Below are 72089 nucleotides of genomic sequence, written 5' to 3' on the forward strand. Positions count from 1 at the left end.
TAGCAATATTTTAATCAAAATGTTGCTAATGAATTAATTGATTATTAAACAACTCTTATTGTAGCTCTTTCCTTTTATTTTCTTTCTTTTCTTGCTCTTTCTCTCCTCTCGATATCTGATATGAAAACAAGATTTAATGAATACCTCAGAATAGCCTCGGCTAATCTCTTTTCTGTTTCAAATCATTTATCTTATATACTTCTTTCTTAATTCGATTCACGTCCATTATATCTCTCCTTCTCTGCAATAAGAATTTATGCCGATATTTTCCAACGTTGTTTCACCGTGTAAAAATAACGCCCGTCACGACCGCGGATCGATATATCCAGTGAAATAAAAATACGAGCAATTTTGAAAATTACCAATAACACTTTCGTGCAAAAAGTTCATGCACCGTTGACATACTTTGAAAGCACTGCTGACGTATTCGCCCGTATCAATTGGATCACTGATAATATGATTAGCTCCGTCGATTCTCACAGTATTATGTTTTTCGCGGAACAAAAATTCCATCACATGACATTTCAATATGTCTACGTTTTGACATTTCAATAACGTTTGTCGATCAATGTGACTGAAAAATCTACGAGTATGATTTTATAATTAATAAGATTAATTATTAATTAATAAAACACTAATTCAACAGCGATACATTCATCGGATATGAATTGTTGACCGTTGTAATTTAAGTACCTTTCACAGTATCATATCAACTTTTTCGTAAACAACACAATATTGTCCATACATATAATCGATAACGTACAGTACAGTATTAGTGAGAGAAAAACGAAAGATCAGGTCTGCGTGCTTTTTGGATGTCGATAAGCACTTCAACCAGATCTTTGATAGCATCTGCACGTAGGTATCGCATACGGTTCTTTAAGTATACCCCGAAACTTTTATGCGGTTTATTGGTATTCCTACAACGTCTCTTTCACATTATCCGTTCCTTTATAATTCGTATTCTTGTTGCTTTCAGTCACATTGCTCGAGTTCGTGTTACTTGCTTTTCTAAAGTGTCGTTTTCGCGGCCAACGGTAGATCTGATTCTTGGTGTTCAACAATATCAATATTTGGAAATGTAAATAAACTGTGAAAAACAAAGGAGAATGCAACTGCACAATATATATGTAAGAAAATACATTATTATGTACAGATACATTTTGGACAAACAGATAAATATAAAAAAATGAACCTCGACTAACGACGATTTTTCCGGCCTTTGAAATAATTAATATTATTTCACAATCGCGACAGGTAGTATGTGTATTGCTTTTGGCAATTAAAATTATATATAAAAACCCTTTGTGAAATCGTATCCGTTTAATATTATTGAAAATTATCGAAGATAAAAACATTCTCTTACATAAAAGTTGAAAGGTTTAAGAAAAACACATTACAAAATATCGTCGGGAATTTCAGAAAAGAATTAATGTAGCAATTTATAGTCTTAATCTTCAACAATTTTAGAAATTAAAATTCATTTCTTGCTCTATAAATTTATAGGTCGTCAAGATTCGCAAATTCGCAAAATGTCAATATACTATCGATTCGTCTAATTTAATACGAGTAATTTATAGCAAATCTATCCGTTTACGATCCGATTGCAAATTATCCATTTTGATTTCAGAATATCAACGAGGAATTTCTCGAGTTCCGTCATGCCATCATCGGAACTCTTCATATATCGACGACGAAGAAATCTCAAGGCTGGCAGTCGAGGGACCACCATATTCGTGATTGGATTGACAAGTACGTGGAGACGCGAATAAATCTTTAAGCCCATCGCAACGGCTCTAAGAGTGCCGTAGATTTCGTACTTTGATTCTGCACTCCTTGCACGCCCTGCCACAGTTTCTGCCCGTGACACACAGTACCGTACGTCCTGGAGGGTGAGGAATGAGGGTGAGAAGAGAGGGGTAGCAGGAAGAGAGGAGAAGAGGGAGGGAGGAAGGGATGGAAGAGAGAAAGAGAGGGGGGGAGGGGGAAGAAGGGGTTTCCCTTACCTCACCACACATATGAATCTGTGCGTGAGTGTGCGTACGCGCCCCAGGACGAACGTGTGTCGACGTCCTCCCTGTTGGAGGAGAGAAAGAGAAACTGAGAGAGAAAGACCGAGAGTGAGAGAGTGAGAGAGAGAGAGAAAGAGAGAGAGGGGGGGGGGGGGGGNGGGGAGGGAGAAAGTTTCTGTGTGTACGTGTGTATCCGTAGAGCCTCTGCGCGCTTCCACCGTCACAGGGGGTGGATCGGAAACGCGCATGCTCCCACGGCCGAGAATCTCCCCAGTCAGGGTAAATCTGCCACCGAAACAAGACGTGGTGCGTGCCGTTATACTATATACAATGTCGCGTACGCGTACGATCATCGTGACGATTTCTTAAAATAATACGGAGCGACAGAGCGCGATTCAAAATCGACATGGAAACTCGCGGCGGGCGGAGTTCCGGCTTGATCGTCGAGACGTAGTCGGCGCGCGGCGAGACCAAGGTGGTGGAGCGACGGCAGGGGAAAGGGAAGGAAGGAAAAGAAAAGTAAAGTAAAGTAAAGAAGGGGAAACGAGGCGGTAAACCCGAGGAACAGTTTCGGACGATGAATTATTAATGGTCGTAAAAGAGGGTCCCCGACGTGGGTGACGAGTGCGCTTACGCGGCAGACAGAGAACCTCCCTGCGACCGGACCTGAAAACCTTTCTGCGCGCTCCCGTGTGCGAGGACAAAAGGAGTACGTTTCGGAGTCATTGAATTACGAATTGACTCGCGAGTGACGCGCGATCGATCGATCGGCTGCTTCGGACGATCCGGTCCGCAGCGGCGTCGATCGCAGACTTGGGGGGAAAGAAAAAGGGGATCGAAGGAGACGTTCTCGCTATGTGTTTCGCGATTACTCCACCGAGATTTTCGATCCTCCGGATTCCCCGCGCGATGATGCGGACCGCGCGCGTTCGCGCGACGGTAACCGGGACCGCCCTTTAAAGGGTCACCGTGACCCGTTAGCGTTTCCCTGCCTGGAAATTGTCCAAGTCCGAGCAAAGTGTGAGTTCTCGAGTCCCCGAGGGGCTTCGATACCCACGGGATCGTTCGGAGGTCAAAGGATCTAAACAGCCGAGCTGACATCGCGTGAAGAAGCGGAGTGCAGCGGTGGTGAACAGGGCGAGGACCTTATCCGAGCAGTGTGCGAACAGTGTGCCAGGCGGACAACGACGACAGGTGGAAAGTTTCGCGGCACGCGGCGCACCGCCCGTCCAAAGTTTCGCCATAATCATTTCCACGCGCGTTATCGCCTACGTGGTGACTACCCTACGTAGTAGGGGATGCAGGCGCGCGTCGTCCGACGGGATAGCATCTCGCAAGAATCTCGATAGGACACCGCCGTGTTCTCGCGATTACTCGATCCTCTCGCGACGGATTGTAACCTCGGAGCGATCGCGACGTCCGCCGTTTCGTTTCGCGACGGATGCGGTCCCGGCTGATTGCTGCGCGACGACACTTGTGTGTTGATCGGCGTAAGAGCCGGAGCAAGGCGCGATAACCTCGCCTTATCGCCTGGTGTGCTGTATCAGTGAGTGGATGGTGGTAGCAGCTAATTTGGGTGGATGATGTGAATCGTTTCAGTACCAAAGTGCAAACGTACTACCAAACAGTCGCGGAAATGGCTCTAAGATGGCAAGCGAGGCTCTCGATTGCTGCCATACTCTTCATGTGCACGGAAGGTAATTACATCGCCGCTGTCTAATCATCTTGCATGACCGCCCGCCGCGCAACGAGGAAACGGGATGACCGTGGCGTGCGTACGCGGTATTAGAGAGACCGTGGGGAAATCGTCAAAGAGTGCTCGAAATCGTGAAAAACACGACGAGACGGATATTTTTGAGCCGCTACTCTTTTGCCTCTAATTCTTGACGCTCTCTCTCTCTCTCTCTCTCTCTCTCTCTCTCGGTAACTCCCGACGTAAAAACTCAGATCGTGGACGTAATTTAGTGGCAGAAAACGTCGTCAAATATTTCATCGCTTTGTTACTTCTTCCGGTAACGAATCTTATGAAAATTACGAAGATGCCGCGACATTTTGGCTACAGCTGAGTCGCGGGTGTAAATTGTTAAAATTATTATTATTACTGGATGTGTGTAAGTATTTGGATATTCCAACAGTAATGAAATTGACGTTAACGAACAAATAAAATGTGAAAGAACGAGAAACAGATGTCACGGTGGAATAATAATAACAAGAATAGAGTGAAATAAGCTTTTAACATGATATAAGAGATGCTCGCACATAGGAAGTAACAAAACGACGCTTCATGACACAGATAAAATCTCGTCTACCATGTCTGCGATAATTAAGATTCAGTTTAATTACATTAATTGCAACGCGACATTCGCTGGTCGGGGCGGAAGAGAGATTTACGAGTGCTGTTCTAGTCAAAGAGCAGGAGAGATAGGGGGAAAGAAACGTCGAGATTTATGGCTCATGTTTGCGGTTCGTAAACGGAGAGGAAGTCGATTGTTTGCTGTTTGCCTGCGATACCCGTACGATCCCGCTTTTCACTATGGTTAACGTAAACGGAAAAAGGAAGATTTATAATTTCAAATTTTGAAGGGAGATGAGCACATAGAAACGATAGCAACTGTGACGCGAGATATATGTTACGTGATTTTTCCTAGAATTACGTGTATCTTTTGTGAAACGATTATGTTTGTTTACTAAATTACGATTTAAGAAAGCTTTGAAAAAGCTCATCGTACATTAAGACAAAAATTTCAATTCACGCTTCGCAAAGACCAAGATTCGATGAAAACGAAGTTCCTTCATATTTTTCATCATTAATAAATAAAAAGATGTATAGGGAAACAATAAAAAGAGATAATGTATAACAACCTTGTGATAGAGGAGGATAAAGAAGTAAGTTATCAAGTGCAAATTTATAATTAGGCGGGCAGTTCAACGAGATCACGTTAGAATAAAATATGGAATTTTTTATGAGATAAAGTAAGGAATAAGAGTAGAATATGATACTCCACTCGGCGTTGTTAAATCCCCAAGGGGAAATAAATATCCGTTTATACATGCTCGTTTGTGTTACATAATCGCTTAATTGGGATATAATAGAGATTATACTGTGGCCCAAGAAATATGTGATATTATCAATGTGCTAATGGTGAGATGGTTTAAACAATATTTTAAACAAAATACAGCAAGGGGTTAAATTTGCAACACCTAGAAGAGAATACTCAATTATCTACCTGTATTAAGTTACATATATTTATATGTAAAATTAATTAAACGCGCATTCCTCATATCACATACATATATACACATATATATCGCACGAGTGAATGAAGTTATAGCGTGGCACTTTAACTGTGTATGAACTCCCGCTATTATCGTCTCGCCACTTAGCCCTCTCAGTTGCCGTCTAGTTTTCTATTTATACTCATGTTCAACCTTGTAATAAATGATCTAAGCCGATAAATAGCACACGAGCGGTAATTTTTAATTTTCGATAATCAAATAAAAAATATTACATATTGAAAATTTCATAATACTTGCGTCAGAAATAGAAAATATATTATCTCACGAAAGATGTATCGAATATATTAATAAATGCGATCGCAACATCGCAGTGACTTTCCGTTATAATATTTGTGCTGAGAGTGTAACGCAAAAAGTAATTCTAGATGCTTACCCGTTACCTATTACGCATATATCGTATGCCAATAGTAGAGATGTCACGTGTAACATAAACGTATGTCGTACTTGTATTCAGTGATAAAGCCTTATAACGAATTCATTTCGTTTATATTTACAAAGTTATAGAATAACTCAGACACATTTGTGTTCGGCCACGTAACGAACGTTAATGTTTTAACATATTTCCATCATCGGATTCCGACTATCGATTCCAGCTACGACTATAACTGACACGATTCAACGACGAAGTGTAGTAAAATCTATTCTCCGATCTCGGTTTCCGAGTAAAGCGACATTCAGCGTAATACAAAAATAATCGTGTTGGTCCGAAAATATACCGAAAATGTCTTGTCGTAACAATAATTGACGAGACGGCGAGACGAACATTAGGGGAGATAGCTATAGATATTAATGAGCCATTTAATACCCTACGCGACATTTATCGCGCGCGAGAAATATTGGGATCGCATACTACATATCACACGCCCTTCGCTCGTCGACTTGTGGCGTAGGGCGATCGTAGGAAATAATGGAATGGTACTTGACGGTATAAAAGGAGTTACTCAATTGAATCCGCGGTATCGGGCGATAAAACGGTACAGCTAATGGAATTACCGGCGCGCTTGCATGCGTGCGACGCGAATTTATCGCATGCATTATTCATAACTCGGCCCAAGTCGGCCAACGTTGTGTCGATGGTGTTCGGCCGCAAGAAAAACGTTTCTCTTTCCGGATGTGTGCGTGCGTGCGTGCGTGCGTGCGTGCGTGCGTGCGCGCGCGCGCGTGTGTGTGTGTATAAATATATAGCAGCTTTGACATTTTCGTAACAAAAATTTTAATTTTAATTAAGTTTCAGAAAATATGTCATACAAATATCATACTTTTAATATACGGATATTAAATTGCACGAAAATTCAGTCTTAAATAATATACACCTACTATTAACACTTTTGTCATCAATGCCATATATTTGCGACATCGATTAACAGAATAGATCATTCATTTAGTTAACCTTCTTGATATATTCTCTGTTTATATAAATACAGAGTATGCACTATATCGCATAAAAATTACTTACAATATTTCATTTGAAATATGAAATATTTTTCGTAGTATTTAATTTTAATTAAGTGAACATATTCATGTAATTGCCATATTTTAGCTACTTATTCTTATATTTTTATTCTTATATTATTTGATTCAAGTTATACAAGTTATACAAGATATAAGATCTGTAGCGAGAGTTTTCAAGATCTGGTAACGAAAGTGTTAATCTTCCCGTTGAAAATCAATACAATTGATTTATGCATTTTATGAAATACTCTAAGAATATTGATGAAATACAACGTTCACATTGTGCGTTGAAATTCACCAACGCCCAACCAGGTCCGCCGACGAAAGCAGCTACTGCATCCCGAACTGCATCGCTCCGCATCCGGAATTCCGTGCTGCTTTGTCCCGCGTTGATTGCACTTCATTTCGCTACACTTCAGTACACTCGCGACACGATTCATATTCACATTATAAAGGCGTTTAACGAACGGAAAGTTTTGATTTATTTCTCGGACGGCATTTGCAAATTTGATTAACGAAACACGAAATCAGAATCTACGAAATCATTTATCGAATATCTATTGCGGTATGGTAAATTTTGGCTTGTCAGGAACACACTGGCGAATTGTGAATCGCGTGTGAAAACTCGTGAACTAAAGATCGCGGTGTCTTCGGTAAAATCGGAAATACCAATAACAATATTTCATTTTATTTGTAGAAAAACGAATTTCCCGCCTCGCGAATTCATAATGTGTTGTAATGCCATTTCAATACATTCACTGCGCGAATGGTATTTAAGAAAATCGATAATAAATACCACGAATTGAAATCGGTGAGCGAAGCAATCAGGATTTAAATCTGTATGCGAAAAATCTCGAATTAAAGGCCGATCGCGAAATCTCTTAACGCGGTGCACGAGCAAAGTAATCACGAATATTGTGCGCGTTGGTGCGATTCTGACATTTCGATTCTGCTGCTGATTGCATATTGCTCGAAACAATTGGAGAGTCGCACTAAATGAATCGTTCTCTTGAATAATTGTATAACTTGTATAACTTGAATCAAATAATATAAGAGTAAAAATATAAGAATAAGTAGCTAAAATATGGCAATTACATGAATATGTTCACTTAATTAAAATTAAATACTACGAAAAATATTTCATATTTCAAATGAAATATTCCATATTTTAAATATCAAGTATGTGAAGAAGCAATCTTCTATTTATTTTGAGCAGTGTACTTCGTACAATTGCACATATACAAATATATGCGTACGAAATTCTAGAAAAATAAATCACACTGATTCTGACAATGTTACACACAAACAACAAAATTTTCTAAACATCTACTATTACTACCTTTCACAATTTTCATATTTATTTCGTTCACTCACAGAAATATCCTGAAGACAGAGCCGGCCACGTTCTGCTTTCAAATCTGGAATAAAAAATATAGTTTTGCTGATTAGATATAAGAATTCAGCTGGTGAACAAGTGCGCATAAATTGATTAGGCCATTACAGTCGTAACTTAACCAATTTTATTTTGACAATTGTATCTCAGCTTTTGATCGCAAAGATTAAAGAGGATTACAAGAATATAAAAAGAGCATAAAAAGCATAAATCTACCTTCGAGCCGACCCTATTCTGCCCGAATCGGACCCGGTACTATATTTGTGTCCACAGAAAAGATGCCGTCGAATTTGATCTGCGTGTGCCTCTGTCAAGTCTGCAATAAGAAATAATTTTCTTCATTAGTTATGATGATAAAATTATCATTCAATTTAGACGAACTCGAAATATGAAAGATTCTGTTTCTATTTAACTTCTTCAACGTTCTTGTTAAATTTTTTTAACCTCTTCGGTAGTAAGTGTATTACTCAGTGGCCGAGAGCAAAGTTACGCGAAACATTTTCATGTGTTTTGCAAAATTATTATTGCAAAATTATTATTGCAAAATTATTATTGACCTGTATAAAAATTATAGTCAATAACAACACGAAAATATGTGGTCGACTATAGTCGACATTCACAGCAAAGAGGCTAGAATCTAATATCGAATATCAAATATTAACTACCTTGTAAATTTCACGATAGTCTTATTGCTCACGATGATCACGGTAATCGCGCGCGTAATGTACCGTAATTTGTTTCACGATCACTTTAATTAATATAGGAAAATTGGGAATAGAACACTCGACACGACACGACCCGTTCACTGTCGCGCTAAAAACTGTAATGGCGTCTAAGCCGCGTAGTTTACGCGCGCTTTCTAAGAGGCGCGCAAATTTCAAAATGGCAATACATGTAGGCTTGTGTTATTCGTCAATTATGCCTACGCCGTAATGTCTAGAATTTCATATAAAAATTTCCAATTAGAGTTACACTCTAAAATGAGTTATCAAAGTATCGTGCGACAGTTGTGACATAGCCTGTATACACTGATCCGGCAGTTGAAAAATGTGCAGTATCGATCATTGCGATGTTACACGGGTGCGTGGAAAAAAGTTGCCGGGAGGCCTCCGGGCTGGTTGACTCGTCGCCATCGTCGTCATCGTGCCGTTATATTTCATAGCCTCGCTTCACACCTCGTTTGCGCCATTGTCGTTCTAGACGAACAACTTTCGCAATTTCATTCGGCGCCACGGACTGCGACAAGGACTTGGCGCGCGCGCGAACTTGGTCCAGGTAAATTAAACGCTTGTCTCCGCTCGCGCCTAGCTAGCTCGGCGATGTTCAGCTGCGCGAGGGCCTCGGAAATTCAAGCAATTACCATCGCGTCGAGTGTGAGACGATAAAAGGCGGGTGTCAGGGGGAAAATAGGACCGAATAGACGGAGAGGTGGACGGTTGAAAGTGGAATGTCAGGGAGACGGGTCGTGGATTAAAAGCGGTATAATTTCGGTGGGTTCGATTTTCGATGCTACGGATAAACGGAAGTATGCCTTTCACCGATGTCGCGTTTCCATTGCTACGTATAAACACAGATATCGTCTTCGCGTGTCCTATAACTCGGAAAGTGTGTGCGTGTAAAATAGCGCACCGACTTCGAAATACGTAAAATCTCTCTACTTCGGAGCAATAGTTCGGAAAACATACGAATTTTTTATTTCTGCAAATACCACGTATATGTACTTCTTTTGTTGAGTATTCATTTGTCGCTGATGTTAACGGCAGCAATGACAGAAAAATAATCACGCTGTAAGTATACACGGCGGTCGAAATTTTGTTTTGCCTACGAATCTGTTAGGATTGATTTTGCCACAAAAATAGCACAGTGTTAATTGTCCACGAGTTATAAGCGCGACGGAAAATTTTATGAGATTTTATGAATTTTCATGAACGAAACTTTGAAAGGTGGGATGCGTTTGACAAAATTTTATTTTCATCGATTGTACATTCAAATTTAAGTGGACTACGTTTTAACCAAATTTCCATCTGAAGTTCAGCGATAAAAATATCTAAATTCAAACGTTGTAAAGTCGTGATTAAATTTTTGCCTTGGAAAAATTAACTTCGTATTGATCGGGGAATTTTGTGGCATATTAAACTTGCTACAGTCTGATATATCGAACTTCTTTTATCCTGTCAAAGCTTCTCCTCTATATTTAGTCCGCCTGTGTTTTCGTTAGCAATCTTGAAACTTTCTTCATGGATTCTAAGCGAGCTAAAACATGCTAATTGGGTAAGACGCTGCGAGATAGTCATCGTGGATGAAGGTGTTTCGCACCGGATCTCACCGCATTATAGGATCGAGGCAACCTAATCTTCTGAAAACGCACCCGCGCTTTAACAAATTTACGCTTCGCAAACACCCGAGAGATTTTCAGATCTTTACGAAAGGATTGCCAAAAGAATCCAAGAAAGTTTAAAGAGAGATTCCAAGATCGTCGTAAAAAGTACACAAAAGCTGCGCAAAAAGTTTACACGCGTCTTAGCTTAAGATTACGAGCTTTAAGGTAAAGATGTTTCAAGATTCTCGCGAAAAGTGACGCAAATTTGTAGAAATTTATCGAGTATTTCGGTGCTTCGAAAGAAAGCGTGTCGAGAATTTTCAAGATCCCACGGTAAATACAAATTTTCAAATATTTACATAAATGAGTTTTCAAAATTACACTTTTGTCTAATTCTCGCGAGACATACTTACATTAGGTTAAACTGACCGTATAAATCTTAGACTTATAGCTCTTTGTACTTGAAAATTTCGAACGATGTTTGCTTCCTTTTTTTAAAACTTGCGCACAATCCCAACTTTCGACGTTGTTAGTGAGACGTATCCCACGAGCCTCGCAAAAATGTTGGCATTATCATTTTCGTGGAGCTTTGCAAAGCATACAAAAACTTCCTGACATTTTAGAGTCAGCAGATAGCTTAGATAAACTTTGGAATTTCTTGCAGTTTTCTTTCCGTTTGCCCCCTCTTTACCTGCCTGCGATGCACCACTATTCTAAAGTGGAACGCGCTTTATTACAAGCATTCTCGGAATATTTACTTACTCCCGTTATGGTTACATACACTTCCCATGCTGAAAACAAAATGCGACTAAAAACTCTTTTCGGACACGCATTTCACCGAGTGTGTAATTTAAACGTACAAGAAATGTCAACGATGTACCTAATAAACACTAACAGTAACATCAATGGTATAATTTCTCACTCAGTAATGTAAATGCAATATATGTGCTATGTAGCATTTACATTGTTAAGAGGGAAATTACATAATTGATTTAACGTTATCATTACTTGTTTACTGGATAATCACTATTGAATCTTGCAATTATTTGTAATTTGTTTCTAAACCTAATACGTTGTTTATCAATATATCGCTGGCAATAATTAATAACAGAGTATTCAGCATTTCATCTGTTTGAATTATATTTCTCGTTAATGAAATAAGTATATAAATAAGATACAGATTAACGAATGCCTGAAGAATCATGATGTTATAATGACGAAATTGAATGCTGATTTAGAATTTGACTTGGATATAAATTTACTTTTAACACATCAAACGTGCGTTCAAGTTGGAAATATCTTCCTATATAAAATGTATGTCTAAAAGACATCTCAGAGACGTCGTTTAGACATATTGCCTCAAAAGATGTCTTAGAACGTCTTAATGTTCTCAGTCGTATAATAAATGATTCCACACACCAAAAATGATATGATATATCGCTGGTCACGTTCTGCAATCTCCGTCGTGGCTTCCCGATCCAGCATCCTGGTCTCAATTTTGCTCTCCTAGTCTCACTCCATTGCGGCACTCCGAATACTCGTGGCACTGACTTCTATAGCTATGAGCGGAAGTTAGGTTAAGTTAGGTTAACACATGCCAACTAACGCGACGAGAATACGATTAAATATTTCAAGAACCGGTGAGAAAACTTTGGATCACCCGACAAGAACAATAACCGATACACCAACTTCGCGTCGCGGTATGCTTGTCGGCTCGAAACATAACGACACAAATATGCGACAAACGCACAAGACAAGTTGTGATACACGTGATGTAACGCAATGCACAAGAATATTAATAACTCTTACTACCTCGAACATTCGAAATGCTCTGAGTGCGTTGATTGATGTCAATTCTCGGTTATGGAATGTAAACATCGCTTGCCGACAGAGATCGCCATTGACGTGCGTGACCTTTTGTCCTTGCGGATTGTTCTGAAGCTCTCACGCGTCGCGTATTATACCGCAACCGAATATTCCTTTATTACAATTCGAGCGGCGAACGACGTGCACATCGCGGAGTTACGCTGATGAATCGTTGCGTTAGTTACATTCCCGCCCACCTATTCAAACATTTCATACGTTTAAACAAGTCGCGTTTCCATCGAGCACGGAAAATTGTAGAACTATAGTATGTACTTTTTAACTGCGCTTTCTCTACTCTCTTGCAATCTTTAGATTTGTTCGTTTTAGACCAACTAGATTGCACCTTTTGTCTTTAGAGGATGCGTTCCACTTAACGCTCGCAACGATCACGAGCATCATTCTATTCTCGCTTCTCTTGGATGTTAAACAAAGACAGAACGACGCTCGCAAGTGGAACCTGCCTCGAGTGAAGTAAGTGTATGACCTAGCATTGAAGAGAAAAGGAACGAAGTTCCAGCGCAATATTAGTTCGACTAAAAAGAATACATATTTTGTTTGATCACTTTTTTTTCTATCAAAGTGTGAATGTATTCATACTTAATTAGCAGAGCATATATCTACTTGGGGTGCGTTCGAGGAGACGTGCTGTCTGTATTACTCTTTATATGTACAACAAGGATAAAATGACGCGGTAGCGCTAAATAGCGTCTCCTCGAACGCACCCTTGAGCTTCATGTACAAAATATATATACGTATTTTATTTTAAATTTTGAAACTGTACGGTAAAAATATTTGTGTTAAAAACGGTCCACCGAAATTTTGTATTACTTTAATACTTTAATACGGAGAATGTATCAAAAAGTATACAAATATAATGTTAAATTAATACATTCGCTTCGACACATGTGTTCTTTTTTACGTACTTTTTCACATGTATCTGTGTGCTTTTTAACACATTACCTATATTAAAGCGACACAAAATTTCAACGAACCATTTTCAAAAAAGTGCAGTTCCAAAGTACAAATATCTAATACGATCGGCCATATTGTTATCACGATGTGTCGAATGTATGTCGCGCGTTTCGCGTAAACGGACTCCCGTAACATCGCGTTAATTAACATGGGTTTCTCCGATTGAAACATACCTACGCGTATGTCAATGCCACGAGTAAGTATTTGGAATGCTACGGAGGAACTGAGAGCAATATCCTGGGTCGGAAGACCAAGACGAAAGACACCGAGAAACTACCGAGACACCGAGAAACTACCAGCAATACATTATGTATTTTCAGGTGTGTGAAATCATTTATTATAGATATCTCTGATTTTAACGGGCGTTTGACAAATGTACTGAAAATGGGAAGATACGCCGGTTATAGTTTAAGTCTGCAATCAATCAAGGTATCAAAAGAGGACATAACCTCTGTAGTTTTCTGTCTCTACATTTCCCGTTGGTTCAAGGGTTCGCCGAAATGCGCAGGCTTAATATAGAACCAACATTTCGGGCTCCCTTCTGAATTCGAATCGGGTGGCCAGCGTGTTAAATGCTGCATCGTCCAATAGCGATTCGCCGGTTCGTTCGGGATTTATCACCGGGTGTCAGTGACGAGCTTGCGGGCTTATCGCCGAAGCCATGAAATAACGTGTGGACACGGCGCCACAATGTTAAGATCAAATGTACGGGATAAACAGTGGCGCATTAATCGTTAATAATGCACGGTGACGATATTTATTTTCCCGCTGCGCACGAGATATGTCGTGCGTGTCCAGCGAGTGAGCGGTCGCGCTCGCACGCACCGTGCTAATTAGCGTATAGCAATATTCTACAAAGAAAACGACTTCGGCTAACTGACATCTCGATACACCGCAGACGGGGCGATGCACAGTGAGCTGTAGACCGGCGGCTTCCAGCGATAATGGCTCGGCCGTGTATGCCATCAGTCGCGAACACGAGTCGTTGACCCGCGGTACTCGAACCTGCGATAAAGCAGCGTGCGTGCGGCTTATCGGCGCGAGGGTGTGCGCGTGCTGAAGGGGGAAAACATTTCACCGTGAACGTGGAAAATGTCGCGGTGACAGAGTCACCGGCCGCACCTGTGTCACCTGCGAAGCGTCCGGATGTATTCGGGATACGCGCGTCTCGCCGCCCGGAAGATGGACACTGCAATTCACACTTCGCGTGACACACGATGATATCTCTCGAGTTCCGCACTCGGAGGTGTGGAGAGCTTAATCGGGACCCAACCGTGGGGGATCTCGAAAGTTCCTTCGCGGAGATTACGAAATTAATCTTTGTCCTCGAGGATTTTACGCGACGTGGATAAACCCGGTGAAGTATATTTTCATCTGAGCTATTGTAAGAGGCAACTCTCTAGAGTGTATACGCGTGAAAGCGACGTTCTCTTTGAAAATTGTCGAATATTTACAAGGCAGCAGTACGTGGTAGTTTTATATTTCGTTAGCGAATATCGGTAGGGAACCCACGGCGTTCTACAGTTAATTAACCTATTTCTTTATGGCAACTACATGTATACATGCGATCCGCGGACCTACACTTAGTAAATTAATTTTCGCAAGATATATCTTGGATTACGCTCGCTCCCCACTCCTCCTTGCTTCCTCTAATTTTAATATTTTTAAATTATTACTTTATCTAGATCGAATGATATCATTGTTATTAAAGAATTATCCTCTCCGCATGGAAAAAGTTTCTCCACTCCGCTATTTGTACGTGAAAATAAACGAAAATTTCCCAAATGATAATATCTTCGTTAACGTAAAATCGATTTCAAATTGATCAAAGAATTTATTTCGCGTATATCCCTAGAGATTAGTTTCGCATCGAAAGAACCGTGTATCGGATTTCTCGTATAAGCCGAGGCATTGGAAAAATTCTCATATCATAAATTATTCTTTTGGCACTCTCCAGACATCTGATCCCGCCAACGAGACTGTAATCAAAGCCGCGACCGACATTAAGTTATCGATGAGCGTGCTTTGACATATAAACACGCCGATCAATATAACCGCAAATAGAAATGTCTGTGTGATAATTCACGCGATAGATAATAATCAACAATATTTTTATATTTTCTCGTGTCATTAACGAGGACTCAAACGTTTAGCCATCATTATCAACGAGTAACAAAAACAAATGACATAACAAAACAATGATAAATTATGTAATAATTTGTACAAACGTAAAATAATTTTCAATAGAGCGAAAAACTTCATAAAATCGATTATTGAATTAACATTTGTGCAATACGTGTGTGTAGAAACTCCAGGTGAGAAGTTTAATTCTCAAGCTTCTCACAGTGTCGTACGGCAAGACGACACGTTCGTATTTTCCGGAAAACGTCATACGTTCTTCCCGGAAACGAGGGATTACGTTGTCTTACAGTCGTGCTTCAAAGTGATTATTCGTCGACGCGGGCGCGACTCTTCGCGTCGTTTCGCGTCGCGTCGCGACGCATCGCGGCCTAGATACGATCGCGAGGATAAATCGCGGCCTGTGAAACACCGCAGAAAATTATGCGAAGTATCCTCCAGGCACCAGCTGAACGTTTGCCTGCTCCGGTGAACCCCCGACTCTCCGTCGGTACCGTCACGTTATATCAGGCTGTCCCGGCGGAAAATGATTATTATAGTCTCTCGACGGTGCACTTTTGCGGTGTGCTACGTTTTCAGTCGTTTCGGACTGTCTCGCGGAAACACGAAACTTTTGGGCCACGTATCTCATCTTATTATACCGACTTGTCGCCGCGGAGCTTGCGCCACCCTCGTCCTCGAAAAATATGACCCGACGTTGTTCGAAAAAAGGAAGATCGGTCCGCTCCTTCTATCTCGGCGATAAATCGAAATTTCCTGCTTCTCTGCTGTTCAGAGTATCGCGACTCGGATCTCGCTACAGTTTTCTCGCTACAGCGACGTGCGATGCTCGCCATGTACGTTCGCAGTATTAAATTTTAACGAGAGATTCTTTTACCGAGACTCGGAGGCTCGATATTTCCTTCGCGTAAATTTAACGGCAGGCCGTTATTTTCAATATTAAACATTCTGGCAATTCAGTTCCCGATAAAATTGACATTAAAACTGAGTCCGGTTAAATCAACCGAGAAACGAGGTTTTATGACCTATTTACACACTTTGGATACTCAATTACCAAAATGTTTTCAGCACGCAGAATTTTCGCGATATTCGAAATGCGAATGTTATACGCTTCCGAATTAATAAACTCCAATTTCAACTGCTTCATTAGAAATAATGAAAAATATTCTACACATTTGCTAAAAAATGTTGATATTTACCTACATTGAAAAAACGATTCATAGAAATAATTTGTCACATTTTTAATTATGATTCTCTCTCTTCTTTTAAACATCCATGCTTGAATTAGTATGATATACGAATTTTATAAAACGATAATTGATTATACATTTTTCTTTTTCATTTTTAGCAAATTGCAATTTAGAGTCGTTGCAATTTAGAGTTGAATATTTTTGACATATATATTTTGTCTGATATCTTTATAAAATATCGAATATCTAAAATACAATGCGTAAAATATTACTAGTTATTATTACTAATTATTTTGAAGCATCATTTGAAGTAACGCGTGAAAGCAAAAACAAATTTAATAACAATTTTCGCATGTTTTACGTTGATGAAACGTTATTGTTAGCATTGTTAGAAAATTAGTAGAAAATTATTTAGTGCATTTATATTCTGCAAACAAAAGATATTCTCTGTGAAAAAGTCACCGTTTATATTAAGCTTTAATGGATCATTATTACATGCCGATTAAATGAGCGATGCAAATTTATTCGCGATAATAGGTAATAAGAATAATTAAGAATAATTAAGAATAATTAAAGCTCTACTTGAAATAAAGATACTTCTATCACATTTCTTCTTCGATAGAACGATACCAGTTCTATGAAGACGTCTATTGTAGTATTTGTAGAAGTTTATGTAAACGAGGAATATTCTCTCCTTTCCTCCTTCTCTCTCTTCGATCAAAGTAAAACTTTATTAATTAAGTGCTACTAGTAAAGCTAGTGAAAAAGCTATTTCTAAAGTTCGAAATGGCATCCATTTATATAAATTCCTAGTGAAAGATCAGTAAATGAAAAATACCATTTTATTATCATCTGAAATGTTATACGTACATTAATTAAATATTGACAAATGCATATTATCTGTGAATGCTCATTGAAAAATAAAATTAAAACATATTCATTTCTTTGAAGAACAAAAATTAAAAATTACATAGGTTTTATTGAAGTAATTTAATTCATATCGAAAATATTAAATTCATTCTTCTTTTAACATTTTTAATCTTTTTACTCGTACTCTCTAATTGACATTATTGAAGCCAATCAACGTAAAGAAAGACCATTTTTACTCATGCTGAATGTAGAGAAAGAATTGTTAATTTTCCAATTTTCTAAACCGATGCTCTCGAAAATAGAATGACATAAAAAAGAATTTTTATCAGCCTTTTTAATTTTTTTTATTTTTGCATAAAGGATCAATCTTCTATCAATTTTATCGCGCACCCCAAGTGGTCGTAATATCAAAGTTCGTACGTATGTATAGGTGTATGTGAATGCGTGCAATGTTCAAGTAAAAAGTAATGAAAATCGTGTGTATTCCATGTTCTCAAAATATACAGAAAAGAGTATATCTATAGAAGAATATTATCATATATATATATATATATATATATATATATATATATATCTTATAACACGAAAGTCTTTTCACACAAATTTGGCAACACGTACGTGCCTTCGAATTGGTTGGGTGTAATTGAACGATCGATTCTCGCAGCTGTTTCAGAATGCAAAGTGTTATCGAACGAGTTTACACGGCAAATCCAAATTCCGTGACGCCGCTATATCACAACGAGATATAAATCTCGATCCGCGATGAGTTTGGATTAAGTGGAGCGGAAATCATTTCGCGACGCGGAATGCCGTTGAATCTGGCGTAATCTCTGAAAGAATCGTCCTTTTTGCGCGACGCTGCGCGGTCTTAATGGAAGCCCGGGAGTTTCGCATGGCGTGAAAATAATTACCGGGCACTTTATTCTTATTCAAGCCGCCGAGTCGATCTATACGTGAATCCTCGAAAAAGGGATCCAGCCGTAATAACGAAGTGCGCTCGAGGGCATCGTCGAGGGAGGAAGCCCAGGGACGCGAGAACTTATTCGCGTGTCGTTTTATTATTGCGAAAAGTTATTTCAAGGTTCGTCATACTTTCCGTGTGACACGGGGGCGAGATAAAACGGTTCTGGGATGGAGTCTAGCAGGTGAACTCCCCGAGATTGACGGCGCACCTGCCAGCTACTACAAAGTTCGCTTCGAAAGTAACACCGTTAGTCGCTCGAGCGGCAAGAGTTGCGCTCAATTGACTCAATATTATAGCGATAAGGTGACGGTTGGAGCAACGCTACGTGCGAGAATGAACGGGGACAATGTCGCGAAATAAAGCCATACGAGAGAGAGAGAGAGTGAGGAAGGAGGGAGGGAGAACTGTCGCGAACTGGTTTTTAATCCTCTTAAATCTTGGAGAAGCGACCGGTGTACCTTAGGGACGCCATTAGGGATTGTTTTCTTATTATAGCCGTTACCTACGTGCCCTGCAATTTTTCATCGAGAAGATCTGCTGGTTTTATCGAGAGAAATAGTTTTATTAAGGAGCAATGATTCCATCCGTTACAACGATTAATTGAATTCTTAGAAAGGAAAGCGCCGTAAAAGCTGAAAGTATACTCTCCGTCGTTACGACGAATGTGTCAATACGATGTATCGTATGGTGGAATTGTACTGAAAATACTCTTCAAAGATTCATTGCGTTAATACGACTAACTGGCTGCTAAATCACACTCGCCCGTTGTTTCGGTATTCCACGCATCTCGTTGGCGATCGATTCACTCGGAACTCGTTCGATCTTTATTAAATTTGCTCACGTGACTATACGTATTAAATCTTCAGTTAACATCTATATGCTGACGTATGGAAAGTCCAATGCAATCCGAATGTCAGCACAATAAACTTAAATTCAGGCTCAACACGGTATTTATTGTAACGAGATTCGTTATCGTGTTATTGCACTATGCAAATAACATTTCATTGCTATTCCAATCTCCCCGACGTGAGTTCGCTTATCCCTCGCGTGCGATTCGCAAATGCTGTCACGCACACGACACAAACGCAATTTGAACTCGGCCGCTCGATGATTCGGAGAACCCTTGTTGGCCGCGAGCCCTCGAAAGGAAGGAAACATTAAGTTTCCCCGTGTTTTAATTACGAGAGCAAGCGCGAGCGCCCTCAGCTGGAGCTTAAACGCGGTCCCCTGCAGTTTCGCTGCATTTCCGCGTCACGTGACGCCAGACGATAAACTCATGAAATCACGAGCGTCCCGTTATTTGGCGACGTGATTCACTTGTCCCATAATTGATAAGTTGCGTCATCGAGAGAGAGAGAGAGAGAGGGAGAGAGAGGAAGATTTAGGTACAACGATTCTACACGCAGAGAGCACTTTTAATTAATCGATTTCGTCGTTCCGCTCTCCCGCGAGATCAGCTTTCTTTTTTCGCTGCTGTGCGCAATGAGCGAGAAAAGTTCGGGAGAGCCAAGGAAAAAGCGGTACGTTGAGATCTGATTCGAGATCATTAGTGGCTCTAATGAGGGGCACTGCTGCGCGACTTATACGCCGATAAATTGCTACTTTTTGCACTCAAAGAGCCATTCTTTCAAGTTGAAATTTATCGAACCATTCTCGAGCGTATAGTCAGCGACGATAGAAAATGTTTGTTAAGTATGCAGATGTAAATATCTAAATATTACAGCATCGAGATACGTTTTGTTTATTCTCGTTTCACATAGTCAAATAATTAACAGTTTTGTTGTTAATATTGCAATGAAGGTTTGTGCTGATACGTTTATCAAAATAATAATAAGGTAATAAAATATCAAATGTGCATGTTTGCGTGTGATTATGTGGTAGCATTCAACACTTCATTTTTCATTTTATTTGATATGAAAAGATGATAAGATATGAAAGATATAAAAGATGGTGAGAAAACCTGGACAGTTTGGACTCATTTATCGCATGCAGCTAATGAAATTATTATTTTATATGCAGTAAACAGAAAGGAATTTTCGTCTTACTAAATGATAAAGCTAACTTAAGCGACGAAGAGCAGAATACTGTTAATATATATAATTCCATTTTCAAGTGCTTTGTGTTTTAATGTGCACGTGATATTTTCGACTATTTCATGTGAAGTACGGAAACACACGTGATAAACAAAGAGCATTATAATTTATCACACAACTGGTTTACTGCAATTCATCCTAATTAATCCGCTGCGCGTATGAAATACATTTGCGTGCTGTATCGCCGTACAAACTTTAAACAATTTCCCAATTCGCGAGATATTATCCTGTCGTTCGAATTTCCATGTAGTAAAAAAATCATAATCACTTAAATTTACGAGTAGACGCGAAAATACGTTCGAATTATACTCGACGCGATACAAAATGCAAGTAGCGCTAGAGCTCGTATTTAAATATCATAACGTCTCATAAATCTATATAGTTATTAGCGAGGGAAATTTTACGCGACGATGCGCACTGCGGACATTGCACGAGGCGAGCAACGCGAGCGAGAGGACGAGCAATCTCGAAAAACGTGTTAGCGTAAAACTGACGCAAGCCTCAACTTCGACAAAACGCAAATTGCATTCAGCATTCACGCTGTTACGGCCGGGAACATTCGGGAAAAGTACTATTTGTGCTATTCCAAGTGACATTGGCCGAGCGAGCTAGAAACGCGCGTAATTTTGAACATTAATAACAATTACTTGACGTTTTCGAAGTAGAGTTCTGTGCCTGTGTTCGGCTATTGTAACTTTGATAATATTATTTGATCAGAGCATTATAAACTCCTTTTGCCCGTTAGACCGAGGACAACGCATACTGACCAGTGACCCAACTTTCAATTAAACGCATTACATTCACGCATTGTGCCGGAATAATCGAGAGATACGGCCGTCGTGCTCATTATCGAAATAGTATAGAGGACCAAACTGGCAAGTCATATTAGAATGCTCGATCGTGGATACCTGCACAGTAGATACAACAGAGTACGCGATATAACGAAGCTGAAAATTGCAAATCCGTCCACAATATAGAATAAAGCGCCGCCGTTGATATCAAATTAAATTGATGTGATAATTTCAAAATGATAAAAACCGAGTCTTCACAAGGGCTGTAATTGAAATACGTTCGCTATAAGTAAAGTGGAAATATTCGCATACAGAAGAAATGATTAAAACGCGGAGAAATTGAACTTCCGCTGGGTACGTCACGGTTTATAGAACTTTTAGGAATTGTGCGTCTAAAGAATCGAGAGCCCATTTTTTACCTGTAACACGAATACATAAAGCATAGAAAAAAAATTTCAGTGGATCGATACACGCGGGAAACGGCGGTTATCATTGCATATCTAACGGAATTCGATGTTTTACAAAATGTGAAAAAATACACGTATCTATTTCCGCGAGTTTATATCTAAGAAGTGCTTAGCTTCATTAGATAAATTCTCATCCGTTGCGCTACGTAGCGATGCCATTTCCAACCCGAATGAATCAGCCCGTCTCTCGGGCTCGAAAATACTCGCGTCTAATTCCGTTATTAAAAAAAATATCCACGCGTTTCACACGCCGTGATATCAGCGGCGCCCGTTTTATTCCGCTTTCGTACCCACCCACAAATCATTTACGTCGCTCGTTACTACACGCAAAAGTTATGCTCGCGGCGCGCGTACGAGCGGACGATTTATTTCGCGCAATCTCGGGCAACGAGAAAAAATAACGCGTCTCTCGCGCGAGCATATAACATCGGTACCGACGCAGCTCGGGAAGACAAATCCGCGGTGCAGAGTCACGCGACCGCGGCGGTGTGATTAAATTACATTACCTGTTTAAAAGATAAGAGCCGAGGGACTTTATCTGGCTTGGTTATCGAAAGCGCAAGCTTCGAGCGAGTCCGTTAAAGAGCGGACCGAGAGAGCGGGTCCTGGCGAGCTTCGGTTTCTTGATTTATTCTAAATTTGCATAGCCGCGCGCGCGCGCGCGTCGCGGATGCATAATTTAGGAAGTAACGTCACGCAGACACTGCCAGAGCGCAGAATTACATTTCAACGTTTCCGTTATTGCTCGAAACGGCACGCAGAGTGCGCGCGTTCCGGCGGCCGTAAATCCTAGCGGCATATCAGGCTCTCGCGCGAGCTTTTATTAAATTCTGCAAATAATTTCGATGCCTCTAAGCAAGATTTCGCGTATACTTGGGAAAAACGCGACACGCATCGTTGCGAAACAATGCGTGAAATGCGCAAACCTTCGCTCCGCAGTCTAGATGGAATATCTCTCATTATATTCGCCGTCTGGAAACCGATTTACTAGGAACTTTAACTTCGCGGCGAACTTTGTGCTTGGCGCTTTATCGTAAACTATGTGCCTTCAAAAATTTGTTCATGCGACATGCAAGATTCGCGCGTCAATAATTCATCGGGCAGAGTCCAATCTCGCTCATTTGTACAAGCATGCATATCCGGTCATGAGCACTTTTACGGGCCAGATGAATAACGCAATACCTTCTGATCGAACGGTAACCCAGATCGACTGAAAATGTAACTTCAAATAACGGCGGAGTTCAAGATAAGAACGACGGTTATTATTCGTGAGGAATAATTACTCAATAAAAGTGTACGTGGAAAGAGTGCGGCCGCGAGGAAATGCGAAGTGGCGTAATTAGGTTCGTGCGACCTTATTTTAGTGAAAATAACCGCAGGATACGAGGAATACGAGGAATATAAACGGGATACTGTAAGGGAAAGTAAATCGGGACGAACATCTATTTCTGAAACGTTTCTCAGCAACTGAACACGACATAAGTGTAACCTGCGCGATTTTGAATATGTGGAATATAAATGAAAGGATTTAAAATAAGTTGAAAATTAATAGACGTATTTGCTCTGATTCTTCCAAAATTTACCAAATTAGTGCGAAGGAACTGAATTATGATACTGAACTTTGTTATATTTAACGTATTTATTTGTAGTATCCATATTTTCATAAATGAATTTGTTAATACTTGGAAATACCGGAAGACAGAGAGACAGAGAGAGAAAAAGAGAAAGAGAAAGAGAGAGAGAGAGAGAGAGAGAGAGAGAGAGAGAGAGAGAGATTATCATATTAGTCCTCTATAATTTATACAGTAAAAAGATTTTGTGTTAAATTTAACATATTTCAGATGTCCCAAACGATCCACTTAAATTTTCGTGTTAATTTAACATAAGGTGAATATATTGAAAAATAATACAAATATTATGTAAAAAATTAATACTAAATTAATACGTTAATCAATACTAAAGTATAAAATGTGTTATTTTAACATTTACATACGTTCAATAACGATATAATATAAAATGTTGAGATAAAATAAACGCAATATATTACATTAACACGTGAGTATATTAAAAATTTAACACAAAATATTTTTTATTGTGTACTTGTCAAATTTCTTCAAAATATCAAGAGATATTATTATTTATCTCGTTTTTGATCTCTCACATTCTCTATATTTTTATAATTAAAAACTTCAACTCTCTTAAAATTCTAATTTATTTTCTTACTTGTTAATTACTTGAAAATTAAATATTCCTCAACACTTTGATAAGAAAAATCGACTCTAATTTAATCAAAGCGGAGAATAATCAATGATTTTGTGATAAAATTCTGATATAAGGATAAATAGATACAAAATTTAAGAGATAATAAAATTTAGGAAATAATACAAAACTGTGTTTATATTTTTGCTGCATAATTTTTTTGTGGATTTCTTATGCTTCTATATGATTTTTCCACTTTTAAAACACGAATAACTCGCGTCTTCACATAAATATATTCAAAATAATAATCCACCATCGTTATCAATCGTTACATTCTCGTGATATAAAAGAATGTATTTGAGCCAAAACGATTAGATTTGAATATTCTATTCCGGGCTCGTAAAAATTTCCAGCTTTTTCGTTCAGTTGCTACGGAGCCGAACCGTAGAAGCGAAGGCGTCGGGCACAAATTGCGATGAGCTCGAAATAAGATCGTAACTTTTACCGTCCACTTTCACGGAGGCGGAAAACGATCTTTCCTCGCTATTGCGAAGGTCATTCGCCCGGTGGCCCAGAGCGATCTAAATATTCAGATCGCCAGCTACGGCGCAGTAGTGGTCCGGAATCCCCTCTGCCTCTTTCCCGTCAGGAAATTGCAATGAAATGCGGGAGAAAAGGCGGCAGCGATCCGTGCTCCTTTAAATACCTTAATCCAGAAGCCCCGATGCGATTCGTGTGCAAATTGTTCGGGTCACGTGCATGGCACAAGCAGCACAGTCGGCATCGAAAAAGTCGACGCGAAAAGTAATTTCGCCGATCCGACACGTTCTGGAAAAAGGCGCGGCCGCCAAGATTATTTCGCGACGATCGATACGTTCGTAAAGCGAGAAATATGTGCCCGCTGGAGGTATCGTTATTCCTCCTCCATCATCGACATTTTATGATACGGTTGCGGCTGCTGCAGCTGTTACAATATCTATCGGTACTTTTGTATCGATAACTCTTTGTATATGCCATTCTTTCTCGTGGTTGCCACCGAATCGTTTTCTAACGTAATGAATTCCGGCACGCGGCATTAAGCGTGGACGCGAAGGGCTCGGGCCAATAACACGCTAAGTTGCACGCAACGACCATGACGATAGATTAGCACGGGAGCTAAAAAGTCATTATCTCAATACTGAAGTATTTTTCCTTCCTTCCAACATTTGTATTGTTTTCTAAGAAAGAGAACCTTTGCGTCAAAGCTGTTAACTTTCCTAATTACGCGAGAAAGATGCTATTACAAAATAATCAATCAATGAATTCGTCGCGGTAATTTCTTTCGAAAGATGTGAACATTTGTTAAACCATTTACTCTCATCATATTTCGATCGTTGACTTGCTCTATTTAATTAATTAACGAACCTGTATTTTTATTATGCACGATAGAACTGTTAAAGGAACCGTGCGGCTTTTCCGTGGGCGGTAACCGCGGTGCGGTTATTCCACTGCATCTGTCGTAACCCTATGACCCCGGGCGCGACTGTAATAACGCGAGTAACCATCCATGTCAAATGACATCGAGTGACAGAGAGCGCAATTACTGGAAGCCCATCTGAAAAAACAAAAAAGAAACGACGTGGACCCGCCGACAAATCCAGCTTTTCCTCAACTCAGTGAAAACGAATAGCCCGCAATTTGCCGAATGGTTAGTCGTCTATAAATCGATGAAAATTGTCGGACTTATATTTCAAACCTACTCATGAGTAATTTCACTTTGCAGAATATTTTCTTTGCTATTGAATACAATGTGTTATCTTTGTTCCTTTTCCGTATAAGGACGCTTCTGCTTCGTTAAATATATTAATGTAATAAAAATGTTTCTCTATATATGATGCATAGAACAAAGAAAAGCCGGTGGATAGAGAGATTTTTACGCATATTTGCGAGAATTTCATGCACGCGAATTTTTTCGTCGCTTCCTCATCCATCACCGTGTACATCCGTTTGCACAACTGTCATATTACGTACTCTCTGATTTGGAAATGCAACTGTTATTCTCAATTTCCTCGTGAATAATAAGTTACCGCCGTAATAAATCATCCGTGAGAACGATTATCGCCTTTATATATAACAGGTAATATGTAAATTAACGGAGTTAACGACAACTCCAAACAAGAATCCCGTAACGTCTAACACAGCATACTTCTCACGAGATACGCAAACTACGTGCACTTGTACCGCATTAACATTCACGCGACGTCACGACGACGATGACGATGAGAGCGACGAACGCGATACAAGTGAACGCCAAACAACGACTTAGCCGCGCGATGATATGCGAAACTTAATCTTTACCTTAATAATCTTTCCCCTCGCTTCTAAGCGCACTCCCGGCATTCCTAAGAAAACATCCGCCGCTCATTATCTCGGCGAATGACGCTGCACGCGAATTCATCGTGCAACTAACAAAAGGACATTTCTTGATATCTCGCACCCGCTTGAGCGAACACTTGCTTTAATTAATTTCGTAGCGGCAACTAAGACCGAAGAGCTTATAACGAGCTTTTCCATGCACTCCAGGGAGTCCCTCTCTTTGGCTTTCCCAGAACTCGCCCTTTATATATCATCACGGCTGTCTTCGTATATCGAAATTCGAGAACGAGCATCTACTATCCACACACACACACACGCACACACGATTCTACGTGTATCGCATTGTTGGAGCTCTATGAGGCAGCCGAACCTGCGGTGTATCTCAGTGGAAAGCTAATGGAGTGCAAAGTTTTCCGCGTAGTCAATCAGCCTTCGCTCGCTCGTTGCGATACGTCCACGTTAATTAGAGGGGATACGTACTACCGTTTTCATTTGAATGCGTTAACGTCGAATATAACTCTACTGTCTTCTCCGGCTATCGTCCGGGAGAACGTAACTTTAGCTATTTCCAGGGCGAAATCCAGAGTGAACGAAAAGCTCGGCAATCTAAATCGCGTTTGCTCGAAAAACCGCGCGTTTTATCACCGCGGAACCGCGGAATCACGCCAAATTGTTCGAGGGAAGCGAGTTCTTCAAGCGCCAGGAAAAGCGCCACTTTTGAAACGGCTTCTATGTGTATCAGATCTCGCGAAGATGTCAAAGCCCGAAGAGCTATGCCGGCGTCTTAAAGCTCAGCCCTTACTTGCGAGAGAGAGGGAGAAAGAGAGACGAGATGCTGTTATATCGCAGCTCGTCGCCATTGTCTCGAAGATGGCAGTGCCATTATCATCCGCGTGATGTATTATAGGAAAAACAATGAAGAAAGATTTATCTTAGCAGGAAGAGGAACCCTTTACTCGTGCAGCCCATTCTCTACCTAATTCACTCTTAAGCCGAAGCGTAATGAGCTCTGATCTAATCTAATTCCACCCAATCTTCCTCCGGCTATAGATACACCCCGCAGCTATTACGGTTCTCTGATTACCCGGCTATAGATACTTTGTATGCACTTGGCTGGTGGAACTACTCGCCCCGTTGAAGAGACACAGGCTGTCGAGACGCTTCTTCAAAGAGTATTCGTCTTCGGCCACTTTGAATCTCGATTCTGGATCGGTTTCGATTGAGCGTCTGAGTGTGTTGGGTCTTCGCGATAAAGCAACGGTAATGTCGAACGTAAATCGAGATCCGAGATAAAAAGGACACTTGGGATTTCACGGCTATTATTTATTCGGCGATCGCGCTTCGTCGCGATTAAAACGAACATTTTTCGAGATTAATGCGGCTAAAATAAGGTCAAAGTAAGAAACAGCGAATCATAACTGTTTGAATACCGGAGCTTGCGCGATAACGGGAGATATATCTTTCGCCATTAAATCCGGAATATGAAGTGAAGTTAGTTTCAAACACTAAGCAAACACTTCTGTTACTTCGAGACATATATCGACCGTTCTTGAGTGCATTTCTAACTTAACAACTTGCAGTGTGCAAAGTGCGCGGGTACTATGGACCATTTTGCAGCATCTGAGCGGCAACTACACTGACGTCACAGAGCATGTATAACCGCATCAAATGTTCCCGGCAGTTGCTTGCGTTCTGTCAATTAAAATAGAACTAAATAAAAGTTTTCGTCTTTCGCGTGAATTCCTAAGAAACTTGAAATATAACCGCGAACTTTCGTTCACTCACTGCAATTGTGTTGTATTCATAGGCATTTCTATTACCAATTGTGTTGTATTCGTAGGCATTTCTATTACCAATTTGGAAATAATGCATACTTTCACGATCTTAATTGAAAGTTAATGTAAGTTATAAATAACAAACTATATTAGTAATCACAGAAATAAATAGTTTACCTATTTCCGGTTTGTTCCAAACATTCTGTATACTTTATTGTTTCAAAAATATAAATTTAACCGTCACTATCATTATTAATGAAGTATCACTAAAGGACAAAATAATTCGGTACGCTTATTCTTCGTGATAAATTGTTTATTGTTAATTGGTTGATTTAACCACATTTGTAAATTATTGGAACCTTAGAAAGATTAACAAAATTCAAATATTCTAGTTAAAATACAAACGATATATTTTTTCTATAAAATTAGATCACTTCGTTTATCGCCGCTAAAATCACGCCAGTTAGCGTGCCAGTTAGGTCACGTATTTTTGGCTTTAAGTAAAAAGATTTTTATTTATATACTATTAGATCATTCCATTTCGTTGCATGTTAACGGTATTTATATCGTTGTTACGTGGTACTCCCTAAAAATTGATATTTACGGCTACACGCGAGTTGCATTCGGAAATCGATGGCCCGCAGTTTGCTGGAACGAATCCCAAAAATTGTTCATCGGTGCGCGCCACTTTCGCGGGTGTTCCTATTAAAATGCTCGTTGCCTTGCCTAACGCGAATACGTGGGTGACGGCTATCCGCGTTGTTCTCGCAATTTCGCGCATCGAGTGGTCCTTTTAACCATAACGAAGGGAAAGACGCGTATACGGGGGATAGATATAGCGAGAGGCGGAAGGGTTGAAGGGGACGAGGGGAAAAAATCGAGATAAAAGAGGAGCTTTGCGCGTGGCAATTCCATTTTATCAACATTGGAGATTGAACCGTGAAGAAATGCAACTGGCGCAAAAACGAACGATGATTATTTGGAATCTAAAATAATCTTTGGAGACTGTCATGGCTGCAATCGAAGTATATGGAAGATAAGGATATATTTTAAAACGAAATAATTCGATATTATAATAAATAATTTTGTTTATTTGTATTTTAATATAGAGAAAAAGGATCGAAAAATAGTTTTTCTAATATAGGTTCTAATATACACAAAGATCTATTGTAAATAAATATAGTGCCGCGTAAGTTCTGTACCAACAATCGGGAACCTAAATTCCAAATTGTATAATTTTCTGAAGAAATTTACCTTTATTTCGATTATACAGCAAATGTTCACAAAAAGCTAAAGCTTCCGTACGGGAAGTATCGAGCGTACGGTAGGAATTACCGCGCACGTACACGTATTGTCTGTGAAAGAAGATATCAATGCAGGTGCGAACAACGGCGAATGCGGCGACAGTGAATAGACCGAATCAAAAGCCTCGATTGTCGAGTCGAAACGCCAACCACTTTCTGTTGCGAGTAATACTTCGATCGTCGCTCGCCGTATCAGACCATTTCTAGCTGAGTTTGATTTGGTAATATTGAAATAGCCGAAATCAACTGAAAGCCGACGTTATAAAGAGATCGAATCGGTTGTTACTGGAACATTGAGCGATTAGTTCGAGATTAATCGGACTGTCGAGAATATTGCGTATTTTGGAAAGCAATAAACGGTTTACGGACGTTAGAGTTTTGTTATTCCTCGCTCGTTTGTTTAATGGCTACCATTAGAGACTTCAATTAACTGGAAATTTCATTAATCGCATAGCTAATTACGGGGATTCGTTTGAAAGGCTAATCGATTAGCCGGCAATTGAAAGTAGGACTGTCCACGTCCTAATGCAAATTTGCGCCCCGCAATTGGTAATGGTCATTGAATATATCTTGTGATTTTTATCAAGGAAACGAATACGCACGGTAACAAACTGAAACAAATTAAATCAATTTCCCGTACAATAACAGTTTTAGGTTTTATCGTGCACGCAGGTACAAATCGACCGGCAAAAAGAATTTTAAATCACTATTTGTCGTATAATACCGTGTGGCATTAATCATTCGGTATGCTCTCTCTTCGAATCGACTCAATGAGCGAATTTCTGTCGTTACAGATACATTGAGTCTAGGAGATCGGACGATAGATAACATGGACAGACACTCGATGCAGAGCAGACCTCGACAACAATTGCTGGATCATTCTTCCGGCCTGAAGTCGAAACCAGATCCCACCTTCGACTTCACGCAGAACACCAACGTGACAGCCCTTATCGGAAAAACTGCATACCTCACGTGCCGTGTCCGCAATCTGGGCGACAAGACCGTAAGGGCTCTCTCTCTTTCTCTCTCTTTCTCATGCTCTATCTCCTTTCATTCATAAATTTTGAAAGATGAAACCTAATTGTAAGAATTTATTCAGAATTTGATACAATTGAGGATTCTGTTAATTATGATACGACAGCGAAGTTGTTAGCATATTTAACTACATGATTAGGAAACGTATGAATTTATTAAAGCTATACATTTTTAATTATCTATTTGAATTTAATATATTATTAAGGAAATTCTAGTAAATTTAAAAATAATTATTATTTTCTATATTATTTTTCTGTATTTTATTTGTCTATATTATTTTCCATAACATTATGTAGTATCGTATGTTTGTTTGTATATGTATTTATAAATTAAAATTTTGTTGGCTTCGTAAAAATAATGCTAGAAATAATGATATTTCAGACGCGTATAGTAACGTGCGCAAATGAGCAAGAATCTTTGTTTTTCGAAAGTATAAAAATACCATTCCATATTATTCTTGCATATTAACGCGGTCTCATATTTCTAAAGAATAAAGATATTTTACCGCATGCATACAATTTAAAATCGTAGTAACATTTAAGCTGAAGACAAATGGTTCTTCTCTTTCTCTCTCACGGGAGCAAAAGAGGAATCCGGTCCCGGTAAGGATCTTAAGAGAAGCGATTTGCAGGAAATAATCGAGTTGCGCGGAGTCGATTGGGCGTTAATTGACCTTAGAGGTAACTGGAAACTCAATTTTATCGCAGACGCAGTACTACCATTACGACCTCTATTGAAAGGAATCATCAGAACTATTAGTTGATCGAATTGATCGACTCTGTGCACGTCATTATCGACATAATCTTTCGCACTTGCTTCAGAACACACGTAATTTCATTGGCTCAATTTTGTCGAAGAACCGCGTCTGTTGCATATCGCATAAAATCCCGAATTCGCTTGAACGCAATATTTTCCTTGATACGAGCTATGGTCTCGGTTACTTTGCTTTAACGATGACGATAAAGATCGCTGCAACAACGGTAACCCAATACCGATATCAAGCTTTACGAAGCGACGCAAGGGTGCGAGAGAAATAGTTCATAAAATCGATCGTTACGCAAGATATTTCGAACCTACCCGTGCTCTTTTCCTCGATGGGTTTTTTGCTAAGTTGGGATTAATTTTGCTTTAATTAAAAAAGTCGCTGATGGTTCTAGAGTTTCGAGTGATTGAAAATAAGAGACTTCGCGCAACTTAAATTATTTCAGGAGCGGCGAAGGATATAAATAGAAGTAATGAACTTTACTCCACACTTAATCTCAAGTAGGCTTGACTTTAGCAATATTTTTCATTGACTGAGCCAGTAAAATGTCAATATTGGAGATAAAGAATTTCATATAAAATAATAGTAAAGTGCTACTGCACTAGTTTTTTCCAAAAACAAAATCTATATTACAAATATAGATATATGTAAATCTATTTATATATATATATATATATATGTATGATGAAACATTTCAGAAGATATTGTATCTAAAAATACATTTCATTATTTCCAATTATCACGAAATAATTAAAATAGTGCAAAGATTTAATTGGGATACTGTTGTAACATTGGCAAAAGTCGGGCACAATATTACATATATATATATATGAAAGAAAAAAATTGACTTTGCGCCCCTTTTATAGTTATTCCGCAGCGTTGCGTGGTAATTGCGTTTAATAATAGATCGGAGCTTCGCTCGAAAATTTTTCCGCGTTTCTGGTTGCTTTCTCACAAAGCAATTTAATTATTCGTGCACTAGTGGTTAAGCCATCTCACGCGAAAGTCGATTTACGAGTTGGTTACCTGCCTGAGGTTGCTTGTTGCAAAGTCGATAAGTAAATATTTTTGAACAAATCATTAATGTCTTAGAAAATTTCAATTTCCTTGCGTATTCATAATTTTTTAATTACTTTTATTTTTTTTAATAAATACGTAAATTTAACAAAATAACAGAAGTCAGTTCATATAGCGATATTGGCTAACTCGTTAAACGAAATTAATTTAAATTAAATAAATTAAATAATTAAATAACTTCATTTGGAATACATCGGCCAATGAATTAAAAAAAAAGTCCGATGAGAGTGCAAAAACATATGTAAATTAAATTAAAAGAAATATCGCAAATAAACGTTAATATTCGTAAATAAACAATAGCGTGTACGTACGTGTACGTACATGTGTACATGTATGTGTGTGAAAATCACCAGGAATACAAGTATTTCTCTTACAGATTACATGTAATTTTCAATGGACGAACAATAATAATTGCAATTTCCCGACTTCCCTCTCGACATAATTTTTCCAGACTTATTAGTCATTAATGTTCCATTTGTAGTAAAACTGCTTTTATTCCTCACATATTGCAATCTTTTCGTATCTTCAAATTCTCAAAAAGAAAGATATTTGAATGTTCTGTTTCTGGCCATTTATTCTATACATACTCCACGTATTTTATATATTTTCAATTTTATATTTTCAACAACTATAAAAGACACGGGTGAAAAAAATGTTCAAAAAAACACGCAACGTTGAAATTATGGTTGCTTAACGCGGGTAGGTTAAATTCAGATATACACTTGACGCGTCATGGTATCACAGAGGAAGCTTTTGAAAACGCTTTCGTGACATAAACGCTCGCCTGATTAGCACGGTAGCGGGAATATCAAGAGAAAAACAGTGGATGCCGTGCTGGTTATACGAATATTGCAAAAGGGCGGAGAGACGAAATTACAGAAGCGAAAACACGATATTCCGCGAAATAATAGAACTCTTTCCACTTTGCACTTGAAGCACTGCAATGGAAAACAATCAAAGTATTTATATTTTGTACTTATTAATACGGGAATTTTTTTTCCGTTCCTATTTTTATATATCTTTCACAGGAAATACGGAAACATGCGCATCGAGAGTTCTCAATAATTTCATGTATTATAATTATGACTTTGGAAACTCATTTGTTCATTACTTAAATTTGCGAATGAAATGAATTTGACTAACGTCCGATTATTTTGTCATAATTAAAATCTCTATGTTCTATCTTGTTCTAAAGACAATAATTATATCCGTGTTTTAGAATCAACGATTTAACACTAATTATTTTCAGCGCAACTCAGTCTTATAAAAAATACACTGGCCGTTATGCGACTGTGAATAATTTGTAAAAAAGTATAACAATGTAACAAAAATTTAGAGAATGTATTTATAAATTTAAACACATTTCTAGCGCGGATTTTACATCTCTGATTCTTTCCACGCCATATTACCACTTTTATATTATTTCCATGTTATTAGAAATAGATATATTTTGCTGCAAATATTCTCGTTAAATGAAAATGTATTAAAATTGATTGTGATGAAAATAGTCAGTCAAGTGTGAACATTTCGCTTATAAATATGTTAAATGTATCGTATTGTTGTATGTTACACACGTTTTTCTCTTTTTTTTTACACACATTTTGGAAAATAATAGCATTTTCATGAGAATAAATAACCCTGGTGTCTAATAAAGCTATAAATAAGTAACAAATAAATGCAGGTATAATAAAATCAACTACAACTAGGACTTTGCCGTAAAATTTCAGAAATAATGCACACTTTATGCACACCAAAGTTGTTCAACACAGCCGACGAATAGCAGTAATTTATTTAATTTATTAGACAATCTCGCCGGTTTTTCGTGCACATGTTTAATCGTAAACGAAGTTTGTAACTTTTAGGAGAATTTTTCGTGAACCGCTCTAACTGTTCGTCTGCTAAATCAGTTTTCATAAAATTTGCGCTGCTTAAAACTTTATAATTACATTTTCGACGATGAAAAGGCAGTTACGCGTTGCTACAAAATGCTATTAGAATTTCATCATTACAAAATTTATGATATTTCAATCAGTATAGTTCTTATAAAACAAATGTTTCGATATTGAAGTTACGATATTCTATTAATTTATATTTTGCGCTGTTATGAAACATATGTGAAATAATTTAATATATTTTCCCAGATTATTTTGTTTTCGTTATATGCAAAGAAAGCGGAAAAAAAGCAATTTTGTGAAATAATAGGCGTGAAGGCAAAGAGCATTTTCGAAGCCATCAGGGTTGCACATGCATCCCGACGCGTGTCACGTATTTTTTTCATTCATCACATGGCGCGACTCGCGCGCAACGCACGTGCGTCACCAACCACTGCGCCGATGTTGCCGTGAAAGTTAACATTTACATGATAAGAAAGAAAGATGTTTTACGGCAACTGAAACCGTAACGAAATATATACACACGCTCTCCGACCGAGTATCGCGAGATGAATATTAGCCAAGTCATCGACTAACGGGATCAATATACCGTGTGTTCAGCAACGGGTGCGAGAACGCTCCGTGAAAAGTGGATGATTGAGAAAGCAGAACAGTGAAATATCAAGTTTACCCGCGATTTCTGTATACAGAACAATTCAGACGAAGCGGCACCAATTCGAAAATAGATCTTCGGTCCTTCTTCCCTTCAGTATCACCGAACCCGCGAGAAACATATTTCAGTGTTGACTTGGGTCTACGCGACATTTAATAACGATTTCTGATAATACGTCACGAATGGAGACTCAGAGCGATGTTATGCTTCAACGTTCAAATATTGTGTATCCGAATTGCTTCAATTTCGCTACATACACGAAAAGGTATTTTCAGCCTGATTAAAGCAATCAAGGCTTAAGCTATCGGCTTAAGCTATCGGACTAAGGCTATTGGTTGTAAGCTGTTTCGAGCAAGATGTATTAAGAATGTCCACTATTTCGATATAGTGAGACTGAAACTTTGTTAATCGAAACTTAATTGATCGATCGCGACTTAGAACAGTATGACGCTAATTGAGGAGATCGCGATCGGCAGGTTCGCGGCACTTCGCAGGCGGTATGAGAAACCATTTGCTACATTCCCGTTGTGTTCGCGGCAGTTCCGCTTAACGTTCGGCATTCATCATTCCCGACGTCTTCTCGCAGTCGCCATTCGCGTCTACGGGTCGCCCGTTCGTCTCCGATGGATAAGTTAGGAAGCGCTAAACAGCTTTTGTTCCCCGTGCGATAGCTACCACTCGCCAGACGCCGCGAGAGACGTAAACTTCATCGAGTAAATACGCTAAGTGGTGCCAACGGCGGGCACATGTGCAGACGGAGCTTGCAGCGCGCGTACACGCGCACGCACACATTTCCGTCGCGCACGGTTTATATACGAGGTCGGACTCTGTGAAAATATCGACGAACAGCCAAGCCGGCCTCGCTCCTAAAGACCACCGCCGCTCCCGCATGAAATTTCCCGCATTGGGGACGGTGAGCTCCGCGCCGCGAAAACCCCCGACGTTAATATGCGTCGAAGTTCCCGTTACCGCGAATTCCAATATTACGGTTTTGCTCGTTGCGCCGAGTTGCGAAAGCTTCCGAGACGGATGGCTCCTCTGACGGATGACGGCGATAAATTATTTCGACGCGACTGTTTTGCACGTAATGATTTAGCGTTGAAGATGCGTATGTTGCGAGGAATACAGAAGGCTTAAATCCAATTTGTACGAAACGCGTTGTTCCGATAAATTCGACGCTAAAACACGTGTGAAAAATGATCGAATATAACAGTTTGGAAATCTCATATTTAACACAAACTCCAATATGTGAAAAATATTGCACACGCATATTAGTTCTGAAAGGTCTAAGGAGAATGCAAGGGAACACAGAAGGGTTGAACCCAATCTACGCGAAGCGCGTTATTCCGGTGAATTTGTGCACTCGACGTTAAAACGCGTGCGACGGACGATCGAACAGTTTGAAAATTGTATGTTTAATACTAATTCCAATATGTGAAAAATATCGCACACGCGTATTAGTCCTGAAATACCTAGGGAGAATCCCGAATGTGAGGAAACGTCTGGCTCGTATCGTTCAGCGGAATCCTTTTATTTTCCGTTCGAAGGCTACCCCCTGAAAATCGCCGAACACCCTCGGGTCTCGCACTGACACCATCGCGCCACGCTCGTGAGAATATGCTTTGCGTGTGTCGGCAGAGGAAGCGCCGAAACTCCCGGGAAAGTTTCTGTATTCCTTCGCAACTTTTCTTACCGGTTACGGCACGGGTCGGTGATTTTCGGCGTTCTGCGAGCACGGAAATAGACGAATCCTCTCGTTCGGTTCTTCCGTTTCGGAATCGCGGTAAAGTTGGTCAGGTACTGTACGAAGCACTCCGGGATGCGCTAGACCCCGGCACGGTACACGGGGGGAGGAGAAGGGGGTTCCAAGTTATCGAGATAAGCTTCCATTTCGATAAGTATATTTTTCCAAAAGTAAGTCGCTCCCGCACGTTTTAAGGCAACGCAGAAAATTTGTGGGCCGTGAAAGCAAAATCTCATCGGTGCGAGACAATACGTACCGCTGCTTTGTTATCTTGAGTCAAAAGAATGATCTTCATGATTTCTCCTTTATAACAGTGGACGTGGAGATTTATGATAAACCGTTCTTTTCGATTCGCCTTCTAGTGTACTCACAGAGCGTGGCGGAGTCCGCGATGCAACCGAAAAGAAGAAAGGTTTCCCGTGCAAAAATAAATCAAAAACGCAGAATTTAACTTTGCCGCGCAAAACAGTTTGCGAAAACATCCGACTTGAAACATTTCGAAATTGATAATACCATTTTCTCTCTTTAGCTTAAATGTCACTCGTACGTTGTCAGATTTATTTCGAAACTCGAGCACCGTGAGCGACTGTAAGAATATAAATAAGAGATAACAGAAAAATATAATATCTCTTCCTCATCTGAAAATAATATAGCGAAGTTGATAATAAAAATCGCGGATTGTTAAAACTACGTGCGCAAGGTATCGAGGTCACATTCATTTATTGAAATATCAAGCCATACGTCGGCAACGAAGTGCGCGGTGTTTCGAATATTCGGCGTATCGATTATCACCATTCTGTACTTTGTTTGCGAAGGTGTCCTGGGTCAGGCACAGAGACATTCACATCCTCACGGCCGGGGCGTACACATACACAAGCGACCAACGATTTCAAGCAATGCACAAACAAAACACGGGTCAAAATAGTGAATGGTCCGAGTGGACCCTCTGCATAAAGTGGGCGCAGGAGCGAGACCAGGGTATCTACGAATGTCAGATTTCCACCATACCCGTCAAGTCGCATCAGTTTCGCTTGAACGTCGTTGGTAAGTCACGGTTTTATTAGCACAATCTGATCTCTCACGTTGTCGCTCGCGTCTTCCCTCCGATCAAGAATTTAGCTCTCACTCGTGCCTTAAAGTACTCGAATCGTGAATGAATCGGAGTTTTTATCCACCGACCGTAATCATCTGACGAGGTAATGGTAACTCTCAAGACGCATTCAGCCGCATTCAACTCAAAATTTAATTCTATGAAGAATAACGGCGTCGCGCTCGGGACTTCAATTACACTGACCGCGGCATTTATTAAGAAGCTTTACCTCGTTACTTCTCACGGATCACGGGGCGATTTTAAAGATTCCTTCCCTCGTTCCTCCTCGTTCGCTAAGTACCATTCCCGAGGGGCTTTCGCGCGGAGAGCTTTCACGACGCACGAATCTCTGGATTTATCCGGGCCGAGCGAGCAACGAGCGGGAGGGGTTTGGCTAGTGGGAATGAGGAAGCGGTGGGACGAGAGGAGAGGGCACGAGGGAAAGGAGAGAAAAACGAAGGAAAATTCTTCTTTATCGCAGTACCTACGGCGACGATATTGGGCGGGCCTGAGCTGTACGTCGGTGCAGGCAGCACGATAAACCTGACGTGCGCCATACACTTCAGCTCGGAGCCTCCAGCCTACATCTTCTGGTACTACAATGAGAATGTCCTGAGCTACGACAGTCCCAGGGGCGGCATCTCGGTGATAACCGAGAAGGGTGGCGACGTCACCACCTCTTGGCTCCTTATTCAGACGGCGCAGCCCTCGGACTCCGGGGAGTACAGCTGCAAACCCAGCAACGCCAATACGGCGTCCATCAGGGTTCATGTCCTAAATGGTGAGTCTTTGCTCCTGCGAGTGTACCAGCTCCGCGCTTCGGCGACGTTTTACGAGCGGCGCGAGGCCGCGCGTTCCGAACCGGTGGAGCCGCACGGAACTTCATATGCTGTTGCTTGGAGAACTTAATTCGAGATTTCCTTATTCATAAACCTTATGTGCTTCCCTCTCGCTGTTCCTCAAGGGGATTAACCGGCACGTTTCTTTTAAAAACGTACGTTCAGGCCGTGTAACTTGGATAAAATATTACGTGAATTAAATTGAGCATTTTGTACCATCGAATTGGCACGCCTAAAATTATTTACAATCACCGACGTCTTGAACCTGCCCTCCCGTTTAACTCTATCTCACGTATATCTATTTTTCAATTGCGGTAACCCTGAATAAATATTAAATCCCAACGTTTAGGTTCTAGAAAGGTCTCTCCTGACCTTTAATTAAGCCTTTGAGCTTTTTCGTGATACAAAAAGTATTACATATATAGTAAAAAACATGTTATATTTGTATTAAAATCGGTTTTCGTAAAATCGTTGTATTAAGTTTTTAACATACCCATGTTAATTTAATATATTTTGTTTATATCAGTATTTTATTATATCGGTAATCAATGTGTGCAAATGTTAAAATAATATATTTTTATTTCGACATCGATTAACATATTAATTTTGTGTCAATCTTTGATATAATGTTTGCATTATTTTTTAACATATTCACGTTGTGTTAAATTAACAAGAAAATTTGAGTGGACTCTTTGAGACATGTGAAATGTATTAAATTTAATATGAAATTTTTCACTGTGCACGCCTGATTATAAAACCATGTTAAAACGTATGGATGGATTGATGCCTATTCGCACGCGTTATTCGGAGGATATCCTCGGGGAGCGAAGTTAAATTGTATCCCGATATCGTTGAATGATGGTGCACCGTGACGGAAAAATTCCGTATTCTCGCACCGTCCAATGGTGCTCGTCGATGAATGTTTCCCGAAATATTCGAGCAATCGACGAACGATAAAGAGACATCTTGCATGTAATGTAGAATTAAGATAATTTTATCACGTCATGCAACGACTACATCGCATCACTTTGAGACGCGCCGGGGGGTTGAACGCACCGAAATTCCGAGATCGACCGACCATTCCGTAAGTTGCAATTTCCGCCCCACAAACTCCCAAAGCGCACGGCTGTCGTCGGCCCGGGCTTTACAGCGTGCAAAATTATTTTATTGGTCGCCGCTGTTCGGATCTTGCGCGGAGGGACTGCTGGCGTTAACTATTTACAGCCAGCTCGTAAACTCGGGGCGTTTCGCGACCACGCTCGTTAAAACTACCGCGGCCGATGTCGATCAAAAAAGTTCCGCCGCTCGGCGGCTATCCGCGCGACTCCGCTCGCGAGTCAGATTAAATGCCGCGCGATAATAATGCCGATATGAAAACAGGGGCCGGCGGAGGCGCGCGCGTCTCGGAGGACGAGGATATTTTCTCGCATTCTTATCGTTCCTGCCGTGAGCTCACGTGTGCACGTATATACCGAAGGTTCGGAGGATATCGGCTCGCACTCGCAGCTGTCTCTTCCTAGCTTTCGGCCGCAATACGGAGCTTGCGCCGCTCTATCGACTCTTAGCAATTATGCAGTTGCGAAGTTGGCGCGCCAATATGTATATGCGCGAACACGCGCCGGTTCGCATAATAAGGCCCTTCGTCATCCGCGACGTACGAAGGAGTCGCGGAGTTGGTGAATGCTTCGATGACCTGCGACCGGCTTGAATAATTTATTAATGAAACGCGTGCGGCAGACGTTGAATTATGTTCGTTATGCTGGGCTGTTTTTCGTGACGCGACAACATCGCGCGAGTACGGAACAAATTGCCCGTGATTCGTGGATGTTCCCCTGTGTAATCCGTTTATCGAGAACCTGTGGATTGCGAAATGCGATGCGGAAATAATCGAGGTGTGTGTATAATCATGTGCCGTCGTGTATAACCAGCGACTGTTTGCGAAATGTTATAAGAAGGGGGTGATATTTTGATAATCTTACGTACACATTATGATTGCGTTTCAGTATATCTCGAAATATAAGAAGGACATTTGCGGAATAACATTGTATTGATCAAATTCAACTAGTTGGGATACCAGAAGAAATTCTTATAGAAAGGCTTTATGCCTCTGATGATTGATCAGCAATCTGTTTCTAGTCTAGAACATTCGGTAAAGTACAAAAGTACTTACTATCCTTTGCTTGCACGGAACGCTGAGATCGTCAGCAACAATTTTTATCTTTGCGATTGAGTGTGCACGCTTCAACTTTGACGATTATGAAGATCCTAGTGGTCGAGAAAATCGGGCTAGTTCGTCCATTTACTTTCCTTAAGAACTCAAAATTATACGCGGTTGCGTCAAAATTTTACGTTTACTCCAAAAAATGGCTTCGGCTATATTTTTCAGCTTGATCTATTATATATCCATTTTGCATAGTTTCAGACGAATTGCTTGGGACACCCTATATATATTTTTTTACATATTACATATTTTTTCACTATATATTCGTTGTAATTCTTTGAAAGTATTATGTTATTGTATAACATATTAACTTCATTTAACTTCATTTAACTCCAGTTAAATGCACGCAATTATCTGCGCGGAAAGAAATAAATATAACAGGTTTTAATAGAACACACGTGAATTTTTCTAAACGAATTTTTTTACCCTCGGAAAAGAAAGCATCCACGGACAAAATGAAGAAAGCCCTATTCTTCCCGAGCCTCTAAAACTATGGTGATTCTCGAACTATGACAGGTTTATTTCTTCGAGGGCGTCTTATTTTGTAAATTGAATTTCATATTTGCTTCGAATAAATCCGAATGAAAGAAAAATTATTACTGATATATCAGAGATTGCATTACTTCTAATAACGAGTAGTAAGTTCACACATGCAGAAGCGAAAATTCAATCACACTCACAAATATGAAAGAAATACGTTATTCAATATCGCGATATCTGTTATTGCGTACATCGTCGCAGAGAATACAGGTCACGACGGAGAGAATAACTCTTAAGTACGCGCTCTTAAAATTTTACCATTGAAATCTCGACCCGTCCGTAGAATACGACACCTTAAAAGCTCGCAGAAATTTACAGCCAGCCGGTTGATATGGCTTGAACGGGGCGGAAATTACTCTTCGATTCGCACACGCATACAGCTCTCTCTCTCTCTCTCTTATTGGCGCGGCCGATATTCCACGTCGAAAGAAATATATAGGTCCCACGATTTCGCGAAAACTTCGCCATTAGCCGCACCCCGGAATAATTCCTCGGAGTTCCCGTTACTACAATGCGTTAAAAACAATTTCGGAAAGTTCGTCTTCCCTTCACCCCGGCGGCTGTTCCGGCGCGTCGTCGTCGGAAGGAATGTCTTTTCGAAATTTCCTGCGTCGCGATAAGAAATCCGCGGATGGCGGACGAACGGACGCGAAGTCGAAACTTTCGCGTGGGTGCGAAACTTGGGGAATTTACGAGGACCTGGTCGGAAAATTCCGCGGGCACTACGGATGGGAAAGCGAGGAGCGCGCGCGTCCGGAAATTGTGCTTCGATTCCCTTTACGAAGTGGCCGATATCCGATAGAACGTCGAATAGAGAGGAGGACGCGCCTAATACGCTCTCTGGCCCGTCGGAACTTTTACAATAGCGAAATCGTCGCGATCAACATTCCCAACGTGACGATCGCGCGGCCGGCTCCGGCAAATTGTGCCTCGCCGCGCCGCCCCCTTCCACCCCCCGACGAGATCATTTATCCGAATGTATCGTTCGTAGTTGACATTCGTTAAAAAGTTTGCGACGTGTTCCACGGCGCGAAACGAACGGGCGCGATTCAATTAATTTCAACAGCCGTAACGGAGCATAAACTTTTCCCGCGATACACGTCACTGGTATTTCAATAACTTTCCATTTGAAAATATCCAGCACGTGTCGCATGGTAAAGTCCTTGTTATCCGGATGAAAACCCGGCCGCTTCGACTTTCTTCTTTTTTCTTCTTCTTTCTTCTTCTTTTGTTCTTCCCCTTTCTCCCAGCTCGCTTGAAGTAGATTATATTCGCTGAATGAGACGTGATAGATTGATGGATGGTTTATTTATTCCCGGCGTAAACCAGCTCGAGGAACTTCTTGTAATAATGGGTTCGCTACCGGCAGAAGTAAGAGTGACGTAATAAAAATGTATAGCCAGTTTTAGCCGGAGGAGCAGCGCGACCACCGATACGTCACGACGAAAGAGAGACAACTGCGAGAGAGACTAGAGAAATATTTTACCTTATAACGTTCGCTTTTGTACGCGGATCAGCGAAGAAAGATGTCGGGATCGAACTTAGAGAAACCATTGTCCAAATATGTGTCTTTGTGTTGCAGGCGAGCGACCGGAAGCGATGCAGACCGGGACCGCGGGGCCGATACTGTCCTCGAGCTGTCTTTTGGTGTCCCTGATCATTTTGTACATATCTTCGGTGTAATCGAAAACAGCGCCAACGGCCAGAGTTCACATCCGTCGCGGTACGTTTCTCTTGCGTCCACGCGAATGCAATCGAACCATTTCACCGGATACATGACAACTGCGAGGCGGCAACCACGGTTTGCACAGAGTGCAAACAAACTCTTCAAAAGTGATCGGGGAGGAAGGACTTTGGCTGGTGCATTGTCCCCTCCCCTCCGACAATCCGTGATGTTTTTGTAAGAGCGGAAAACTGCCAATTACGGGAAAATAGCGATTCTACTTGACAACGCGGTAGCTTTCAATTAATTCATTACTACTTCTTACAAAAGCATTACGAATTACCAGTTATTAGGGATGTATCGGGTCGTGTGTGGGAGGTATCACACAGCGAAACTCTGCCGAGGAATGTTGGGCGACACGAAGATTGAAAAGTTGCATCTTGAAGCTTCCCTTCACGATGAGCGAACAGTTATTTTCTTTTCCCTTTTAAAACATGCGTTCGCCCCTTGGAACTATTTCTTGCTTCACTATTAACACGCTCTACACTTGTGCAAATCTTCAGATTCTCCTTCATTCTCGCGTCGCCGAACATTCCTCGCAAATGTAAGGGAAACTCACGAACCTGTCCCCCCTTTTTTAACACACGAAAGGACGATAATACTCGAGTTATCGTCGAGCTTATCGCGCAACCGTTTTCTACGTCAGCTCGTACGTCATGAGTTATCGAGCCCGCGCCGACGTGTGACAGAAATCAAAATGAAGAGCGTGGAAGAACGCGTGAATCTTCGTCGCGCGCATTACGGATGGAATCGTGCGTGCTACCGATGTGAACGCGCGGTCTCGATGAAAAGGCATTTAGTTAAGCAAATGTCGATGCTAATGCCGGAAGCGCCGAGGGTGCTTCGCGGTGGATCCGGTGGGCGAAGGCAGACGCACGAGCGGAGAAGAATCCGCCACCGTGGCGGTCGCTGCCGAGGTCGAGCCCCTCGATAATCCAGGTAATCCGCATCGAGAGAAACCGATTTACGAGAAGCGTAAAGGCGAGGAGCGATTGCCTTACGGTACGGTTTTACGAGCGGTCGAATCTTGGAAATGCAAGCTACGTGGATGGGATCCAATGGAAAATAAAACGTGACTCGAGTGCTCGATCCGGCAATTTTCCGTATTTCATAAAATTGCCGCTCGATAATCGGCTGTACACCCGCGCACTCTCCAACGCCGTTCCTAATCTCGGTGACTCTTCTCGCGATTTTATTGCGCTCTGCCGAGGGCGTGTCACGCTCACTACGATTAGTTTCATTGTGTTTGCAAATCCGCTGGATATTCAAATCTCGGTCTTTGTGCGATCAATCTCAGCAAGGATATATTTTCTTTGGCGACGGGAAGAGCCGAAGTAGGGTGCTAACTTTATATCAATTCTAGAATGTGTGTTCTAACGTGTGTACAATGAAATGCAAGCATTGAAGGAAATATCGATTTTATATTGACATTCGCATCGCAAATACTGAGCCACTCTGCAAACAGTATCAATCATCGATCGAACCTGTATCAGATAACGTTAAGCTAATCAGTTGGAATTAATTAGAATCATCAGTGTGATATATCAAATACGTTTCAAACGTACGTCGAGTAAGTAACGGGAAATTTTCGATGCAAACAAATGTAATGAAATATCTGTGATACGAAGCACGATTGCTAATACAAATATTAAGGCTGGGCGGATCAATTCATGTATTGTGAAGAACGCGCACAGATATGTGCTAGTTCGAGGCGATTTGCGACGAGGAATCAATGGCTGAATGCAATCCGCATTAAGTCGGTTAAAGTAGCCCCATTGTGTGCGTCACGCACTTCGATTACGTCCTAATTTTCTATCATCCGTGATCAGCGCATTGGTTGGCACAACGTTCAATAGCATAAAGACAAATCATGGAGACATATTTGATATTCAACGTTCGATTTCCGTGTTGGAGCTGTTAAAATGAATCGTCATTAACAATCGAGATTTGAAATATGTAGAAGTTATGAAATGTTAATGAGGAGATTAATTGCTGTTATTTCCCTTGTGATTAAATAAACGCGATACGATTTTATCGGTGAATACGGAAAAAGTTGACAAAAATATATTATGAGAATGAAATGAAAAAGTATATAATATACATATTATATTATATTATGTATAAAGAAGATAGATTGCGAAAAGATCTCAAGAGGTACATATATTTATGGAAACAAATCAGCATACGCGCACGTGCGACAATGTACGGTCAATAACAAATTATCACAATTGCTTCTCGACAACACACAAAAAATAATTAGGAATAATTGAGCGTTCATTGATGCGTCATGTGACCATGTGAGGTACCAGCGGGAAATGCAATTAGCGAGAATAAATAGCACTAAACGCGGCATACGTGCACATAAAAGTTAATCTTACGGTTGCAAATAAACGAGAGTGAAACGATTGAATAATTGAATCTACTGTGCGTGGAAATTTAATACAATAATCGCCGGCGATTATTGCGAACTGTGCATAAATAAGCATTTTATCAATGAAAACAATACCGTTGGGGAGGGGGGAGGTCGCTTTAAATTTCGACACAGCGAATAGAATGTCGGTTAGCCCCAAGGAAAATATGCATAACGTGAATAATTCCCCAATATATGTTTGCGTTAATTTTACGATCGGTTGCGCCCGATTGTTTTTATATATTCAATAATCGCGATGATTGCTGCATCATGTTTACTTATATATCTACGAATGCGTATGTAAAAAATATTTTCCCTAGATTGTGTCAGATCCGCGATGTTAACTGCTGCGCAATAATATATCATCCTTTATAGGCGAAATTGTTCTATTAAATAACGTTTGAAACCGAGAAAATTTAAAATTGTGAAAAAGTCACACATTTATTTGACTGACTTACGCCGGATAAATCGTTGCTCCAATTAAATTCGCGAATACATATTGGTGCAGAGAAGATAGAGAGAGAGAGAGAGAGAATCATAGAATTCCAGATATCAGTACGGTATCAGGGCGCGTATCGATAAGATGGTATCGGCATGGTTTCTCTGAATGTATCATTTAGTCGGCAGAAGGCCGAAGTAATTGATCAAACGTCGAGCACTCCCGTCATCGTTTGTCCGGACATCATCATCGCTCGAACGATCGCGGCGGCATAATCGGAAGGATCGGGGCAGTGTATTCTCTCGACGGATGAGCGGGGCGCAGAGACCGAGAGGCTGAAAGACGGACCCTGGATGGAAGGAAGTGTTTCGTGTGCGCGCGACACACGTGTGTTAACGTCGCGCTCGTCGCGGATAGACGTTAAACCTGATGAATCTGTGATGATACCGCACGTGTGCAAACACATCGATGCCTCGGACACGTGCCTCAAGGAGGCATGCGGCTACATACGGATTAAGCGTAATGGCGCTCCTAATTAACAATTCGACGAATGCGCCGGACTGTTCGGCATTTAATAAGCGTCCGCAACGCCACCGGCATTAGCATCGCCGTATCAACGCGAATTGTATATAGTGTCTGTATTATATAACTCCGTACGACATCACACTCACTCACACGCCTTGCGCGCCGCACGGAAACTTCGGCGCGAGCCGATCCTCTCCCTTCGCTCTACCACGAACTGTGTCCGTGAGATCCGCGGATTTCCCCGGTCGAGGAAATCACGCTCCGATCGCACTTACGCGAACGCGCGCGCTCGAGAGAGGAAGAGAGAGGGGGGACGATTTTCACTTTCTATTTGTGTGTGTTTCGATGTGACATCCTGCCGGATAGCACTGGCGAACGACGATTGACTTCTCCGGCTGAGAGAGGAGCGCTCGCGCGCAGGAGGCTTCGTTTCGCTTCTTCAGCGGAAACTTTTCTCCCGCAACAATCATTGTTATTCGTTCGTTTGATAAGAATTAACTTTCGATACGTGGCCTTTCTTCGTAACATCGTCACAGATATTGCCCGTTTCGGAATGAGCGCTCGAGCATTTTAGCTTTTGAATCTCTTATGTGGATATTCGGCGAAGATACAATCTCATGATATTTGGTTTATTTTCGGACCAACGGAGCATTGAGCAACTTTTTATCGGAGGTAGAGATTTAAAAACATTGGCGTATGGATTGAATATATCGTTTCCATTTGTTCACCGATACAAATTTGGTTTTGCGGAATCCGCAAATATCGTCGAGCTTGCAAGACTGGCTGCGGGAAGTCGATGAGAGAAATTGCGGTTCGTCCGCCAGTGCGATTGGTTAGTATCGAAAGTATCGCTTGGGCCATCGGCGCTCGACGTAAACGAAGTCGCTCGTATCTTCGCGCTCCTACGCAAGTCCCGATAGAATGACGAAGTGGATGTCTGTCCCGTCTAGCAAGGATTCCTTGCGGCGACACGGACGGTCGTTCGTCAGAAGCGATTTGTAACACGATGAGTCGAGGAGGCGACGAAGAAACACAATAATGCCGCCGTTATTCCGCGACACTTCTTGAAAAAGAAGAGTCTCATATTTGAGGATCTTGCGCCTATTTTTAATCCTGCCTCTTCTAATTTCGCGAGTCCAAAAATTTGTTGAATTTTCCAATATCTTTTCTTTCATTCGTGGCGATTGAGGAACGTAGGAAATTTCACACAAGCTGTATATTCCGAATTATTGACATGCTTCTTTTGGATATTTTATTTTTCCGCCTGAAACCTAGACTGTGTTGTGTTCCGCAAAAGGAGGAAGGATAAGTAAAAGTGTGCGGGAAAGAGTCTCGTGGAGAAATCTCAAATCAGGACCCGTTGTTACCTCACTGCGCGGGTGTGGAAAGGGCACGCGATGTCGAGAGAGCGCCGGCAAGAAAGATAATATTTCGGAAGTTCTCTCGAGGGACGAGCTCGCTAGAGTCACGCTTACGCGTGCGGTTCGGCGGTGGAATATACCGCTCTTGAAGACAATGAGAAGTCGGGAGAAAAATAATTGCGCGGGCGGGGACGGGTGCCCGAGCCGAAACAAAAGTTCGCCCGCATTTTTCTTCCTTTTCGGCGGAAACTAGGTGTAAGAGATAGGAAGCGCGCCGTCGAGTCGCGGGACCGACTCCGCAATGCGTGCCGCATCGATTTTCCAGCTGCCGAGCGGATGTTTGGGAAACGTATCGATGGACCCAGTTATTCCGGTTAAATACAGGACTCGCAAATATCTGTTACTAACAGAATTCGATGAAATTTCTTCTTGATGTAAAGTCCGAGTCGCTAGCAATCAACATATATACACATACACGTACATATCGAAATGCAAATGAACACATAAGGAAATTTTGCATTTCATTTAATTTCACGCTTTCATGGAACTTCATTAGGCGATATCGGCTTCCTTTTGATATACGTTAACGAAGCCATTCTGTGGATAATGCGAAAATAAAAACAAACGTGCTATTTCTCTCATTTCGAGTTGCATTTACGCGAATCGGAATACGATAGATATAGTTTATCCTCGTTTGTGCAACTCGATGCCATGTTACGCAGATCCTATTGCAATTCATTGTTCTATTGCCTGTATCATCAATAACGCTAGTTAAACCGATGTCTCTTTGCAAATAGATACTCGTCCGAAAATACATTTCATTAGAAAACTAATTATTCCACCTGACGCGTGCTAGTTAAAATAATTGACGCGCCACATGCACAGGAGATATATTATGTTTTAGTTATTACCTTAACATCTCTTTATTCATACACATACACGAATACGGTTATCATACGTTTTCTCAAAGTACGCAGAATATGCATTTTCTCGCGTTCCTCATTTTAATAAGTATAAATAATATTTTTTTTATATATTAACTCAATCTCTGTGTTCGTCATCTTAAGTCGGTAAATTATATGATACAAATTAGAGGTAAGCAAGAAAAATTTGGCTGTGATTAATCAGCTTATAGAAAATATTATTATTTCACCCTATTTCTAATCTCTTGTTTTTATATTTCAATGTTACGAGATATTATAAATTAACATAAGGCTACTTGTATAAATGAATTGCAGTGCACAAAAATGCCATGTTTATCGTAAGAAAAAAATCATGAAATTTTACACTCTGTTGAAATTTCTCTTGGATACCTCCCTTAGTCGCAATTGCGATTCGGTTGATACCTAACGTAACTTAGAACAAATTGCCTTCCTTTATTGGCGCATAACGATTAGCCGGGTCGTGCATCCGGGGCAAATCCAAAATCAAATGCGATTTCGCGCGGGCCATTACGCGGCATTCATCATCTTCCAAATGCAACGCGGGCGCAATTATTGTCCGATCCGGGCGAAAGCCTGGCAACAGCAACCGCGCCAAACTCGGATCGCTCGTCCCTCTCTGCAACCCCTCGCGGAATATTACTTCCTAATAATACGAATTATCGGTTGAAAGGCTCGTTTTATTACGCGCCGCGTGCACACGCGAGCGAAATCACGCCAACCGAGTGCCGTGATCAAATATCGTACCAGGCATCGCGTGGCTTCGCGCGAGGTCTGTTGTATAAATGAAAACGGATGAAACTTCAGCTTCGGACCGTCCGTCAACAGGCATCGCGGAACAATCGTGCGACGGTGATACATGTCGATTTCTTTTTATAATCGAGCAGATAATTAGAGGATACCCTTTTCCGATGAGTTTAGAGAGGCGATTTTTCCTCGACGACAAATGTCGAAGAAGCTCGTTACGTGTCGAAATGTTGCATACTTTGGCGTACACACATTTCTAACTAAGCTTCCAATTAAAGATTGTAAATTCGATCGGAATCGATCGGGGAAGGAGACTCCGACGGTTTTCTTCTCCGAAAACGAAATTCGTAAATAGTTCTTATCCGTGCGAGGACGCGCGAGGTTGTTTTCGTCGGGGATAAATCAATTCCGAATCAGCTAAAAATCTGCGATGAAAGGAACATCCGATGATTCGAGGACGGCCCCGTACAAAATAGAATCGGACATGTCCCAAATTCCTAGATCCGTGGACCGCAAAATGAGGTAAACGCGGCACGTTGCTCCGAACTCGGAAAGATGAAACGAATTCGGATTTTGTTCATTCCACGTGGTCGGCCGAGTTGAGAATTGAATTCCAGGCGCGAACGGAATCCAATTCGAAGTCCGTGGTTGTCCGCGAACCGTCTCCCACGTCCTCTCGTCCTGATCTCCTAACTTGGTAGGAAACTTCGCGCGCAGTCCGACGCGCGATCGTTTTCCTTCCTGCATCTTCACTTTCCACGGTCGCACCACCTGTCTTCCCTCGATATAGACGCTCACGATTGCTTTCCCGTATAAATACCGCGGATGTTTTCGCGAGTTTTAACGTTACCGCGGCACTCCAGACTGCGATTACACCCACTTGTACATACGTACACGCGATCTGTGAGAGACACTCGGAAGGAAGATTCGACACTCGAATTTGCGAAATTATGGGAAGCGATTTCACGGAAGAAAATTGGGAGATTTCAGCGATAAAGTGCGTCGCTCTCGCCTCTCTCGACTCGTCCGCATCGCGACGCTGCGTCCAATTTGCGCGCTGCACATTTTACCGCGAGCACAAGCGCGAAACGATGCGCGCCCGATATGCGCGAAATATCGCGACGAATGATAGGCGCCGAGAGGGAAACTAATCGTTAACTAGAACGTGAATTAATCGTTAACGAAAGTGCGCTCCGACGACAATGCGACGGACTGGAACTCGACGGGCCGTAGATTCTAATCGACGATTTTGCTAAGCGCAAGCGTAAGAGATAAGAAGAAGAAAGAAAACAATGAAATGAACACAGAAGAAATCAGTAATCGCAGTGATATCGTTAGAATAGATAGGTATATTATTGTACATACTATGATATTACGATGTTTACTAAATAAAAATGTTGAAAGGAAGCGAAGTGACCTGCTCTTTCGAAGCGAAGGTTGTAGAGCCGCATGTACATAACGTGACGTATCCTAAAAAATAAATGCTCCTTGATAAGTCCATCAAACGTTGGTAGACTACTATCGATCCGACTGCACGCGCAGAATGCGTCGTTCTTCTCTTTTTTTCTTTATCACAGTTCCACGATCTCTCTTATTGATTTATGAACTTATGCGTTTGTAACGAAACGCTACTTGAACCACAATACAAATTTGTTAGGAATTTTTGATCATTTGATATGAAATTTGTTTCGTATTTGAGAGAGTGGACAAGTCTGAAGAGAATTTATTAAGATTTTTTACATCGTTCATATTTTCCGCGCGATAACGTTGTAAACAACGCAATTTATAAAACAGTACGCAACGAGTATCGAAGGTAATATTATCAAGTTTTATCATTATCACATTGCAAAGAGCTTTGTTTGAGGTTTACCCTGTATAATTTTTCTTCCGTTTAAGTATATGCAACGAAAGGAGAGCGGAAGTAGTTCGTTACAAAGGTGACGTAACACCTTTAGACGTACGATTGGTTTGAGTATTTCCTTTGTTACAATATCCACCTTTGAGGACATCTGGACGCAGTCGTGGAAACGAGCAGATCCCCGAAGAAATCCCTTTGCTTCTTCAGACCCGCGTCTCCTTTATCCTGGCAGCTGGCAGTCTTTTATCGAGAATGCTTCTTTCGCCGGCGATAAGTAACTAACGAGCTTCAAAGGACGCCAGCGGACGGAATTTCTGACACTCTTTCGCCACGCTGTCACGTTCGAAACACGACGCGACGAATTAAAGCAGAAAAGAGATGAACGTGTGCGCGTCAAAACTCAGGTAAATACGATCTCATTCACATATCCGTTGTCGCCTTCACAACGCTTCCTTCCTTTATCATGTATGGCAGTGAACACGCCGAGCATGCGGCGACCGGACGCATAGAAAATCGATTGCAATATGCAAGAATGCACTATAATTGTTAATTTTTCATTACCTCTTTGTTCATCGAAGTAGTTCGATTTTTCCCTCGGAGCGAAGCGACTCGATTACAAACCAAACTCGCTTTACGTACGTCTGGCACAATCGTTGCCTTTTTCCAGCCACTTCCGGTACCGGAATCGGCATGGGGGGGAAGAGGGCACAAGATTATGGAAATTGAATATTTAACTACTACGGTACAGTTCGCCAACTTTTAATAACCGCGCACTGGCGCTGTTCCAAATTAAGGGTAACTGGTCACTGGTGGGATATCTTCCTAAAAAGTTTTCGTTGCGTTGAAAATTTCACCGCGCTTGCTATACTTTCCCTTAACAGATAAGGAAAAAAGAAAAGAACGCTAAGCCGAATGTTGCAGTTGTATACTAAAGTATCGTAGCCGCTGTTAAGGAACGACTGTGGAAACGAGGTTTCGTACCGTGTTCTAAAAACTATCGTAGAAGCAAAACAGAAATAGCTTGCGTAAAGTACATATAATAAACTATAATACCGCGTGCAACCGCACTCAGGCGAATATATGAAGCCAGCTACTAAACTACGAATTTAGCTTGATTCAATTTATATTGTTTATTTGTACTTTCTTAAGTTGAATCAGTGAAACAGTATTTTATCGATGATCAGTGAGTATTCGCTAATTTTTTGTGGAAATCCCTCCACTTAGCTTTTTTGTCTAATACTTCGCTGATTTTAACTAATGAAAGATTCACTGCAAATTGCTGTTACGCATCACGTAGCTGAAATACAATGTACATGTAGTACATACATTTAATCGCATTTGGCGCAACAATCATATCGTATTCGGCGTAGTTCGTGTGGCAGCAGACTCAAGAGCTAAATGTTTCGAGTTCGAGTTCCGTTAATAAACATGTTTCTCAAATACGATATAAATGAAATCAAACATAATTAAGAATATTTCAGGTAAAACCATTGACAGTACCTTAAGAGTGGGATTATGATCATAAAAAAAGTAATAAGTAAAAGCAATAAATATTCTTTTCACTATTTCTGCAGTTAGATTTCTCCGATGAAAACAGTTGCTGCTATTAATCGACTTTTACAGCAAAATTTTACTGATTTCCAGTGCTATACTTATAACTATGTTCACTAGTGACTGCTTTTCAGTGATAATACATTAATTACACTTTAAAGAGTACTGGAAAATTCGAAACGCATACAGCATAATTAAAAAAAAAAGAAAAGAACCGTTCTGAGTCGTTTTTATGTGCGTATATGTCACGTAACATTAGAATTGCTTATCCATCCTGTGCGGCCCCTCGGTATTCATTAGTATCTTAGTTTACCCACGCCCGGATCGTCGCTTTACATTTTCCAGACATCCCCGAATTTCTCCCCCAATTTGCGAGAGACACCGAAATCGGCCACGATCAATCACCCCCGCGCGCTCATCCACTTACAACGCCCGGCTCGACGAAATGTAACACGATATCCCTCGACGTTACGGTTAACGAGCATCTGCCCGAAGCGCCCTAACTGTGTGTCGAGTTTCAACGTTTGCAGCCGCCGTAGTGATGGACGTTTCCTCACCGTGGAACATCTAAGAAGCGAGCTCGCGAGACGCTACCGCGGTTTTGTGGATTCCGCCGGTAAAGCGTCATGTTTCGCGCGAAAGATGCGGTGGCCCGAATGCGCTACAAAGGCAGATGACGATCTCCTGAGGTGGATACACGACGAGTTGCAACAGCGAAAACCGTCGTGCAACGGAGCCACCGCTGTGACAACACGACGGAACAAATACGAAGTGGGACATTGCTTCGGACAACCGCCATGGCTTCGAGGCAAACTGAGAAACAAAGGTATAACAGAAAAACGATAAAACATTTCGCACTACTTTTCTAATTGCACGTTTCCCGATAATAAATCTTTGCATCCTGCGGGGGGGTATAATCTTTAAGCTCGCCGAGTTCCCGGCGCGTTATCAGGTCGCGGGAAATTTGTTCTGCAAGTGGATAGTAGACGATTATATTATATCGCATTAATAAATTATACTCGTCAAGTAGGAGGAAAGATAATCTGTGCAATATAGTTCTTGCGAGAATATGAGTCGCTAGACAGCTTTTTATTGCTTTAGTTTACGCTCGATCTAATTATCAGCTACGATGCCACATTATAATGCCACTTGGTCATCATTAGTCTTCTTGATCACGGCGCGCTTGATTATTGGCGCTCGGGTTATCGGCTTATTCGCCTGTCATATCGATGATCTTATCCCTCAAGCAGACCGCTCTCTGAAACTGCGCATAATTTATACAGCGAGCGGGAATTAATGAAATAACTTCGTACGAGAAATCAATATCATTTATGAAACAAGTCCACCTGGGTGATCAGCAAACGCAAGTTGCTTCGAATTTAACTCAACTGAGTAATTTCGTCACGTATATTTTATAACAAAAATATCAATGACAAACCGACATTAATGACAACATTATTATTGAGTAATTACGATTGCATGCGCATTTAATGCATTCGACGAATCCACCGATAGTTCGCCGTAGACGTACAAACGAGAAGAATCTAATAGCGCGAAATTACCAGGACGTATTAGAATTCTCTGACTTACGCCCGACTCTCTCGGACAGCCGGAGGGAAAAGAAACGTCCCGCGTTCTCTCCCCGGAGTTTTTCCTCGATTTTCCGAAAGAGAGAACCTTAACGCCGAGCGAGTCACTTTTCGCGCAAGTGTGAACACGTCGTCAGCAATTTGCGTTCCTCTGCGTGACTCCTCCGGCTGGCGGAGGTGACGCAAAAAACTTTAATTCCGGTCCGGCGGTGGCACGTCGGAAATGGTGCTCGACGTGCGGCGCGATAATACGCATACGCTCGCCCCTGTAATCCTTTTTATCCGGCTGACTTTATCACCTCGCAGCCTCGGCCGTTAAGAACGGAGAACGCCCGCCCTAATTTCGCGGTTAACTACAAATATCGGTTCAGCGACGGAAGCATGCCGGCCAGGAGGGGCCGCTTCGTCCCGCGTGCATGCCTCGAATATCTCGCTATTTGCGCTTCGGACTTTACGGCTCCCATGTGAAACGATTCGAGCTAAGGACACACGGCAGCGAGAGAGAGAGAGAGAGAGAGAGAAGGAGTAGGATGGGGATCGGGAAGCTCGGGGGGTTAAACAGAGAGGAGGATACTGACGTCGTTGTAAAACGGCACGTTTGTACCGGAGATGTACGACGGGGAGAGAAAAGACGAGAAAGAGAGAGAAAGAGGGAAAAAAGATAGAGCCATATACTGAGCACGTGAACGTAGAAGAGACGGGGAAATCGGTGAGAAGTGAGGCCGAGAGGGTCGGAGCCAAAGCGAGAGAGAGAGAGAGATAGAGAGAGAGAGAAGGAGGGAGCGGCAGCATTTTATAGCTCGGACTAGATGGTCCGGAACGTGGTGTGGCAGATAAAAAGGATAGGGAAACTACGTCGGAACTACTCGCGGTGGATGCGCGTAGAACAGATACGCTTTTTCCATTAAAACCGTTTCCCCGACACCCCGACGGATCGGGGTGGGTCAAGGCACGAACGTCCCCGTCCGAGGATTCACGCGTGCGTCTCTCTCGAACGGCGATAAGACGTGATGCTTATCCCGTCCGGCGATTCGTTCGGTCGCCGATGAATCCCGCGGTTTATCGCGCCGCAATGGAGATACACGGGGGAACAACGATCCCGTGCAACAGCCACCCCCGCCGATTCGGCGTCGTGGCGGGGATATTTATACGACGGGGACATTCGCCGCGCGATATGATCGCGAGCTGGTTAGACCGTTAGCGAGGGAACTTTAGTTTCCGCGACTTCCACTTGATTAACCCGAATGCAGAGCGCAACGCAGCGTTTGCATAAGTTTCCCTTATGAAACTGTCGAGATCGTTCCGCTTCTCCGTCACTGTCTTACATCTCGTACCTTCTCCGTCTGATGCAGCGCCACTTAATCTAATTGCTTCGATTACTATTTGCAGAGCTCAGATAGACACATACGCGTTAATCCACCGGCGATGCGCGCAGCTATTGCCAAAAGTAACCAACATGAGAGCCGTGTTATTTTCTCCCGCGCAAATATTGAGTAATATTGAATAACGTGATTGAATAACCGCGCATTGTGCCCGCGTGAGAAGAATCTTGCGGTTTTTATCTCGCACTCGTAAATGTTCGGGAAAGACCACATACACGAGAGTCGGGTGTAAATGTGAAACCTTTATTTCCGAGCATCAGAGCGCGCGATCTCCAAATTCCGGCTAGTAAATCTTCGACAAAACAGGTTTTATAAATGGTACCGCGGCTCTTTATCAAGATTCCAGTTTCAAAATGATGGCGCGGTAGTTGCAATAACGTTCTGTTTAACGTAAATTGCGGCGAATCGAAGCGAGCGGAATTTAAAGCTTGACCTAGCGCAGGTAGAAATGACGATGTATAACGAGTAGATGCATCTAAGCAGAACATAGAGCCAATATCAGCAGCGTTTATATCCAAACCACCAAACCGATATAGCTTCTTCATATATACTGCCGTTACATTCCGTAGGTTAACGTTTACGTGTCTCTGTATTGCATCCCCTAGCGAGATTATTGATAGAAGATGCTGTAAGTAACTAATGTTGCAGATGTGATAGAGATGAATGTTCAACGATGAAGTTGGCTGGCTCCGGAGGATTACGGTAAATTTAGACATGTCGATTCAAGCCTCAAAATCAGGTATTCGGCAGCACTGATTCGAAACGGGATGCCAGCTTGACTTCTGAGATGGCTTCTTAAAAGCCATCTGTCATCGGAAACGATTAAATTAGCAGTAATGCGCTATTATTCGAGCGCAACACTTTTCCATCATTTATCAATCGGATTTTAACTGGTTCGATAATAACAATAAGCATGTTTTATAATTGTGTATTATAATTCACAAAATATGTGCAATTGTCCTGGATTCACATTATCGACGCTTATCAAGTTCAGCGTCAACGATTTTGGCATCCCTTTAAGGTAGTTTGTATCGTGCCGAATTTCCAATAGAGCATCAAGAGGGTTACTCATGAATAAATTTAATTAATTAATTGAGCAAAATTACGTTCTTATATATTTATTTTACTATATAAATAATAAATGTTAGTTTGAAAGTTGAGTTAGACATATGTATGATATCACAAATACGAAAATGTTATTTCTTATTTTTCTTGTTAATACTATTTTTATATATTAGTGATCTAATAAAGATGCACAAATAATAAAAAGATATATATGTGTTTAAATATGTGCATATGTATACGTATTTTGAATATTACTATAAATTGTGAATTTTACACGCTGTATTTTCAAAACAAAATGTCTAGTAATTCTGAGCTTTTATATAACGCCTCTATATTAGTCTTTAATACCACAATAGTTTTTCATTAAAACCGTAAATGTGGTTAAAAAAAAACTGAAAATAGAAGTTAAAAATAGCGTATTAACCTCAACAAATAAAAAGTGTCATATTTAGTTGGGAATGTCTTAGCTTCTAAATGGTCAATCGTTTTCTAATTGCGCCAATAACTAGAACATATTTGAGTCTGTATATAGTTGGCGAATTTCAACGAATTCTTAAAAATTTCATTTTATGCAACAACTATCTCAAGGGCCGCTACAAGAGTGCTCTGCGCACGTTAATTGGCAAAATCAGCCCGCACACGCGCTTGCTTTCTCCTTCAAAGATAAAGAAAGCGATGAATCAGTGCGTGCAGTTTAAATCTAATTGAATCATCAGGTATGATTTAAACTCAGCCGCACATCCCAGCTCCCAGCTGGTAGTCACGATAGTCACGGCCATCTACGGCGTAACGGCACATCATGTAGGGCCGATCGTTTCTCCAAACAAAAGGTTATTAGATTCTGATGACTTCGCTCTCGGGGCTGGTTACGAGCGAGCTTACGACTCCTTGGGCAACCCGTGAAAACAAAGTTTCGGCATGAACTTGGAGAGACGTGCGGATATCATCTCCCGTACGTCACCGTGAGCACCTCGGAAATGTCGGGGATAATTAGAGTTTCCCGACGAGGCGAGGTGAGGCGAAACGGGACGATCACTCCGGGGGCGATGATTTACCGGAGGAAGCGGTACGACGTGATGTTGTTTCGGCAATAAGCGATTCGTCACCGTTAATAGCTACGAATACGTACTTTGTCATCGATTATGAGATGCTACGCTCAGTCTCAAATTGGATCGGCGTGGACGGGATATCCGTCGTAATGTACGGTGCGCTTGCTCGACGTCTTGATCAGCTTTCGGTTAGGCGCGCGTGTCTACATGGCGCGGGTTTGTACGTGAGCCACATAGTTCCCCGCGTAGTTGCAGACGGGGGAACAATTTATGCAGTTATTATGCCGTTGATATTTCCCGTGTTCGGTGGCGAGCGACGCGTAACGATGAGCCCTGTGCATCTTCGCGAGTGTCAAAAGTGCGCGAACGCGCGCCGTCGAGTCTATCCTACGGAAATATAGATAATATACTGGAAGAGACACTGCCGTGTAATGCCTGTAGACGGAAAACGTACCTGGGACAGATACGCTGAAAATAGAACTTGGTCATTATTACCGAACATTTAGTGAAATATTTTTTCAACTAAATGATTTAATTACCGTAACGAAATCATTTATTCGAAACTATTTAACTAAATGTTTCATAATTATTACCAAATCCTTTGTCAGTTGTAGACGTTTAAGGCTAGAGAAAAGCCCAAATACGAGAGATCAGAAAAGTGAAATCACATCATGTTTCAATTGCCCGGGACAATCTGTCCAACGGTGGTGACACACTTTTCAACTTGTTTACGACGAAGAAAGGAGGCCCCTAAAGTTGCCTTTCTCCGTCAGCTTCGCTCTTTTCCAATCACCTCTTCCAATCTAGATACATTTCAGTAGTGAATCGGCACAAAGCACGGTACGCGCGGGATGTAAAATCCAGCAGCCGCACTCGAGCGCTTCGCAAACGCCCGCGAAACGACGACGACACACGCACCGCGCGCGATCACTTCACTTCCGCATGGAGCGCAGCTCCCTCGAAATTCCTTTGTCCTGAATGCGGCGTACACGTAACGACGTGAACACTGCTCTATACATCCCCGTGTACCTCGATAACTTCCGGCATGTCGGTGCGCTGGCTGGCGACGACGTGTTGCGGGATTCTTCCCGGTGACGTGCGCCCGACGACGGTTGCGTCTCCGAGTCTCCAAGTACACGCCAAAACTTTGTTTCGACGAGTCGACCAAGGACCCATAACGTCGCGTGTAAGCGAGCCACGAGAGAGCGAGGTCGTCAGGATCTAATAACCTTTTGTCGGGCAGCCGGATGGAAACTCGCGCAGTTACACGACGTCGACGTCGCGCCGTGTTACCATGTAAATGGACGTCTGAATGTCCTTGGCAGGGATAAACGAGTCTGTAGACCGACTATATACGTAGCAACGACAAGTTCGGTGCCATCGATCCAGCCGGCGAAAGCAGGTCGGGATACTTTCTTTGGACCCGTCGCCGGGTACCCGGGTATACCGGGGTTATCTCTCAAATTCGAAGACAGCTCGACGATTGATACACCCGTCCCTTCGCAACGCCGAACCTTTTATTTTTACCCGCTTGCATGATGCTGCAAGCAACGTGCGCGCAGACGTGTTAGCGTCTCGTTTGTCTCCGACGTGACAGACGTCGCCGTCAATCGCAGCTGGCTGCACCTTTGTGCCTGGCAGAATGTGTCGCAAAGATCGTAGATTATTTTGATCACGTTGTCACGGAAACAGCTGGGATATTATTATGCTCGAACTGGAGGGCGAGGACATCATTGTTAAATATCGAGTATCGCGTTCGTTATTCTAGGATTTGTGCGAAAACACACAAGTAAACGTCAAACATAAAAGTGTCAAGAAGGAAGCTTTTATCGAGTATTTTAACACTGAAGTGTACGATTAATTCGTTTCCTTCGTTTTTCTAATTCGTTTTTTTTTTTATTATTGTTAGATTCATCTCAGTAAACTATGGAATTACTATAAAATTTTGTTCTACGGCATTCCTCTAAAAAGTAATTATTTTGTATTAAATTACTTCGCATTAAATTAATTTGTATTAAATTTGTTACATATTATGTCATGTGTAAACTCGAAGAGATATAAAAGAAATTAAAAAATAAAGGGAATTGTTGAGAACGCAAGGATACGTACGTTGACTAATTGCTGGAGGCTGTTTCGAGGACGATGATAATTAGACGAACAGTAATTAGCGGCAGCTGTTACCAGTCGGAAGCTAACTGTACAGAGCTTTGTCGGGTAGAGCGAATATCGTCTTTGAATTATACGGCCATTTTCCAGCCATCGGCAAATTAAATTGCATTTTAGTAATAGATCTCGTAATAGATTAAATAAATTTGTTCAGGTGGATTAACTATAACATAATTATTGAAAATCGATAACATAAATTAGAAGATAGCGATAACTACGTTAACACATATGCTTCTTTCGACTATTTAAGTCTGAAAAATGTTGGGCTAAGAAAAATCAAGGCATGCTTTTAATTGAATATCTTTTCGGCCAAATGGATTGACATTAGCAGGCCGCAAATATTTTTTGGAACTAAACAAATTAAAGCTTCCTTTGTCAAAGTGTAATTATATTTCTGACAAAGGAATACACCGATGCACCGCAGCACTATCGAACGAAACAGGCTCTCGAATGCTTCGCTATCTCATATACACAGGTATCTCTATGGAAGAGAAAGGATGGAAGCGCGGCAGATCCGCACGATTAAGTTATTCGTGTACGCGCGACATGCACGAGCGCACGAGGATGTTGGCAGGCAACGTGCATGTGAGACGATAAGCGTACCCAATTAACGATTCAGATCAACTGTGAGCAATTGGCTTGGAACTGAAATTTACTCGCTACGAGCCCTAACATTGCACCGCAGCGAATCGGGAGAGATGAGCACGAGACGATTTGAAAACTGCGCGGGTCGATCTCAACTTGGCAGCAGACCAGAAACAATCTGAAAAGTCCGTCGTACGCGATCAGCGCTGCGGTCTATCAAAGCACATAACAAATCGCCGGGTACTTAATGAAGTGTAAATCTGACGTTGCATTCACAGGACGAATCGTTGCTTCTCAAGTCTCCCGCTTATAATTTTCTTACTTAGATGGAACGTGTTCGGAGAATGCTTCGTCGCTTGAGAATGTTTTCTTCAATTTAATGTATTTTTGACCAAACGGAAAGACGTCAGAGGTCACAAATATTTTTTTCAAACTGGACAAGTTTAAACTCTCCCTTTCTCAAAGTGTAGTTGTGTTTCTGATAAAGAAACGGGTTTGCACCAAATTCGAAGAATCAAATTAGAAAGGAGACGTTTGTCCATATTTTATTAATAAATCGCTTATCTCACATTTGTACTTTTATTCGCCTACTTTGCGGCAGGCTCCCTCATTCTCGCATTTTACGAGTAGGTATCTGTCCGATACTCGGAGGCGCACAGGACATATAAATTTCATCTCGCAATACTCTCGTTCTGCCAGGAGATAAGAAAATCGTAGGAAATAAATGGGAAATTGCTTGCGGACTCATTGACGTCAATGCATCATTCGGACAGCTCCGAGGGTTTGTTTTCCAATTGCGCCGCGTTCTGCAGGTAATAATTTCGCGAGGTCGACGTTCAGTCCGACAATGCTGAAATTGCGCTTAGATCTTTGCCGTGTTGACATAAGCGATAGGTACGTTATGCGAAACATAGTGTTTAATGGAAACAGATCGCGTGTACGTGTGTCCGTGTGCGCGCGTGAACGACCGGCTGCAGCGAAGGTGTCGGTAGTTATTTCGATTGTCAAACAGAAAGGCAGATCTCCTCCGCTTCCTCCTCTGGACATTTTTCTCACGCGCCGAAATTCAACGCGCCGATCCTTGTGCGAAACATTCGCGCGGATCCTCCTCATAATCGGAAGAGAATGAATTTCCCTACGATTTCAAGTGCACCTCTTTAAGACGACGCGGAGGTACCTTTTCGACAACTCGGAGGTTTCCCTCGCGCCATTCGCAGCGGGGCGCACGTCCCGATCCGGCCAGTAAATCGTCATAAGCGCATCGCGCACAATCCCGGCCCCCTCGGAGCCGCGGCACTTTCGAGTAGTTAGGATTGCCGAGTGTACGGAATACGTAAACGAACCTCCGTCGCCGGTTTAGTTCCGCGCGGCAGTTTTGCGCCCGAGCGAGAAGGACGCGAGGTGGGTGATGGATAGAATGGCGCGCGCGAGCCCTCGGTAGCTCCTGTGAAATCACTGCCGGATAATCCGGCGCACTTGATTGGACGCCCCGCTCCGCAGATTGATTGTTATACAAGTAGTGTTATTGAAGGCGTGATGAAAATTTAATGGGAAATAGATCGACGAGAGAGCGAGCGGAAATGTTGGTCTTACGAACAAGCGCGCCACTCCCTGCGCCGCGAGTTCTCCTCTTTTGTTGAACTTGTACTTGAAATTACTTCAAGCCGCTCACGAAAAAGAGCTCTCCGGCTGGGGAAGTACGAAGAGAAAAACGCGATTCCTTTTATAATTCAGAAGGCAGCGGGAGAAATGCGAGGACATGCCGGGAATCATTGTAGGTTTATATACACGGGACGTGACGTTAACGACGTTAGCGTTCACCGCGGGGGAAGCGATAACGCAACGTCAACGTCGCGAGAGATTCGTCATTTCCATATACTCGCTCGTTCGGAGCTAACGTGTCGATCGGAACGCGGGGAACACTAACGAGCGGTATGCGAGTTATTTTATTTAATTGCTTACGGCATACCGCTGCGATTCGGAGCGATAAATACGCGCGGGGGTGGAGTCCCACGAGCTGCGGAGAAGCGGAGCGAAAGCAGAGGGAGGCGAGGTGAATGGAAGCCGCGGGGCAAACCGTGCCGGGGTGCGGGCTCTTAAATGGGCTGAGCATAACGACGTGAGAAATGGCACTGTTTTGACAGTCGCCCGTTATGCCGACTTGCTCCTCGCCATTGCCCATGTCGATATTAATTCCACGATGTGTGTACACACGAATATATACATATCCCTCTATTTTTCGTCCTAGATTTTAGTCGTAAGGTAACGCTAATGGACTCGTTAATTACGCTCGTACACGTCCTCTCTCGCTTCTCGCGGCTTGATTAATGCCTAAGCGGGTGAATCTTTGTATGTTCCGTTTGTGTGTCTCGTTACGGTCGTTAGTCATCTCTCTTAACTTTTATTTCATTCTCAATCGACGTCCTTCTGACGCATTTGGCAGGGAATGCAGATTTGCGATTACGGACGTAGCTATTTCGCGTTGAAATTATATTATTTGTCGTGGATCGGATGATTAAAGCGTCGACGATATCCTGGGATTTATCTGGAATTCGTTCGAAATCAACAATGGACTCGAGCGCGCCTAAACGCGTATTTGTCGGATATATTTCATACTTGAACTACTGGAAATGCACCCGACGTGTCACACACCACTGTTTGTTAGATGAATGCGCAACAAGGCACATAAGTGACACCTATCAGTCTACATTTTATTATAAACAACCTCCGGGGGGATTTTAGAGATTTTTAACATGCGTGTGATTTTGATATTTTACAGAGAAATTTTAATCATCGCCAACAACCTTGTCTTTTATATTTAATACTTAATCATCGACGATCGTTGAAGCAAAGATTTTATATTATCCGGGATAAATTAACAATTCTTTAAATAAAACAACAGCGGTAATTGTTCTAATGATCAAATATTTATTAATTTCCCAGTGAAATACACACATTTAGAGAATAATACGTGTATTCGGCTTCATCGGCTCCGTAGTGAGTTTTGCTTCAGGAAAAAGGGGGTAAACAAAACGCACGACACATTGCAATTTGAACTCTAATCTGACTACCGTATTGTAAATTCGCGATGTGGCTGTCCCCCCTCCCGGGCTCTCCGACCGTACCGGGGAACAAGAATTGTTTTTGCGGGCATAGTTATTGAAATATAACAGCATCACGCTGAAACGCAGCGGCCGCTATTTGCCTTCGTCCAATGAACGGTCCAAGTGCACCTGCTGTTATACACGTCGAGACTAAATGCTTTATGCATTAACGGTATCCATGGACCAGCTAGTTCAGTACGACTCACCACGACGGGATCGAACTAGTCCGCGAGGCAATATCTCCGAGTGAACCGAACATTTGGATCGAATCTCACGGTGTTACACTTATACCAAATTAATACTCCCACGTATATGGTGGCTAGCTTCATACGCGAAATTACTCGTTGGATGGGATAAACAGTGAAATCTTGAATTGCGGAATTTTGGTTCTACATTCATTCCGTACATTTCATCACATAATATAAAATTTTTGCTTCAACGATCGTCGATGATTAAGTATTAAATATAAAAGACAAGGTTGTTGGCAATGATTAAAATTTCTCTGTAAAATATCAAAATCACACACATGTTAAAAATCTCTAAAATCCCCCCGGAGGTTGTTTATAATAAAATGTAGACTGATTCTTGAAAAACCAATGGAAAAGTCTCGAGATATATCGGTTATTATCTTACATTTGATGCTATAAGTGGTCATTCATTGCTGTTTTATTTATATTAGCGTCTAAAAGAGAACTTGTTTCATATTTATTTAATATTCCGTAATCTCGATATTCTACTTTGCATTTAATATGTTTTTAGTTGCAATAAGAAATGTATTATGTTACTTAATTGCAAGTATAGTATGCGCATTAAGCAAATATTAAACTAATAATGGGTACATAGGTTAATAAAATCACAATCTTTTTCCTTTATAATTTTTTTTATAATTTCTATTTATTGGCCTTGAGTAATGTACATTTCGGTAAGATTTCGGGATTTCAGAATAAGGTGAAAAGCCTAGACACGTACCTAACTCTGGACATTTTTGTTGTTTAGGCCTTTAAATACGAACGTTAATCTTTAAACATCAGATATTTGTATGCATTCAATATTTGTATAATATATTTTGTGTTAAAAATTTGAATATTCGTATTTGAAAACTAAAACAGTAAAAATGCCCAGAGTTAGGTGCGTATCCATTGGTACTTTCACCATAAGCGAAAAAGAAAGCGTTGGCAAATTCAAGGTGTAACTTGCTGGATGTTTTGATGAACGTCGATTGTTGTCATTTCTGAGCCACCGAGATTATGCACGCGTTATTGATTAGCGCGCTACGATGGTTGATGACTGGCGGGGAATGTTTTTATTCTTCTTGCCGGTCGTTCCGGTTTTCTCGTACGTACCTTTCCATGACCAAGTTGTTACGTTCCCAGCCGACAAACATATCATGACACGTATTTTGCGTTAATTACGATATCCGTCCATAAAATATTTACTCATGCCTCTGTCGGCATCGTGTTCATTAACACACGGTTTCTCCGATTGAACCATATCTACGCGAGTGTCAGTGCCAGTGCTAGTGTTAGTGTCAGTGCCACGATGAAGTATCTGGAGCAGCCCTACCGGCAGCAGGATGCTGGATCGGGAAGCCAGGACGGAGGACTTAAGACACTGCAGACACGAATAGCGCCATACATCATATATTTCCAGGTATGCCAAATCATTTATTAACACGTTGAATGTTCTGACAAATCAACAATGATATTATACTGTCTCATTGAAATGCAATTTAACGTAATTAATTACATTCAAAAAGATTAATCGTGCGATTAATAGAACCAATGAAATGGATTAAAAAGTCTACGTAGGTCAGAATTACATTTATTTGCCGTATTTTTAATAACAAATTCAATCATCGGTTGAACTTTCGTGGCGATCAATAAAGATCAGTGCGGTAAATCAATACGTTAAACAGGACATTTTTTATTTTAACAGACTTTTGACGAACTTACCGAGAATAAAGAGAAATATTCTGAACCGAAATTTAAGCCGAAATTTATAATCTGTCATCATTTGGCGATAATTATAACTTTATAAATATCTGGTTATTTGTCAACTTGTGCCTGTATTTATTTCATACAAGAAGTATCGATGCAAATGTTGACCGAATAGCGGTTCATATATACGAATCGGTATTTAATTATTTCCTCGATAAAGAATCCTAAATAACTACGAATATCGGTTTTAGAATATGATGCAAATTTCGCAAATGTTGATTTCAATATCTAACACTTTAGGCTGTGAATGCAATCTTGTTTAAATGTTCCAACGATTTTTTAAATTTTTCTTTGACCTTATTATTGTACCGAAAACAAATTAAAATCTTTATTCATGAAAACAGTATTATTGGACACATAATTATGTTATTTTTTTTTATACAGTTTCTTATCAACTCTTTTAAGGAAGGACATATTCTTAGACGCATTAAAAACAAGACTATTTTTACAAATTTTTTGTGGAAAGTTGACAAAAGAGGTCGTGTTTATTTCATTTAAAAGATAATAGTTTTCTCTATGTGGAAAATTAAACTTCGTTATAAAATATTGTAAAAAGGGATATGAAATATTATATAAAACATTTTCGAAAACGGTGTTTGCAGTGATCACCGTTGCTCTCACAAGGCTCATCTGACAACAAAATGAGATAAATTTTATAAAGTTTAAACATAAATCTAGTCTTTGACATAATGTTTTTTAAAATATCGCGTTTGAATAAAATGACGGCCATTCAAAGTCAACATAAAAGTTTTTTTATTAAAAAATCTACACATTTTAACAAAAAGAGTTATGCATCAGAGAAAAAAACCCTATGTTTTATGAAAAAAGACTAGTTTTATGTATTTAAAAAATGTGCGTAAAATTGCAAGCCGATCGATCGAGTCGTTTCCGAAATATAGCAGTCACGCGTTTCGAAAAACTTGTTTTGAGGAAAACGCGTTTAAAATTTTATACGTTTAAAAGTTTCCTTAATACTATGAAAACGTTAACATTTTATATTTACACTAAGTCGTCTGCTTTAGAGCCATAAAGTAAACTTCTGGAAATGTGGATGTCTCTAAAAGGCTTTCTGCTCTTGTCTATGACGTAACCTTTCTCTCCTTCGTGTTGTTTAGAGAGCGTATTTCTACTTTTTCTATGGGGTGCTCGTCTTCTGCAGCAGCTTATGTATGTACATTCGAGCGTATCGATACTTGTGTTGCAGAATTTATTTTTGGAGAATTTGTAACAAAGCTACTTTCATTGAACATACACGTAGCAATATATGCAGCTAATTGTACTCTTATAGTGCAACTGGTTTGAGGATCGATTTTTTATATAACGTTATAGAAACTTTAATTGGTTTTTGCACCGTTCCAACAAAATGATAATATTGAAATAATCGAATATTAAATAATTCTGAGACAACTTCTTCGGGTTTCTACCTAATGAAAGCAGCATTTGTGGCATGAAGGTAGATCAATAACCTGCATAATGTTATATCTCGGAATTCTCTACTGGTTCTTCAATCTCAACAGAATTAGCAGGATTAATGGTGAGAGCAATGTTTCGATCCGGAATATCCTTCTGAAATAGAATAATCGCGTGTAATATATGCAATGACCTCAAAGTTAATTTCTCTTGTTACTCTTGCATTTATGAGTAATATTTACGTATAATTTATGGCACTAATAAATTACAGAATATTTCTATTTATTTCTTAACGCGTTCTTCCCCTTTCCAAAGCGAAATGGTCTTTCTCGTTGTAAAATAATTCCGAGTACAAACAGTTAAGACGTTTATTTCGCGTATAATTACGAACTCGGAGGGAGTTGACGTACACGTTAATGCTGCAGGCGGCTTGCGCTCAAATTACATCGAAAGCACTACGATGCTTTTGCGTGCACGCAATGTCGCGAACACGGCTGGTTTCGTGCCATAGTCTTTGTACACGCGGCCGCGAGTTTAGCGAAAAACTTTACTCACTGCTTTGAATGCGACGACACACCGAAGCTCGCGATGTTGGGCGGAGTTATATACGCGCTTGTTATAAATGCGCGCTTTACGAGGCACTCGGAGCAATTACAGTCTATGCCGTGTCAGCGAGTTTTATCGTACCCGCTCCGAATTTATGAGCCGCTGCGTCCCGCGCTGGCCGTCGGGATATTTTTAGATTCATCGGTTTACGAACGACTTAGCAGCCCCTCTTGCAGTCCCGACTAACTCTGTCTCTTCTTTCTGCAACTTTACGCATGAGTTAGGCAGGCATAAAAACTGGAAGGGCTAAAAGGCTTTCCCTCTTGCCCTCTCCTACTCTCCTCCTTTTCTCTCTTACAGCTCTCAATTAAACGTAAATTATGAGAAAATACATGAAATGTCGATGAGGTAACCTCAATGGCCTTCGTCGACAATGAAACGAGTTTTTATAAAAATATGCTTCCCACAAAGCGACACTGTATTTTTTTATTGAAGTTTTGACTACGCGTGTAACGAGACATGAAAACGTAGTGGAACAATTAGGATAAAATGCAAAAATAATTTGCAAAACAGAGTGTAAGTTTCAAAACGTGCGCGTTCAACGTAATTTTTATTTTTCTCTTAATTTTAATTTCGCACCAGAAATATAACCTGCACTAACAAAACGTAATTCTTTCGTATATAAAACACGCAGGTCTTTCGGAAATGGAGATAACATTTGAAAAATATCACTCGCAAGTGAAACTATTTTCTCCGCCGAATCACTCGATCCAGCGGGATGCTATAGAGCTTACAGCATATAAATAACGTATAGCAAGCATATCGTTAGTGACGGAAATCCGTTCCACCTACATGGTTGGCCAATATGCGCGTTCACCTCAATACGCGTGAAAATCATTAGAAACATATGTCACGAACATAGACACGTTCCGCCAACATTCCTGAAATGTTTAACGCGCCTGGGATAACGATATCAAAGTGTAAGCCAAAATGCACGGCGCGATGCGGACGAGTTTTGAATGCATTTCAACGGGATAAATTCCGGGCGCGGTCGCTCTCATGAGGCTAATTTCGTTTTCAACCTGTTAAGCACATAATTGAATACGCGCGACTCTCGGAAATACCTTTCACGGCTCGATCGGGCATATATTGTGCGGGCCCGAACGTTTCTTATAACGCAATTATACGTTCAATAAGGGTCGCGTTTAATCACCAAATATTTTCTGATTATTACGAGATCTGCCATAACGAACGTAATAAAATGATCCGGCTCAATTAATTCGAATGTTTTTCCACTGTAAAACAACGGACACGGGGAAATAATAAGTGCAGAATATTTTCTCAATATTTCTACGTAATTCAACGGTGCTCTGTGCACCGTTGTGTGTTCTCAAGTGTATGAAAATATTATTGAAACCTTACTGAAGAAAAAATTAGTAGAAAATTACCAACACAATTTATTTACTATTTTAAAAGTAATGATTAAACAATGATTAATAAAGATTTTTTACTTTTTATTTATAGTATTAGTGAAATTCCTGAAAAATCTAACTGATAATTGCAATGTAGGGAGTTTAGTTGGAGGACAGAAAAAAACTTAATTCAAATATCCACAAAATTACTGGACAACTAAAAAAACTCGTTTCTTTTAACAACTTTTGCACTTTTTATTGAAATATGCATGCTATTTATTGGAAGATATAATATGATATATCGTCGTGTAGTAAAGTTTTTAAAAACGCGCACCATGTAAAACGTATTTCGCCCGGTGCGCGATGGCACGTCGCGGTACTATTTTGACCGACGCGCATATAAACGCCCGTAATATTCCGGTCGTACGATATGCACTAAATCGTCCGAGAGAGGACATTAACGTCCACTTCGATCAGAACGATCCGACACACGTGTAACGGCGATTCGAGTGCGCGACGTTTGTTCGCGTCTATGCTCTTTAACCACTCAGAGGCCCAATTAAATATCAATACGCCGTCAAATAGAAACAGTACTTTCTATGCGGCCGAATAGATTACGCGTTGTACATTAAAACGTCATGAGTCGTTAAACGAAACGAAATATTTTCGGAATGTCGGAAAACGAGAAGAAACATTTGGGAAAAACGGTATCGTATTAAACGTAGTGTTGCGCTTGTATAAATACGGAGAATCTTTTTTCACGATAATATTACATGACCAGACGTCAAGCGATTTTAATATGCTTTATTATACGCGCGTGTGTTCGAGCGGGAATATTTTCGCGGTGATCGAGCTAACCGGGCATACACGGAGGCTCGCGTACCTTTAATTAAACCGCGAATTATATTCCATAGCGTGTCTCGCCCGAAGCCTGGTTGAACGGCGAGCTTTAGCGTTTAATCAAACGAGCCATACAATGGAAAACAATGAGGCGTTACGATCGCACAGCGGTCTTCGACGATAAAGTGTCCACCGTTGTTCGGAAGAATGAACGAAAACTTAACAGCTTATCACTAGCTCGTACGCGTTCAACCGGAGGTATTTTGTTGTTCCACTACGAAATAAACGAGGCTATTAAGCGAACTGGTTGAGAGAGAGAGAGAGAGAGAGAGAGAGATGGTTCAGAGTATAATAATCTACCAATCGAAAAGTAGGTCACAGATTTAATTCTGATACGTCTGCTTGAGAAGAGTATTCTCGCGTGAAATGTGTAATATTAATTTCTCATTAGCCGTAATTGTTTCAATAATTTATTATTTATATACTATAGACATAACAGAATATATTTGAAAGTTTCAGGATAATGCTTCACGTACAAGAAGTGAGTTTACAAATTTATTTTCTACATAAAATTAATATCACCACTAAAATAAAACATTTCACTTTTTCTCGTTTATAATTATTATTGTTTATTTTACAGTTAGCGGTTGGAAAAGGTGTTACTTGATTTTACCTTCGCGGTATTACGCCACTGTGCATATCCATCGGAATTTCATATGTTGAACATTAATAATCGCGCGCGAGTGTGTGCGTTTGGTGCGAATGTATGGCAAAAGAAAAATATATCTATGTATTTAGCGATACGAACGCACAATATACCCCTGAAATACAATGCGCTTTGAAACGCGCAAGCTTTTTAAAACGGGTGAGAGAACCGGCCAATTTTTTTTTCACGGCTGGCTTTATAAAGGGTGGTGTATTTCACATATATACATATTGCCATACCGGGAGAAATCGCGCAGACATTCGTTTGATCATATCCGAACTGATGCCGGTAACCAGACGCTCTTCACTGCACGATACGATGACACAATTGAATTTCTTCCCGTGCAATCAACAAAATTCTATTTGACATCCAGTATTACCCCATGGAAAAAAAGTTCCATGATCCGTTTGCGCTTTTTCTAGCATAGCGTTGCGCGTTTATTCGAATTCGGCGGAATAACTGATTGTACATATAATAACAGTTGAGACAAGAATATGTAATTAGCGGAAGGGAAAACTGGCGGATTTTCAGGGGAGGGCGTCTTCGGCCGAGATTTTCGTCCCGCGAAGAAATATCTACCGACATTTCTCGACGATGCGACAAGGAAGTACGTGGCGTTCGATGATTAATCATTAAATACATACGAGAAATGTTGGATCTTGGACAGATAATAATACTGATAAACAAGAGAGGAAAGGAAGATTGCAACGCGTATCTTCCGCTGTATGTAATTACGACACGCGCGACACGAAAAAACGGTCCGTATATAATTGAAAAAAAGTATGGGAGGGAAAAGGGAAGCGCGTCGCCGGTTGAAACGTCGTTGGTGGGATTGATAACTGTTATTGATAGCACGGTTTTCACGGGCCGCTTCTAAACTGCTCTCTGTTTCTCTTTTATCACTGTGATAGGTGCGCGCACTGAGCTAATCCATCGCGCGTGACCGACCGCACGTTTGGAAAGGAACGAAAAAAAATAGCAAGTGTTTCAAACAAATTGCTTTGCGGCGCGTAAGATAGCGATTCAACGGCACGTCGGGTTTTACGGCGTATAGACTCGCGCCGCGCAGATTGCGCCGCGAGTATTTCATGCCGCTATATTGTTTCGATTCCGTAAATTACTCGCCCGCATAAATCGATACCCCGCCGAGCCGTTATAATAATTCCCGTGGAAGAAAAATATCGGCGTGTTCCGGGAAACGGACTGGCACGTCGCGGCGCCGTCTGCGTTGCTTTAAAACATTCCGCCGGAGAAGGTGCACGCGCGGGTCGAATGTAACGCGAAACATTCAAAATTCCGCCGGTGTTTTACGCGCATGTTTCACACCCTTTCTCGTCCCTTCATCCCTTCATTCCCCGCCGTGGAGCGTGC

The 72089-nt window shown here is 41.1% G+C and overlaps 1 protein-coding gene across 3 annotated transcripts; it reads left to right on the plus strand.

The window, feature by feature from the left end:
• The first annotated feature begins 2323 nt into the window (after positions 1-2323).
• LOC106740974 (cell adhesion molecule 2-like) lies at positions 2324-50865 on the plus strand. 3 transcript variants are annotated; one of them, XM_014612509.1, is made up of 6 exons: positions 2324-3709; positions 12697-12811; positions 30254-30462; positions 37438-37666; positions 38194-38493; positions 42895-50865. In XM_014612509.1, exons 3-6 carry the CDS (start codon positions 30289-30291, stop codon positions 42993-42995), a joined length of 804 nt encoding a protein of 267 aa, XP_014467995.1. In that variant the 5' UTR covers positions 2324-3709; positions 12697-12811; positions 30254-30288; the 3' UTR covers positions 42996-50865. The 3 variants fall into 3 exon arrangements, with proteins under 3 accessions (XP_014467995.1, XP_014467994.1, XP_014467993.1); XM_014612508.1 differs by lacking the exon at positions 12697-12811; XM_014612507.1 differs by lacking the exons at positions 2324-3709; positions 12697-12811 and adding an exon at positions 13175-13632.
• Positions 50866-72089: the final 21224 nt, after the last annotated feature.

Source organism: Dinoponera quadriceps, unplaced genomic scaffold (assembly GCF_001313825.1).
Source record: "Dinoponera quadriceps isolate SergipeBrazil2010 unplaced genomic scaffold, ASM131382v1 scaffold397, whole genome shotgun sequence".
In the NCBI taxonomy this organism is placed as follows: Eukaryota; Metazoa; Arthropoda; class Insecta; order Hymenoptera; family Formicidae; genus Dinoponera; species Dinoponera quadriceps.

What these genes read in the sequence shown, in the direction of transcription:
- LOC106740974 (XM_014612507.1), top strand. Translation starts at nt 13,494, where the DNA reads ATGTCAATGCCACGAGTAAGTATTTGGAATGCTACGGAGGAACTGAGA. An exon ending in GCAATCTGGGCGACAAGACC is followed by an intron (nt 30,463 to 37,437) that starts GTAAGGGCTCTC and finishes TTGTTTGCGAAG; the next exon opens with GTGTCCTGGGTCAGGCACAG. An exon ending in CAGGGTTCATGTCCTAAATG is followed by an intron (nt 38,494 to 42,894) that starts GTGAGTCTTTGC and finishes TTTGTGTTGCAG; the next exon opens with GCGAGCGACCGGAAGCGATG.